The sequence below is a fragment of the Setaria viridis genome, chromosome 8, assembly GCF_005286985.2.
Source record: "Setaria viridis chromosome 8, Setaria_viridis_v4.0, whole genome shotgun sequence".
NCBI classification, from domain to species: Eukaryota; Viridiplantae; Streptophyta; class Magnoliopsida; order Poales; family Poaceae; genus Setaria; species Setaria viridis.
In genome coordinates this window covers 9867518-9939606 of record NC_048270.2, presented here as the reverse complement: position 1 = coordinate 9939606, position 72089 = coordinate 9867518, and the positions used below count along the sequence as shown (strand labels likewise).

The 72089-nt window shown below is 46.0% G+C and overlaps 1 protein-coding gene and 2 pseudogenes across 1 annotated transcript; 1 reads left to right on the top strand and 2 right to left on the bottom strand.

Moving 5' to 3' along the window:
- Nucleotides 1–30989: 30989 nt before the first annotated feature.
- Nucleotides 30990–56047, top strand: LOC140220206 (uncharacterized; annotated as a pseudogene).
- Nucleotides 56048–65928: 9881 nt separating this feature from the next.
- On the bottom strand, nt 65929–66779 carry LOC117834716 (protein GOS9). The gene is made up of 3 exons (XM_034714243.2): nt 66631–66779; nt 66336–66533; nt 65929–66198 (listed from the first exon to the last, which is right to left on the bottom strand). Exons 1-3 carry the CDS (start codon nt 66745–66747, stop codon nt 65956–65958), a joined length of 558 nt encoding a protein of 185 aa, XP_034570134.1. The 5' UTR covers nt 66748–66779; the 3' UTR covers nt 65929–65955.
- Nucleotides 66780–70788: 4009 nt separating this feature from the next.
- LOC117834282 (phytochrome a-like) overlaps nt 70789–72089 on the bottom strand; it is a 4567-nt pseudogene continuing 3266 nt past the window's right edge.

Below are 72089 nucleotides of genomic sequence, written 5' to 3'. Positions count from 1 at the left end.
TAAACTAGTCGGCAGAGAAACAAACAAACAAGATTGGCTCTAAAGGATGGTTATGAAAGATTTGGCCACAAAGATATAAAAGAATGTAGCTGACTCATAAAGAGACAATTGAGATAGGACGACTATGAGATGGATTATGAGAAACAGGATTCTAAGAGGAACAGGAAACAAGCTTGATAAGACTACTAGATAGGGAAATGAGCAGCACAAAACAAATCATCGAACATAGATCTATTAGGCAGAATAGAAACTCTGAGAAAAACTATTTAGTTCACTAAGGCACACAAAACCATGCTTGAAAGGGAAAGGCTTCGTTAGATTTATGAAAGAAACAGGATCTCAACTTGATCTTGAACTGGAAAGATCTAAAGCTTTACAGAAGACTAGACCTTGCTAAAGAGATACTGAGCTAAAGCTCACAAAGGATGGCTATCGAAAGATTTGCATTTATTCGAGCACAAAACACTATAAGCTAGGTTTATTTTATTTAGCAAAACATATGTAAAGGATATTCCAGAAGGAAAATACCCTAATTTGGAATTAATCAAATTATACTTTATTTGCAAAACTCGAGATAAATCCAAATCAAGTTTTATTTATAAATGGTCATGTATAAATTATACCAATTACACACTTATATTCATAAATGTGAAAACAACTAATTGAATTAATACATATATGTCGTGTTGAGCTAAACAAACTTTATTTAGAAAACACATTCATATTGTCATTAGTCATTTTATGAATAATTAAGAAAAACTGAGTTATAACTTAACCATATTTTAATTATAAATACTGAAGTATAAATTACACCATTTAAGCATTTCACTTTGGAAAAGCTAAACTATGTGAAACATCTAAACATATACTTTATGATCCAAGTCGATCAAATTGTTATTGAATACATATCCACGTTGGTGTTAATCAAAATAGTATTTATTTATAAAAGCTGATGTCAAAGCCTAATCAACTTTTATTTCGAAAAGTTGATTCAATATTGAACATTAAGGAAATTAATATTAGTTTATGAAAAATGATATATAACCTAATTAGATTTTATTTAAAAAAGCTTATGAAGTGAGTATTAATCAAATTAACATTTATTGTGAAAAGCGGTGTATAAAACTAAGTAGCTTCTTTAGTCAAATTTACATTAGAAATGAAAACATGGAGTTGAACTCTAATTAGATTTTAATTAGGAAAGCAAGTGGGTAAGTACTTAATCAAATTTATATTTTGAATAAATTACAAAATAGAGAATATGATCAACATTGTTTCTAATGCGTGATTTAAGTTGACATGAATCTAACGCAACAAGAACAAGGTTAAGCGGAGGTAAAACGTGGAATCTATGGGTTAAACAAGGTTCTAAGGATCTATTCGTGATTAACTATAGATTGGGAGGACTAGCAGTGAATATTCCCGAGACACGTTCAACAACGCCCATGAAAAGATCTAAGATCAGGGTTAGATCTATAAAAGATCATGGCAAGGGCTCGGTTTGCAACGAATCTAATAGATCTAGGGGGTTATCTGTAGATTTGCCAAGACACAAAGAAGTGGCGTGCCATTACAAATCTACCCGAGGGTCTTTCTGCAAAAGCTCAAGGAGAGCTTAGCCATGGCGGGTGAAATGAACCAGATTTCCATAAGGAGAAATCCAACTCCCTGTCTTCTCGTGATAGTCCCCAGATCAGTAGCTATCACATAAAAGAACTCATTTCATCACAATATCACATCCATACAACGATAATAGTAGAAGTTAGTTATTACATCCCTGAATATGAGAGTACGATCATGTACATGCCCCTTGGGCTAATTCACACGAGTAAAACCAATGCAGCGGTAGCTAGCTTCTTGGAAACGCCTCCATCTTCACATTCGTCTCCACAGGCATTCTTGAGTGTAGCACTCAGCCCTCAATCATACCATCCATCAAAGTTGTTGTCGAAGTCGGACCAATAAAAAGCAAACTCACGAGCTATCCCCAATTGATGGGACAGGTCCACGTCACCATCTGTATGCAAGCTTTTAGTGGCCGAATACTAAGGGTCAAGAAATAGTCAAGGATTAGGCTCGAGTTTTGTATGCGGCAGCAAGCGTAAAGAGTAAAACTCCATATCCATCATCCAAATCCTCTAAGCACATTAGGCACACCTACCTCGACAGGGTCCCTATCACCAACTTCCTAACTCCATACTAGGGTCGAGACGAAGACTCCCTCTCTTCGCATCTCAACATCCACAGCTGGATCTTAAAGGGAAAGGGAGTTACTTCCCCTGCTCCCGACTGCAGATGTGGCTCACATCGCACACAAGTAGCTCTAAGGGGGAGGTAGAGATATCCCAAAACAATGGAAAGTCGTCACAACATAGGGTTGTCCATGACCGGGACACGGCTATACGTATAGTTTTAACTATGCAGAGCGTGTACACCTGGACTCATCTCAGAGTGAGCCAAATGGTCCGTTGACCGAGAGAACATCAACCTACCAAGCGAAGAACCTAGGAGTTATGATACCATCCTGCAACCTGCCTCGGATGTGATCCCCTATAGTGGACCACCCCGGAACTATGAACCACTCCCACCGGGGCCAATTAGGGACAAAAACAAATCATGGGGCTAAAGGTCAACACCACTCCCTCCTACACTAATCAATTAGGGACAAAAACAAATCATGGGGCTAAAGGTCAACACCACTCCCTCCTACACTAATACTATATCCTATGGCAGGTATGGTACCGCACATGCCAGTCTCGACCTGGGCCTAAACCCATAATTTGGTGAGTGGCGTGCACGTTTAACATATTCCTATGAAGCATGGCGACCCACTCGATTTTAGACTGGGGCGAGGTCCTAACTTCCAAAAGTGAGTCCACAACTTGGTCCGCAATGGCACCCATAACAGGTATCACCCCCAACTCCTGTGCTATTCGACCATGTACTCGCAACAAGTACCAAATAGGGAACGTCCGAGAATGAACCCTGTTAGGGGGAAATATTAACGACCTCCTTATGCTCCTTACAACAGCGGTCATAAAGGCTCGGGCGCACCTGCGGTGACAGTGACCTCCGCCGACTTGACGCGGACAGGAAATATCCCACTTCACCTCGCCTGACCCATGGTCCTAGGGTCGAACGCGCCCGACCCCTCACCGCAAGGCTCCGCCTCGCCCGACCCCGGGCGCAAGGGGTCGGACGCGCCGACCCCTCGCCACAAGGCTCCACCTCGCCCGACCCTAGGCGCTGGGGGTCGGATGCATCCGGGCCCACAAGACAGGGCTTCGCCTCGCCCGAGGGCGGGCGCGGACCAGCGGATGAGGGTGCGGATCTCGTGGGCCCCCACCGATCTCGCCATAAATGCGACCTATGGGGCGCCTATCCGGAGTGCGGCTCTGACGCACAGAAAGGTGTCCGCGCTCCTCGACATGACCCACCACAGTTTTCGGGCAGTACACTGTAGCCATGACCGCACGAGGCTACAGCTGCGCTGTCCTGCCTCCCCTGTGACATCCGTCATAGGGCACTCATCGCCCACGCCGCCCAACAAAGGAGGATGCGCCGCCCGGTCAGCACGCGAGACTACAGAGGCCGACCGTCCTCCACGACGTGCACAACTGCGACGGTCGGACATCATCATCATCATGCATGACTACAGCAGTCAGACACTGCACATACCTCACACGCTTGGCTACAACGGCCGACCAGAGGGTCGTCGACAGGGCCCAACGACAACCATCCCCCTCCGGCGGTCATGCTGACAACAGACCAAGACCGGGAGGGAAGGCAGCGACCTCGGAGACTCGGTCCTTCTCCCTGTGCTTTACTTTACTTTACTTGCTTATCTCTTTTACTTCTCCTGATTCCTAGCTCGATTGTAACTCCCGTCTTTTCCTTACGCTATAAAAGGAGGACCGGGGGGACCGAGCGAGGGAGGGCTCTCAAGCCAACCGAACATCACCCAACTCACACTCTCTCTTCACGAGCACCAGTGCACACCCATAGAGACTTGGGACCAGCTTCCCTCTCTCGCCTATTTGTAACCCCTATTGCAAACTCTGCGCGAGTAATACGAGCAGCTTCCCACACTGGACGTAGGGCTATTCCTGCCCGAACTAGTATAAACCCCATGTCCTCTCGTGCAACCATCCGAGCCTTACGCGTATAGAAAACAAATTCACTTGCCGTAGTCTTGACTCGTAATTCTTGACAACGACAAACCCCAAGCGCCCCAATCCGAGGATTAGGTTGTATAAAGCTAACCCCCATCAAATATCCTAAAAAATCCTCCTACCGGTTTTAATCCCTACACATGCCAAGAATCCAAATCACGATATCCCATACACATGCAAGCATCACACACGCAGCATATATTAATAGTATGGTAGTAGGTCAAACAAGGATTCAAGGCATGAAATAGGCTATGCATGGTTCATGATCATCATACGAAGAAATAAAGCGTTAGCATACTAATTAGCAATGCCTAATGGGTATTCAAATCGAATGAGTGTGAACCTGAGTAGTCTTCCTTCTCGTCGTGCTCCTCGAACGACACTGGCTCCGAGTTCAGCTCCGAGTCTTCAGCAGCTCCTAATTATGCAATTAACATAATTACCGGGGGGTCTAATTGCAAGGAAATACGAAAAGAGATCCATATAAGACCCAAACAAGAACAAGGACCAGTCTATCATGTATTTCATGATTTTAGAAAAATTATGAAACTAGTTTCATAATTTTTAGAGCTCAGATGAATTAGTTAAAGCTGAAATCAATTTCTGGATTTTTAAATAATTTGCGAAAATAAGGAAAAATCACAGGTGTGACACGTGGCAGCACCAGAGCACACCACATGTCTTGCTGACATCATTAGTGGGCCTGGATGACATAAGCGTTGACTCGGTCAATGGTCAAAGGTTGACCTGTCAACGGGTCCACGGTTGAGTGAGCCCCACGTGCTGACGTGGCACCCTGGTAGGTATCGGTAGCTATAGGTTGGCTATTGGCTGTCGAATAGTAAGCTATTAGGCTTAGGTGGCGTCTACGTGTCAGCTACATGACGGCTGACTCAACATCCACATATGGGCTGTAGGCGGCTATAGGGTAGGTATAGGTTGACTGCTAAGCAGACGTGGTAGTCCACATGGCTCATGACATGGCTGCCACCGGGTAGGTTCAGCGCGGGATCTTCTGCGGCTCATGTGGCCACATCTACATGTGGTCCACGGTGTGGCCTCCTCCTCATTGGCTGGAAGAGGCACGCGCAAGGTGCTCGATGGAATGTCTTAAGGGCGTTCTGTGGCGGCAGCGCTCGGCCGGTGGTGGTTAGAGGACGGCTAGTGGTGATACGCCGTGTCGTAGCCCTATGCGGCTTGGTGGCATCTCAAGGAGGTCAAAAGGCTCGGCCTTTGGCTCTGAGTGGCGGCCAAGTGCGTTCACGGGCCAAGGCCGGTCCTTGGCCGCGGTGGACAGCAGCTGTGGAGCGGCGACGTGCAGTGGCATGCGGCACGTACAGAGACACCACAGCACGGTGGCCAGACAGAGCAAACGACAATGGGACAGCGCGGTGGTGCGGTAATACGTGGGCATAGGGTCAAGCCTCGGCCGCAGCTACTGTGCGGCCTGAAGGGTGACGTCGCACGCAAAGCATGGTGAGCGCGCTCGTGGCACATCCTTGGTGGCGCTCGTGGCACTATTGCCTAAATAATAGCGTAGAGAGACAAAGACGAGGGAAGAGGTGGTCAGCGACTCACCGGCAGCTTGAGGCGGTGGTGGGGACGATGCAATGGAGAGGCAAAGCGGAGATGGGTAGTGGTCGTCTTGGCGAAGGCGAATGTGGCACGGGTCCAGGCACACGGCATCCTTCTCCTCCTCCGTAGCTCCTACTTTCTCCTCTCCTCCTCCTCTTCCACCCCGGTGCCCTCTACTCCTCCCCTCTTCCTCAAAACCGGCGACGGACAAGGGGAAAACTCCAATTTTGGCTAGGGCCCATTAAGAGGCCGACACGGGGCTTTTGTAGGGTGAGATATAGGGTTTGGGTGGCAACGGACGGTGGGGAGAGCGCGGGGGTGGAGTGGCATGCATCAGCGAGGGCCAGCACAAAAGCTATGGTGCGGCTGTCGGTATCGCGTGCATGTGCGCCATGCGTGCAGCTTCGAAAGGAGGAAAGGGGCATAGTCCTCCGGTGCCGCTAACGAGTGGGCCTCGGCTAGCAGTGGCTGCGGCGTGGAGGAGTCTGGAAGGGGGCTAGTGTTAGGGTCTGTTTGGCATGGCTCTGGAGCTGAACTCCAGCAACTCCAACCAACTTTCCAGCCAAACACCACAGCTTCAAAACTCCATGGACCTGCCAACTCTATGGAGCTGTAGTGCAAATGGGGGTGGAGTTTTGGAGCACCTCTTTTGCAACTCCAAAACCACCCAATATGAACCACCTCATGGAGTTGGTGGGTAATTACCCACCAATGCCACTAGTTACACAAATGGTTCATTTTCGTTTCTTTTTCTCCCGAGACCTCCTCCCCTCCCACCCATGCCACATCTCCCTCTTGCGACTGCTCTATTCTGGGCTTTTGGCACCTGACCCTTGCCGCCGCTAGGGTTTGCCGACTGCCGCCAACCTCCCGAGCCCCGCCACCGGCCGCCCCCGTCAACCCTAGTGGCGGCAGCGCGCTCTCGAGGCTCGTGGTCGAGCGCTTCGCGTCCTCCTTCTAGACCCAGGAGTCCCCGCTACTGGCCGTCGTCGTCCCTCGACCGACACTGGCCTGGCCGTGAAACCGAATGAGATGGCGCTGGTGTTGGTGGACACGTTGGCGCCGCCCCTCGTGGACGAGGCTGCCGTGGCGCTATCCCTAGTGGCGATGCTGTTGTTCGCGGGCTCCGACAGGGACCCCCGCCATCTCCACCTATGGTCTTGACCACTACCCCACGGAGCTGCTCATCGCTGTCTCGCTACCGCCGTGCGGGGTCCTTGGGCTCCTCCCGGCTCCTGCGATGCGCCGTGGATGAGCTCGCGATCGGAGCGCCTTCCTGGCTGGGAACTGGGTAGGCATCAGAGGCAGTTGATGGCTCGAGGCCATCTTACCTCCTGGCTGTCAGCATGTGAGGCTCGTGAAAGACATATGATGTTGTACATGTGAAAGACTGAAGAGGTAAAATAAAACAAAAGCGAAAGCAAATGCAGTATGGTTTGTTGCTCCCATTCCTACTTGTTTCTTGTGGGCGGGAGTGGTTGGGATTGCCATTGTGGTGTGGCAATCCGAACCAGAATGGGGAACAGTGATGTCACGTGAGGAAGAAGAAGAGGGGAATCAAGAGGATGAAAGGTGGGACCATGAGTTGGGGGTAAGAATGACAATTCACCTTCAAACTCCTCTTTTCTCGAGCTGGGGACACGCTCCTAGCCAAAACTCCATCAAACAGCTCCAACTCCCCCCCAGAGCTAGCTCGACCTGGAGTTCTAGAGTGGAGCAACTCCACCCAGAGTTGGAGCCATGCCAAACAGGGCCTTAGCGAGCTGCGTTGGGTTGGGCCAACTGGCTTAGCGGCCTAGTGCATTAGCCGGGCTTAGGCAGGCTGGCAGTTGGTTGGGCCAGCTCAGGGTTTAGGTCGGTCGTCCGATTTTGATCCCAAGTTAGGTTAGGTAGTTTAGGTTAGTTTAGTTTTAATTCAAATTTGAATCTAGAATTCAAATTTGAATTGACTCAACTTAAAATCCAAATAAAGACCAAATAAGCACACTAACAATTATGAAATCCTAGGTTTTCAATTTTAATTGAAATTAATCTAGGAATTTTTGGTAGAGGATTAAATGAAGACATTCTTATAGTTTGGAATTTTCACTCCACACAATAAAATTTTTGAAATTCACATTTTTGAAAATACAAACATCTCGTAAAAGTACGGGATGTTACAACCCCCCCTCACAAGAATCTCGTCCCAGAGATTAAGGTCCTACCTCGTGCTCGAATAGGTGTGTGTTGATGCAAAAATCGGACGGTTGACTCCTGCATCGGCAACACATTGAAGGCCTGGGAGATTTGCTTCACTACAGTGCAGGTCCTGTACATCGGCGCGCGAGGTGTATGCGGGCGTGCCAGTCAGTTTGACCATTCAACTGACAAGGTGGAGATAATCCTTTTGTAGTTCAATGCAACTGGCCGATCAGGCCGATGTGATCCTGACACCAACGATGATAATGATATAGGAAAATAAACCATGATGAATAAATATATCGGCTATGAAGCTGATTCCAGTATCTTGATGAGCGTTAGTGGTTCATCGGTTATCCAGCCGATTCAACATAATTTAGCAATAACCATCGGGTAGAAAGCCGATAGGAAATGGAGCACCATTGAGCTCTTGCTCCACCATATCTAGAGCCACCAGCCAATGAGATCTAAACTAACGTCACCACCAATATTTCTAGGTGAAACCACATCGATGCGCCTGGTAGTTGCAGACTAGAAACACTCAGCAGGATGTCAATCTAAACCCCGCCAGCCGATGAATCTAATCACAATGGAACTCAATTCCAACGGCACTCGAGGGGTAGCCAAGATAAGATGCAACAGGCTATTAAATGATCTATCATCTATTATGATGCGATCTGAAGCTAATTAAAGCAAACTAGATGTCAAGACGATAGATTAACTAAATATTAGCTGATGCAAGCTTAATCAAGGCATGGATAACTGTGATTGTACCACATCTAACAAGAGATCGAACGATGCAGCCTTACAAGATATGATATAATCGATAACGGGTGAATACTGTAGATCGAGATAGAAGCGATGCGCCGTAAGTCAAAGATCTAAGATACTCGATAACTGGTAGATGAAACTAGATGAAACCACAGTGATGCACCTGGTAGTTAAAGTCTAGAACACCTGGTGAATGAACTTGTAACTTGCCGGAGATCAAAGTCGATGCAGCCCCACTTGCTACAAAGAACTCGCTGAAAAAAAACTACATTACTCCTACTCCTAATGCGATGGCGTGAGGCCAAAAAGATAAATGTGTTGTATTGATCATGTGATGTCTGTTACAATGACCCTGGGTACATATTTATACCCCGAACTAATGACTCCTAGCATGAGTCGTACAAGACTTGCCTAATACAAAATATCTAAACAAAAGGAAATACCAAGATACATAGACTCTAATTTTCCTTATGCAAAGTCCTTGCTAATGAAGCTTCCTCCGAGCTGTCCGTGCAAAGATCGGCCGCATGCATAATTATTTTGGTAACCTCCCACGTATGGCATGCAAAGTGCACCCGAATCCATGTTGTATATTCTAATCATTTTTATCCATATGTGTTAGCCTTTCCTTTATGCCAGCTTTGCCTTTCCTTGCCGATCAATCCAATGAAGCCGATTTGGACTCCACGCCCATGTGCATGCATGCTAGCTTCCTATTGCTGTATGTGACTCCAACTATCTCGTACTCCAAATTTATAGGATTGGTCAAAATCCGGTGTCAACTGTTTGGGTACTTCTCTTTCAGATCCACCTCTTTTTCCCCAAGTTGCCTCACGTTCCATGTGGTTGCTCCACAGCACCTTGCAATACGGAGTAGTGGTCCTCCTTGTTACCTTCTTAGCCCTATCCAGAATTTCCATGAGGTACTCTAAGTACTTAAGGGTATCTTGCAAATCAAGCGCTCTTGTCGGGACTTGCTCTTCTGGAACTCGGAGACACTTCTGAAGTTGGGATATGTGAAACACAGGGTGCACTCCAGCAAGTTCTTAAGGTAACTCGCGATCATAAGCCACTTTCCCAATTCTCCTTGTAATTAGATAAGGTCCCACAAACCTTGGTGCTAGTTTTAGATATACGTAATCCCCAACTTCAAATGATAGATCCTTCGTCTCTTGTCTGCATAGCTCTTCTGTCTACTCTGAGCTATCTTTAGGTTCTCTGTGACCTTTGCCACATCTTCCTCAGTTTCTACAATGGTGGCTGGACCAAAAAAAAGTCCTCTCCCCCACCTCGGACCACATCAACGGGATCCTACACTTCCTGCCGTACAAAGCTTCAAATGGTGACATCTGTAAGCTCGCTTGATAGCTGTTGTTATACAAGAATTCGGCATACGGCAAACTCTTCTCTCAATCAGCTTCATAGGTTAGAACACAAGCTCTCAGTAGGTCTTCCAACATTTGGTTCACTCTTTTAGTCTGTCCATCGGTTTGGGGGTGAAAGGCTATGTTGTACTCCAAGCTAGTACCTAGGGACTCATGCAGACTCTTCCAAAACTGAGTTGTGAATTGTGGGCCTCTATCGGACATAATACTTCGTGGTGCTCCATGTAGCCTCAAGATGTGCTCGATATAAAGTTCGACCAGCTTGCTCACACTGTATACAGTCCTCATAGGTATGAAGTGTGCTACTTTGGTTAATCGATCAATGATCACCCGAATGGAATCATGACCCTTTTGTGTGCGAGGTAGTCCTACCACAAAGTCCATGCTGATGTTATCCCACTTCCAAACTGGTATGTCCAACGGTTTCAACAAACTCGCGCATCTCTGGTGTTCTGCCTTCACCCTCCAGCATGTATCACATCAGGCAACGTACTTTACTATGTCCACAATCATCTTCTCCCACCAGAATCGATCCTTCAGGTCTTGGTACATCTTTGTGCATCCTGCGTGAATGGAATACTGGGAGTTATGCACTTCTTTTAGGATAGCTTGCCTGATTTCCCCATCTCAGGTTATGCATATGCGGTGTTTCAGCCAAATAGTGCCTTGGTCATCAATTCGGAAATCTTGAGCCAATCCTTTAGCCATGAGACCCTTTAGATGCTCAATCTCCGGGCAATTTTTTTGGGCTTGCCGGATTTGGTCTTCCAAATTGTACTTCACCCTCATTTCATTCAACTACTCACACTCCATGATCTCAAGATTTTGCTTCTCAAGCTCTTCATGTAGTTCGGGTTGTTCAATCAGTACCATCAATTTGTTGCAATAACTGTGTCGGCTTAGAGCATCTGCCAAAACGTTTTCCTTGCTAGGGTGGTATTGGATGTTCAAGTCACAGTCCTTGATCAACTCCAACCATCTTCTCTACCTCATATTCAGCTCTGACTGGGTAAAGATATACTTCAGGCTCTTGTGATCTATGTAAATGTCACACTTGTTGCCAAGCAAGTAGTGCCTCGAGATCTTTAGAGCGTGAACAACTGCAGCTAACTCTAGGTCATGCGTGGGATAATTCTCCTCATGCTTTCACAACTGGCGAGAAGCATAGGCTACAACCTTACCTTCCTACATCAGTACGCACCCAAGACCTTGTCTCGAGGCGTCGCAATATACCACGAAATTCTTTCTGATGTCGGGAAGAGTCAGAGTTGGTGTGATAGTGAGTCAGGCCTTGAGCTCTTGGAAGCTTGCTTCAGATTTTTCTGACCACACAAACGGCATGTTGCTCTTCAACAATTCTATCATTGGCTTTGCAATCTTGGAGAAGTTCTCCATGAATCTATGGTAGTACCCTGCCAATCCGAGAAAGCTTCTGATTTTCATCACATTCTTCGGTTGCTGCCATTCTGACACTGCGTCAATCTTATCTAGATCCACAGCAACTTCCTGTGCTATCAACGCATGACCAAGGAAAGCAACTTTCTCAAGCCAGAACTCGCATTTGCTAAACTTGGCGTACAACTGGTGCCGCCTCAGCTTCTCCAATAGAATCCATAAGTGCTCTTCATGCTCTTTGGCAGTCTTGGAGTAGACCAAGATGTCGTCAATGAAAACAATGAGAAACTTGTCCAACTCCTCCATGAACACTTTATTCATCATATTCATGGAATAAGCCGGCACGTTGGTAAGACCAAAAGATACGATCGTGAACTCATATTGTCAGTACCGGGTTACAAATGTGGTCTTATGAAAATCTTTTGGTCTAATCTTCATTTGATAGTAGCCGAACCGGAGATCAATCTTGCTGAAATACTTGGCCCTCTTCAACTGATCAAGCAGATCATCAATTCGTGGCAGCAGGTTCTTGTTCTTAATGGTCACCATGTTAAGTGCACGATAGTCGACACACAAACGCATCGATCCATCCTTCTTCTTCACGAACAATACCGATGAACCCCAAGGTGGAGCACTTGGCCTAATGTACTTCTTGTCAAGTAGAGTCTTCAATTCTACCTTCAACAACTCTAGTTCCTCAACAAACATGCGGTATGGTCGCTTTTCTATCAGGGCTGTCGGTGGCACAAGGTTAATCACAAACTGCACCTCACGGTCTGGAGGTCAACCCAGCAACTCCTCTTGGAATACATCAGGGTACTCGCAAAGCACAGGGACATCTGCCACTGTCTTCTCAGTGAGGCTGTAGCAAGGTCAAGCTTCAAGGGGTGCGGTAATCATGGGGACATCAGGGTACACAGTTGGAATATTGTGGGACTTCATGGGCTCAAGCTCGACCTTCTCTCCATTGGGGTGTAGCAAGGTCACAAGTTGAGGAGAACTAGAGATAACACCTTTGTGTGCAGTAATCCAGTCCATGCCCAGTATGATGTCAATACCATTGGACTTCAGTACCGTCAGGTCTCCTCAGAACTTTAGTCCTTTCATCCACATCTCCACTCCTTTACACATCAAGGTGCAACATATATCACCTACGGGAGAGCTTGTGACGATGGGTATGGGTCGGGGGACCATGGGGACAGATGCTTTGGTCACAAACTTAGAAGAAACATGGGAGCAAGTTGCTCCAGTATCAAACAGAATTAGAGCTTTAGTGCCACAAACAACAAACTCACGGATCACCATGTCAGGGGCATCCCGAGCTTCTTCCTTGGTAAGGTGGTTGAGTCTTCCATCGCTAGCCGGCTGCCGACCTGCAGTCCGAGGATGTCTCCCTCCTAGGTCCGGTGTCTTTGCGGGCGTCAGGTTGGTATTCTTGTCAAGGCAGTCGTTGGACTTGTGGCCGGGCTTGCCACAGTTGAAGCAGGTGATCATGGCTGCTCTGATGTTCGGCCTCGGTGGGAGCTGTTGAGGGTGGCCGTAGCCTCCTCCCTGCTGCTGGAAGCTAGGGTTCCTTCCTCCCGAGAACTGGTTGCTACCTCCACCGAAGCTGTGGCCAAACTAGCTTGGTCCCGGATGGAAGTTTCACCTCAACAGGTTGCCCTTTCCACTCTTTGGCCTCTAGATTGACCGGTCACGAGAGTCGTGATCTGCCCTCCTCTTCTTGTTCCTCAAGCGATCTTCATGTCCCATTCTCTAGGTATCTACAGCGATGGCCTTATTGACCAGGTGGCGGAGCAACTTGTAGTCACTCCCTATCAGGATCTTGCGAACGTCATAGTGGAGGCCTCGAAGAAACCAGAATTGCTTCCTCTCATCGGTGTTAGTGTCATCTGAAGCGTACCTCATCATTTTGGTGAACTAGCGTTCATACTCCTCCACCCTCATGGTGCCCTAGGTCATAGTACGGAACTCTTGGGCCTTCTGGACCATCAACTACTTGGGGATGTGCTGCTCACAAAATGCCTCGCGGAACTCAGCCATGTGATTTGCGCAGGATCTGGGTGGCTGACCAAGTAGCTGTCCCAACAAGCCTTGGCTGGTCCCTCAAGCTGGTGGACCACGATCGTGATGCACTCCTCATCGGTGTAGTTGGTGAGATCGAGCTTGGTCTCAATCACCATCAGTCAGTCGTTAGCTTCGATCAGATCTTCTGAATAGCTGAAGGTAGGAGCCTTCAATCGGATGAACCTCTCGATCTTCATTGGGAGGTCCTTCCCTTGCGGTCCGTGATGGTTCCCTCCATTGTTCCGGTGCTCAGCAGCCTCGGCCATCCTTTGCACGAGCTGGGTCTGAGTCGCCATCACCTCAGCTAGGTTGGACGGTGGTGGCGGTGGCTGCTCCTGCTGATGGTGGCCATGGCCACGGCCACAACCCTGCTAGGAGGGCTCAGGCTTAGCTTCCTCCTCTTCTTCTTCGCCTTCGGCTACTTGGCCGATGGGCAGCTGTGGGGCTGCGTCGGCAGCACGGCCTCGGCCTATTCCATGGATTGGTGCGTGGGTGAGGGCGCGTCCGTATCCACGGACTGTGGCACATCCACGGCCACGTGCGGCTGGGGCTTCTTCACCTTGGGCGGCTTCCTCGTGGGTGGCTTCCTTGAAGCGTGCCATCAGGCGTCCAGACCTTCTTGTTAACATGTCGCTAAATCAATACTTATAGGGTTAGATAGGTGTTTGTAAACGTCGCTCACCAACTAGAGTAGGAGTCTAATACAAGAATGAAGATAATACTAAATATATATAATCCAACACTCAATGGGAAAAAGCAATAAAACTCAATTAACCCAAGAAGATCCATATCACACATTCAGTATTACATGATAGACACTTGCTACCTTGAGGTTGACTCCTAAGCCTTGGAGGTCTCACAGACACCATCAATCTAAGTACAACGTGAAAGATTTAAAAAAAAGGAGTAATGCCTACTCATGGTGCTTTATGATTCTCTTGACTCTTCATGTGCCAGAACATGCTCACAGCTAACATGGAACAACTCTTGAAACTACTATAGTACAAATCTACTTTTATTCCTACTTGATGGCATCACTCAAGCGTGCTCCTCGGGCGAGCCTTCTTGCAAGAGATAAGGCAGCGGTCCTCAGGGGTGTGCTCAGGGGTGAACATCTTCTCAACCATTGCCTGTGCAGCCCTTACCTCCCTGGTCTCCATGGGGCTGGGCATGTCTTTGGCCGGACACATGTGGAGCTTAAGTGTGGTCGGGTACACGGTGACGTCCTCCTTGCGTATAACACGTGGAGACTCAGGTGGAAGCTCACTATTGGTCTCCTGGAGCTCGTCCACACGGATCGAGTCCACATCTTTCCAAGTGTTAAGTAGCATCTTAGACTTGTCTTGAAGGTACAACGTAGTACGAGTGAGCACGACTATGTTTGCCGCATTGTGCTTCTTGTTGGTTTCCAACTCCTTGATCTTTTTTGTGCATGACCACGCAGGTGTCCATGAACAGTCATGAGGTCATCCTTTCCTCTTATTTGCTGCTTCAGCCAGTCCAAACTTGCGTGAACCTTTCTCTTGTCCTCCATGGTGTGAACCAGTACCTCGTTGATGTCTGCTCGTTCCTTCTCCATGCATACCTAGGTAGCAGCGGAAGTATTGAGAGCACTCTCAAGCTGCTAGAGATGGCAGCAGAGTACTGACGGGCACTTGCAGTGGCCTGGTTGAAGTTGAGGTTGACCAGGTAAGTCCCGGTGGTGCACAACGCCTCATCCTCCTCTCGGAGTGGCACGATCCGCACCTCCTCCTGCAGGTCCTCAAGGTTGGGCGTGCCCCAATACCCTCGGGGAAGGAGTCGGAAGTTCGTGGACTCAAACTGCCCCCAATACCGAGCCAACACCTTTGCCATCAGCCTTTGGCTCGCAAAGTTGAGTGCAGTCTTCACGAAGAATCCCATCCCATGTGACACCTCTCCGGTGAAGTCGGGCTGGGACGGGTGCGGGGTCACCACAACCGAACCGTGCACGTAAGGGGCGACTTCGGGGTACACCTAGACAGCATGGTAATGGACGTGGTCAATAGGATACCAAGCTTCATTAGGGCTTTCTCCAGCCACCTCAGGATCTCCCCATACTGCTCGGGCAAGATTTCGATTTCTTTTGCCATTGCTTCCTGTGTTACGAAAGAAAAGTTTAGTCAGCGTAGGTAAGTAAGCAATTTTCAAGTAAAGAAGAGTTTTGTAATATATTTCAAGGAGTATATATAGAAATAGAGCATAAGGAATTCCCACACCATGTCTAGAGCCACATGCTATGGTCAAGTATGGCTCTGATACCACGAATCGGACTTCTGTAAGGAGAAATCTGACTCCATGTATCCTCGTGTTAGTTTCTGGATCAGTAGTTATCACATAAAGAACTCATTTCAGCATAATATCACATCCATACAATGATAACAGTACAAGTTATTTATTACATCTCAGAATATGAGAGTATGATCTAGTACATGCCCCTTGGGCTAATCGACACGAGTAAAACCAACGCAGCAGTAGCTAGCTTCTTGGAAACTCCTCCATCTTCACATCCGTGTCCAGAGGCATTCTTTAGCGTAGCACTCAACCCTAAATCATACCATCCATCGTAGTTGATGTCAAAGTCGGACTCGTAACCTACAAACCTACAAGCTGTCCCTAAGGAATGGGATAGGTCCACGTCACCATCCGTATGCAAGCTTTTAGTGACCTAATACTAAGGGTCAAGAAATAGTCAAGGATTAGGATCGAGTTTCGTATGCGGCAGCAAACGTAAAGAGTAAAACTCCATATCCATCATCCAAATCCTCTAAGCACATTAGGCACACCTGCCTCGACAGGGTCCCTATCACCAACTTCCTAACTCCATACTAGGGTCAAGGCGAAGACTCCTCTCTTCGCCTCTCAACATCCATAGCCAGATCCTAAAGGGAAAGGGAGCCACTTCCCCTCTTCCTGACTGCAGATGCGGCTCACATCACACACAAGTAGCTCTAAGGCGGAGGTAGAGATATCCCAAAATATTTGAGAGTCATCTTGACATAGGGTTGTCCATGACTGAGGACACGACTATACGTATAGTATTAACTCTGCAGAGCGTGTACCCCTGGACCCATCTTGGAGTGAGCCCAAACGGTCCGTCGACTGAGAGAACATCACCCTACTAAGTGAAGAACCTAGAAGTTACGATACCATCCTTCAACCAGGCTCGGATGCGATCCCCTGCAGTGGACCACCGCAAAATTGTGAAGCACTCCCACCGGAGCCAATTAGGGGCAAAAGGAAATTAGGGGGCTAAAGGTCAACACCACTCCCCCCTACACTAACACTCTATCCTACGGTAGGTATGGTATCGCACTTGCCAGTCTCGACCCGGGCTTAAACTCATAATTCAGTGAGTGGCGTGCACATTTAACATATTCCCGTGAAGCATGGCAACCCACTCAGTTTCAGACCTGGGCAAGCTCCTAACTTCCAAAAGCAACTCCACAACATGGTCCGCAATGGCACCCATAATAGGTATTACCCCCAACTCTTGTGCTCCTCAACCATGTACTCGCAACAAGTACCAAACAGAGAACGTTCGAGAACGAACCCAAGCCCCCAATCAGAGGATTGGGTTGTATAAAGCTCACCCCCGTAAAATATCCCAAAAACATCTTCTCCTGCCGGTTTTAACCCCCACACACACCAAGAGTCCTAATCACGATATCCCATACACATGCAAGCATTGCAGACACAGCATATATCAATAGTATGGTAGTAGGTCAAACAAGGATTCGAGGCATGAAATAGGCTATGCATGGTTCATCATCATCGTATGAAGAAATAAAGCGGTAGGATACCAATTAGTAATGCCTAATGGGTATTCAAGTCGAATGGGTATGAACCTGAGTAGTCTTCCTCCTCATAGTGGTCCTCGAACGGCTCCAGCTCTGGGTTCAGCTCTGAGCCTTAGGCAGCTCCTAGTTACGCAATTAACCTAATTCCCTGGGTCTAATTGCAAGGAAATACCAAAAGATATCCATAGAAGACCCAAACAAGCGCAAGGACTAGTCTATCATGTGCTTCATGGTTTTAGAAAAATTATGAAACTAGTTTCATAATTTTTAGAGCTAAGATGAATTAGTTATGAATTTTTGAAATTGAAATCAATTTCTGATTTTTAAATAATTCGTGAAAATAAGGAAAAATCACAAGCGTGACACGTGGCGCCACGCGTCTTGCTGATGTCATCAGTAGGCTCGGATGACCTCAGCGTTGACTCCGTCAACGATCAACAGTCAAAGGATGACCGGTCAACGGGTCCACGGGTTAGTGGGCCCCATGTGCTGACGTGGCACCCTGGTAGCTAGAGGTTGGCTATAGGCTGTCGATTAGTTAGCTAGTAGGTGGCGTCTACATGTTAGCTACATGGTGGTTGACTCAACGTCGACGTATGGGCTGTAGGCGGCTATAGGGTAGCTATAGGTTGACTGCTAAGTGGATGTGGCGGTACCCGTGGCTCATGACGTGGTTGCCACAGGGCTGGTTCAGCACGGGATCTTCTATGGCTCGTGTGGCCACATCTACGTGTGGTCCACAGTGTGGCCTCCTCCTCATTGGTTAGAAGAGGCGCGCACAAGGTGCTCGATGGAATTCCTTATGGGTGTTCTGTGGCGGCAGCGTTTGACTAGCAGCGGTTAGTGGACGACCAGCGACAATAGGCGGCGTAGCCTTAGGCGGCTCGGTGGCGTCTCAAGGCGGTCAAAAGGCTTGTCCTTTGGCTCTGAGCGGTGGCCAGGTACGCTCGCGGCCCAAGGCCGGTCCTTGGCCATGATGGACGGCAGTAGCATATGGCACCTGCAGAGACACCATTGCACGATGGCCGGACAGAGCGAACAACAGCGGGATGGCACGGCGTGATGTAACAATGCGGGCATGAGGTCAAACCCCTGCTGCTACAGGTGTGCAGCTCGAAGGGTGATGTCGCATGCAAAGCGCGGTGATCATGCTCGTGGCGCATCCCCGGCGGTGCTCGCGGCTCTATTGTCTAGATCGCGGCGTAGAGGGACAATGGCGAGGAGAGGGGCAGCCGGCGACTCACTGGCAGCTTGAGGCGGTGGTGGAGATGGTGCGGTGGCAAGGTGAAGCGAAGACACGTGGTGGCCAGCTTGGTGAAGGCGGATGCAGCACGGCTTTGGGCACACGGCATCCTTCTCCTCGTCCCCGGCTCCTTGTTCCTCCTCTCCCCCTCTCCCTTTCCGACGCCCTCTACTCCTCCCCTCTTCCACAAAACCTGCATCGGACAAGGGTCAAAACCCCAATTGCGGCTAGGGGCAGGGAAGAGGCTGGCGTGGGGCTTTTGTAGGGCGAGAGCAAGGGTTTGGGCGGCCATAGACAACGGAGAGAACGTGGTTGTAGCGTGGCACGCATCGGTGAGGGCCTGCGCAAAAGCGATGGCGCGACGGAGCGGCTGTCGCTATCGCATGCGCGTGCGCTGCGCATAGGGCTATGGGAGGAAGAAAGGGGCACAGTCCCCCAGTGCCACTGAGAATTGGGCCTCGGCTAGCAATGGCTGCAGCGTGGAGGAGTCTGAAAGGGGGGCCGGTGTTAGCGGGCTGTGTTGGGTTGGGCCGACCGGCTTAGCAGCCTGGCACCTTAGGCAGGCTTAGGCAGGCCAACGATTGGATGGGTCAGCTCGGGTTTAGGTGGGTCATTCGGGTTTGGGCCCAAGATAGGTTAGGTAGTTTAGGTTAGTTTAGTTTTAATTCAAATTTGAATCTAGAATTCAAATTTGAATTCACTCAAATTAAAATCCGAATAAAGACCAGATAAAATCCCAAATGGCACACTAACAATTATGCAATCCTAGGTTTTCAATTTTAGTTCAAATTAATCTAGGAAATTTGGGAGAGGATAAAATGAAGACACTCTTATAGTTTGGAATTTTCACTCCACCACAATAAAAATTTTGGAATTCACATTTTTGAAAATACAAACATCTCATAGAAATATGGGATGTTACAGCGGGTGGGTGGCTGGCAAAATCAACGGCACTTGGGGCTGCGGGAGACATGGCCTAGGCGAGAAAAATTGAGGCGGAGGTCGAGGGGACCGTGACGGTGTGCTTACCGATGGAGGAGATAGACAGACATGGTTGGAATTCGGCCGATGGTGGCAACAGACGGTGGCCACCCCAAGTAGTCATGCGGTGGAGCTCTTACGGCATCCAATCATCAACGGAGTGCTTGTGGCGGTTGTGCGGCTTGACATCCTGAAGCTCCTAGCAACGGCGGCTCCATCCCGCGGTGTCCCCATGCGGTGAATTGGGAGGTTGGAGGCAGTAGCGGTGCTCGGCTACTTCTGGCAGCGGTGCTACATGAGCAGGCATGAGCAGTAGGGAAACGAGGGACTCGGGCAGCGGCTTTATAGCAATGCAGGGTGGCGGCGGCAGCGTTGCCGTGCAGCACAGGAAGAGCTGCTGAGCAGCTGGGCTGGACTGGGCCTGGGTCGGGCCTCGCGAGCTCGGCTCGAAATGTAAGGTGCGGTCCACCCGTAGGGAGAGAAGAAAGGTGACACGAATTGGGTTGCTAAAGCGGGTTGGGTTCAGATGGATCCAGCCTGATCCAATAGGGATTAGGGTTTCTATTTTCTAGAATGTAATTTTCAGTGCAAAGCAAATCCAAAAAATTCTAGACAATATTTTTAAAGCACGAAAAATATCCAAAAAATTCCAAAAATTCAGGGAAAAATCCTAAAGATAGATTGGGACACGATGATTCCAAATAAAATGGTTGGATCATGTGAAAAGGATTCTAGAGACTTATAATAATTATATTTAGCTATGCAAAAATAAGAATAAATCCTAGAAAAATCTGGAAATTCTCATAAGAACCAAATCAGCATCTAAACGCATTTTAGAACCTTTAGACTCATGAAACACCAAGATGCATCAGCATGAATACAACACGCAGAACTACTTTATTTAATTCTAAAAAACAATTTATTTTCCTATACTAAATTTTCTATCAAGAATAATAAATGTTGGAAAAATTTTAAAATTATAAGAAAAACATTGTTTATTTGTTGTCGGATTTAGTAGCCGGTGTGTCCACCAGGGGGTTACCCAAGTAGTTGATTTGTACGCAAAGGAGATTACAATACCAAGAACATGAAGGTGATCACAAGAACAGAGGGATTTAGACAGGTTCAGGCCTCCGAAGTGTAATACCCTACGTCCTGTATTGGTGGTTTGTATTGTTTCGCGCTGGTGCCTGGAATAGTTCGTATGGGATTGGATGCCCTCGGGAGGCGCCCTTGGCTACCTTATATAGGCTGACGACCTAGGGTTACAAGTCTGTTTGAATCTAATTTACTTCGTTGTACATGAAAATCAACCTGAGTTAGATTACAATACATATCCCGCAATATTCGGGCTAATTTGAATCGCCCAACTTCCTTATCTTGTACTCCAAGTAACTTCATATTCTTGGCCCGCACATTCTGGTTAGGCAAGGCCATTTGTCAAGTCTGGCCAGTATCCTAGTCGGTGGGGACCCATGGGGTACCTATATCCCTCAAGCTCCTGAGCGATGTGTAGGGAACAAGAACTTGAGGTCATCATAGCGAAGCTTGAAATGAAGTTTCTGAAGCTGCAATGGCATCATAGTGATGGAGAGGCTACGCAGTGCTCAAAAAAGAAGAAAATCCGAGTGAACGCAGAGCTATACGTGCAGAGCAAAGTCAAGTGCCGAGTTGACGGATGTCGGGCATCCAGCAGGTCGAAGTGAAGGACGTGGAGGGCGTCGCAAGATGCACTCCATAGGAGTAGCCTCCGAGCATTGAAGCAATTAGTATAATCGGTCCAATGGTCAAAAAGGAAAAAATGGATTCCCGAAGTAGATCCTAGTGCCTAAACACATGGATAGGTGAAGCCACGGAGCCATGCCGAGAAAAAGTAGGTGCCTAGCCCCTGAGGACGAGGACTGGCGGAGCCATGGAGGCAGCGGACCGGAAAGAGGCGCCCAGCCCCCGAGGACGAGGACTAGCGGAGCCATGAAGGCGTGCTGACCTGAAAAAGTCTCCCAGCCCCAGAGAACAAGGAGGTACGGAGCCGTAGAGGCAGGCCAACCGAAAATAGGCGCTTAGCTCCCGAGTTTGAGGATTGGTGGAGCCACGGAGGCACACCGACTTGAAATAGGTGCCCAGCCCCCGAGAATGAGGACTCATAGAGCCGCAGAGACACGTTGACCTAAAATAGGTGCCCAGCCCCCGAGTACAAGGAATGTCAGAGCCACGGAGGCATGCTGACCTGAAATAGGCGCCCAGCCCTCGAGTACAAGGACTGGCAGAGCCACGGAGGCACGCTGATCTGAAATAGGCGCCCAGCCCCCGAGCTTGAGCGCAAGGATTCACAGAGCCACGGAGGCATACCGTCGAAAGCACAATGGAAAACCTGTGAACTCCGTCCGGCATGTGCGCCGCAATAATTGAAAACCCGCAGATTCCGTCGCTAGGGTTACACCGTTGCGTCCTTCAAAAGCCCAATGGGTGCAAATCCATTTTCATTTCCATCTGCCACACTCGTGTTGCCGCTGCCTTAGTCCACAGATCATATCACTACCACGCTCGTGATCCCTAGGCCGTTCCACCGCGATTTCCAATCTACTCGCGCACACTTCGTCGCCACCACCAGAGTCAGCGATTGTGCCACCGTATGCGAATCAAGACCATTGCAGCTATTAGATCCAAATTTCAAGGAGTAGAAAATGAGGAAATGGCCCAGGCACGGATACTAGATCCATCCTCAATCTGGGTGAAACCAGTGATGACGGAGGAGCGCGTCCAGGCGCTCGTTGACCGAGGCCTCCTTGGTCCCAAGGCGCTGTTGGACTGGAAGCCAACCGCAGGCAAGAGTTCCCCAATGAGGACAAGATGGAGACAGTGGTCTTTACATCATTCTTTGAACGTGGATTCGGGATCCCTTGTGGGGTCTTCTTTACTGCTACAAGATCGAACTGGTACGTATGAATCCCAACCTGATTTTGGATATCGTTGTCTTCATGTGACATCCCTAGTGTTTAAAAGAACAAAAGAAGAGAAATTAAGGAGGACATTAGAAACAAACCAAACTTGCCAAATGTCAAATTCAAAAACACTTCCAATTCTTCTAAGTGTTGAAAACACCCCTAAAAGCAACTTAATTTGGTAAAAAATAAAAATAGATTTTTATATAGGAACTCAACTTTTTGCCAATATAAAAGTTGTAGAACTTTTCAAACTTAACAACTTTCATACGTTTCACTTTCTCTGATTTTGAGTGGAAGGCATACAAAAACTAGGTTAAAGTTTGGTCAATTTCAAGTCAAATTCACACCAACTTTGCTCGGCGTTCTACCAAATTTCAACCGAGTTTATCTCAAAATCTTGTACGAATTTCACTTGTCAGCTTCTGTAAAAGTTGTAGTCTATAGTTCAAACTCCAACTTCTATATTTGAACTTTTCAAAGTTTGGTTTAAAATTTTGGAGAAAATTCGCTTAAAATGCGCTGCCTACGTGCGCCACACGCGAGCCCACGTGCGTCGGATCACGGTGATCGCGCACGGCGTGTGTGCCGGCGCCATGTCGTGCCGCCCGGCTGGCGCAGCGCCATCAGCCAACCGCCGACAACGAGAAGATGACTCGAGCCTAGCCTTCGCCCACTCGTTGTGCCATGCCATCTCCCCCTCCCCACGCCAAATCCCCGCCGGCCAACCCTGGGTGCGAGCCACGCACGTGTCGAGCTGCTCACGCCACCGCCGGCCAATGCGTGCCTCCTCGGCCTGCCACCTCTGCTCGGCCACCGCCCGCTCGCCCAACCGTGCCGCGAGCTCATCGTGATGATCTCCAGCTCGCCCACGCAATCCTACCGCTATAGAAGGGGCCGAGCCCGGCTCGACGGAGCCACCTCGCCATTTCTTCCCCACTAATGTGCACGCCATTGACACCGCCATTGAGCTCACCCTCCCGAGCCACGCCAAAGCCGCCTGAGCCCTCCTTCGCACAACCCGCCCTCACACCACCTTCCTGAGCCCTCCCCTAGCCTCCTCTGCCGTCACCTTCGCCGGAGACGAAGCTCCCACAGCCACGCCGCCACTGCCTCGCGGAGCACTGCCGTTGCACCTCCTTTGCCCTCAATCCCAACAGCCCACCGACCACTGGTGAGCCCCTCATTGCAGCCGTGCCCTTAGTTCGCACCCACCTCGCCGAAGTCCGCCGGGATTTCACCGCCGCGCTGCCAGCCAAACCCCAAGGACTACATTGCGAGGCCTATTTTATTTCCAGGGTCCTTAGCACAAGAATGTAGGTGCCTCATTGTGAATGTTTAAAAACTTCAAGGGTCATCCCGTAAACATGAAGCTCAGATTTAAAATCCTTTTAAACAGCTGAAACTTGGAAAATGCATAGGAAATAGTAGAAAAATAGGGAAAATATGAAACTTATTTTGCTAGGTTCCTGAGGATGTCTAGTTTAATTTGAAAATATTCATGTGCATGTTACTATCCTATATCTAGATCTAGAATTTATTTTGTATAAAAACCACTAAATGCCTTATAAATCATAGGATGCTCTAAAAAATATGAAACCACTTTTGTTAGCTTTCTTTTGACATGCATGTTCTGGATCTATAATTTGTGTCACTGGAATCCCTGATGTTCATACCAATTTAAATACAAATTCTTAAATGCTCTCTTTATATTATTATTTGCATGATAAATGGTGGAAAGTAGATGAAAATGCAAGACAAATTTTGTTAAATTCTTGATGTACCTGTCTGACTAGTAAAAAAATACTTGTTCTTGTAAAGTATGTGTTTTCCATTGCTTAAGAAAATACATGTTGTTTAATCTTCTTATTATGTAATAAATAGCTCTCATGCTCATAAAATTCAGATAAATTTACAGTAGCATATGTTAGTGTTGGTAACCCTTCTGTAAAATTTGTCAAACCAAACTAAGGATATAACTCTAGTAAAAAGATCAATCTTCATGTTCTGCAATTTAGCACTATTTGATTTTTAATAAATTCTGTAGATTTCAAATCCATCTCCAATTTTTTACAGTAGATTTCTGGTGTAGAGGAAAAACTCTTGTAAAAATTTCATGTTCATATCTTAACAGATGCTTCCTGAAAAATTTATTCCTATTTAAGAGCTAGTTTAATTATTAATAACAACTGCTACTAGGAATGGTAGACTAGAAAATGATTAATTATGCTTTTCATCGTAACATTATCACTCTGAAAAATGGTTGCTAAACAGTACCAACATGACACCACCTTTTTCTTTATGAATTCTAAGTTGTTAAAATCTTATATGTGTACACAATTACCATCAAAGTAAAAATCAAGTTTTCTTCACAACCCACCTTGTTTTGCGAAGAAAAGATTTGTTAAAGTCTTGTCTACGTGAATGTGGTCGAAAATGCACCTTATGCTTTTACAAGGATTAACGAAATGCAACCTACATCATGAAAGCTTATACATGGAATCTTATGCATATGCATCTCGTGTAGATGCTAACCTCGTGAACGGAACATACGAGTTGGTTCCGGAAACTGAAGAGGAACACTCGGCTGCTGCGGTGAACCTGATCGAGGCCACACAAGACCCGAGCCAAGCTTTAGAAGAGCCACAGTTTAGCGTAGTACAAGAAGGCAAGCTCTGGAGCATAACCCTGGTTTCCAAATTATGCAATACTTATGTTACTTATGTTTGTGCATTAAGTTCATAGGAGTTGCTTGAAACCTTAGTTGCATGTCCTAGTACCCATGACTTGAATACTAGCATGGTAAGTCGTAGTTTCTATGCTAAATAGGGACACGGTAAAAGTTGAGTGATTTCTTGTCACTCATGAGCTATAGGAGTTGCCTGTTTACTTATGTTGGAATCATGAGGTTGATGGGCAAGTCTTGGTACTATGTTCTGCAATTATTGATGCCCCATCTGTATAAAGGAAAAACTGCTAAGGTCAAAACTGTGGGAGTCTTGGTCAACTTTTTGAACGTACTAAACACATGCTGAGAGTATGGGGAATCAGTAAGCCTAGTACCTGATTGAACTAGTGTGGACCTTTACCCCGCTCTCTCTGGAACTAGGTTCCCATGCGGCCTCATGTGGGTACAAGTGCAGCCACGGTACGGCGTCGTTCCGGAACCGTGGGGCACTTTATCCAGGGAAGTGGACTCTAGACAAGCGCCGCAAATTGATGGGAACCATTGATATATGTGAACCCGTTGTGGTACACATATGTCGTGTGTTTAGGTTCACCTTGCACGGTTAAGAAATTCGATTCGAATCGTCTGCTTCTCACAGTTTGGGACTGCTTAACTGCTTTTGCTGCATTGAGTAAGAAGGTGAACAAGGATGATGCTTAATATTGATGCCTAATTAAATTTCTTGTTCTACCATGCTTGCTTAGAATAGGTGCTTATCTAGAATGGTTAACCAACTAGAACTTGATGCTAAAACTTGAAAGCAAGGATCCACTTTAGAAGCTTTTGGCAAAAACAAACTCCTCAGCCAAAAAGCCTTGCATGTTTAGGAGTCAGTGGATTAGATACCACCTAACGGGTAAGTCTTGGGGAATATTAGTATACTCAGCCTTGCTTATGGCTATATTTTAAGGTAATGATGTGGATGACATGATTGCTAGTGTGACTTGGCCGTACCAGATCCCTCCGGGATGGACAGTTGAGTGGGACCCATTCTCGTTGGGCAAGGATTGTGGTGAGTGATATCATGGATGGCTTCACCATGGTATCGTGTATCGACGTTAGACTTATCATTATTTTTTCATTGTAATTTGAACACTTAATTTGTAATAAATTAATTTGGAACCTCTGTAATATTCATCTAGATTGTTGTAATCTCTGGGCTCATCTTCGTACGAGTATTGTATGCTTGTTTCGATCGGAATACGTGGTTGTATCAGGTGAAACCTGATAGACTACCATTTTGATTTGATTAAAGTGTCTATTCGCATTTGAGGTGATGTTAGCACACTTTAGCCGGGTTAATTTGGGTGGTTCTACCACACTTCATTCATTTGTGTGAGGCATACTTGGGTATCCCCCCACATTTCGATTTGTGGAAATATTTGTATCAACTGAAAGTTGTGTCGACCAAGGGGAAGCTAGAGTGATTGGGGGATGTGGGTTTTCACTGCGGTCGAAGAGAGTGCAGGAGTACTTTGACCTCCAGTTGAAGGAATCCAATAAGGGCTGGCACAAGGAATTGTTTATGGTTGCCAATTAGAAGCCCGAGCCCCCACCATGTACTGAATACGGGCCAGTGACCATGCCCGAGTGGTCAAACCACCCGATCTTGGAGGAGCAGGTGCTTGTGAAGTAGCTACTGGAGAAGATCGCTGACTTGAAGGTGCTGGTGAAGTAGCTACAGCCAGAGCCACTGGAGATTGACACAGCCGATCAAGAAGAGTTCATCCGGCATATGAGTATACAGGACCACTCAACCCGACCAAGAAGGTACAGCAAAAGGTGACCAAGGAAGAAGTTGCCAACCGAGTATCCGAGTTTTTTGGTGGCGTCATCAAGAACAAGAGCTGACCCAAAGCATATTCCCTCAAGAGGCCGGCCAATCTGGTATGATCTTAACTGCATTGATTTGGCTTTCCTTTTGTGCTTGTGTGTTGTCTCTAAATATTCTTGTGGATTGACCAGGCCGACGAATTTGAGTTCTTTTGCCCGGCGCCACTTCCTAGGGCCGAGCAGCAGTGACCCAAGGTCCGCCCGACCACCGAGTTCAACGAGCTGCCTGCCGGCCTTGATTGGGAGTCGGACTCCTCCATCAGGTTGGATAAGACCATGCCCAAAGAGGTCGACCAGGCCAAGAACTTCGAACCAGTAGGACACCAAACACAGCAGGTCGTGAAGAAGTTTCCAGCCTCCCGAATGTAGAAGCTGAGCGGCAAGAGGAAGAAGATGGCCAACAATAAGGAGAACACTACCCCGAGCATAGCCTCAGCAGCTAGGTTAGCCAGCAAAGCGGACGAAGAGTCAGACACGCGGAGCCCGGTCGCCAAGAAGAAGAAGTCTGAGCTCCTTGAGACAACCGTGGCTGATGTGGAGCGGGTCAAGGAGATGTTGAAGCCAAAGATCCGTGAAGGGTCCAGCGGTGATGCATCGGAACCACCACCGCCCTTGCACCCCAAGTTCTGTGTGAAGAAGAGCACCATGTAAGTGCAATCTGATTATGTTATCTGTCTTGTGCACCTTTTGTTTTCTGTGTTGCTTAAATTGCTTTTTGCACTAACGATGCAGGAATGCCATCCTAGATAATGAATCTGGTGCGCAGACAGAGGAGGCGAGCGGCCGCACTGTAGAACAGGTACCATCTCCGGAGGCTGGGGTGGATCAAGATGGTCGAGCTGAAGAAGCTGTACCCAATCTGGTGCTGCAACAAGGCGTAGTCGGCTCCAAGGCTGCAAATGTTGCTATGGTCGACTCTGGGGTCAAGCAAGTTCTTGGTGAGGGAGCCAGAGCAAAGCCTCACCTGGAAGAGGTGCCTAGGGATGATCCACTACCGGAGAGGTCCCCTAGGGATGGAACAGATGATTCTGATACCTTGGGCTTCTCCGAGGCCGACCTTGCTGGGGACGCGGCGCAGGACAAAAAGGATCTTGCCAAGCTGCGGCAGTCATCCTCCGAGATTTCTAAGCTGTTATTTGTAAGTGTGCCAACTGACCCGAAGAACTTATATCTAAAATCCAATTTTTTTTGCAGAGCTCTGAATTGTTAGAATGTAAGTAGGGTCTAGCCGAGCGTGCTAACAAGAGGGCTGACGTGATCCAGCAAGCCGAGCATCGTCTGAAGGCATGGCGTCTTGAGGCCGACCTCAAGAAGGCCAAAGAGGACGCCGTGCAGAAGGACCTGGATCAAGCGTTGCGAGAACAGATTCTTGATGCATACTTGAAAGGTACGTTGTGCTAACCCGTCAATTTGGTTCTATCTTTGGAGTCTTGATGCTAATGTGTGCTTGTTCAAATGAACAGATGCCGAGGCGAGGGAGCAAAGGCTCAAGCGACACCTCAAAGAGTTTGAGGATTCGAATGCTCGTCTCTAGCAAGAGCATGATGTGGTGGTCCATCATCAGTACGTTGTGTCGCAAAAGCTAACTTACAAAGCTGGCATGCACAAAGATACTGAGCGCTTCTTAGAGGCTGCATTGCGTAGTCTTCAGCATGACCAATTGGTGATTGCAGGGTTGGAAGTAGAACTGGAAGATCTACGAAAGGCGGCCAGCTATGTGATGGAAATGGTCTAGCTGGAAATTGACCCAGCCGCACCAACGCCACTGCTCGATCGCCTCAAGGCCGCGCCTGGTTGGCTAAAGGAGCTATTGAAGGACACCATGGTGGTGTGTGTGAGGAACGTCTTGATTGTGTTGAAGACACACTTCTCGCGGATTCCCTTGGAGCATGCTAGTGCAGGGGGTCGCGACCGACTTCAATGTGGAGAAGCTTCCAGAACTAGCTGACCAGTTTAATGATGTAGTAGAAAACATTGTTAATGATCTGGACCTATAAAATGAAACTTTATGGTGTATCAAATTGTATGATAAGACATGCGATGTAATTGACTTGACGTATGCGAAAAGAAAGGGGCTCCATCCCTCCCTTGGTGTATACAACAAGATATCATGTAGCTGAGGCCTGTAGCTGCTAAGTGCCTAGCCTTGCTTGACCGGCGTCCTGCTAAGAGTGGATCTTGGGCTTATAGGAGGGGTGAATGCAAGTTTGTCTAGGTTTCACGAGCTAGAACACCGACCACACGAGTTAGTCGTATTGCCTTGAGAGGGGGAGGAGAAGAACACAAGACCCACATGTCGACACCTAAGGGAAGCCCCCAAGCTTGAGAGCGTATGGTCTGTCGAACAAGTTGGATAGCCCCCGAGAGTCAGGAACAGCTCGGGCAAAGGAATAGTAATGCAGTAGGTACACAAAGAACCTTGGAGGTTTTATTCATTAAATAAAAAAGGGAAAATAGAGTACATAGCTTTTAAGCCCTAAGGGTCGAAGCGTCATAGGTGCTCAATGTTCCATGGGTTGGGGACGCCTGAGCTGTCCGCCCATTAGAGTGGATAGGTCCCTGGCTGGATGACTTTTTTGACGATGAAGGGCCCTCCTAGGGGGCGGCAAGCTTGTGCATGTCCTTGGTGGACTGGATCCAGTGAAGTACCAAATCGCCAACATTGAAGGAGCATTCTCTAACATTCTGATTGTGGTAGTGTTGTATCTGCTGCTCATAGCGTGCATGCTGGATGAGAGCCACCACTCGATGCTCCTCGAGGTTGTCGTTGTCAACCCGCTGACTTGTTTCTACCTCGCATTCCTCGTAGTACTGGATGCGTGGGGTGCCAAAGGCCACGTCGGATGGTAGGACGGCGTTTGAGCCATACACCATGAAGAAAGGGGTGTAGCTGGTAGCCTGACTTTTCTAGGTCCGTAGGCCCTAGATGACATGGGGTAGCTCGCGTAGCCACTTGGTGGCGTACTTGGACACGTCATCAAAGATGCGAGACTTGAGGGACAGGAGTACTATCCCATTCACATGTTCGACCCATCCATTGTAGCGCGGGTGCGCTACTGTGGAGCAGTACATGTCGATGAAATTGTCCTGGCAAAAGTCCCAGAACTCGAAGCCTTGCCAAGGTTGGTGATGATCCTGTTTGGTACTCCAAAGCACTATGTGATTTTCTTCCTGAACTAAGCAGCTTCAGCTGACTCAATGCTGGTGACAGCCTTGACCTCAATCCATTTGGTGAATTTTTCAACTTCCATGAAGATATGGGTGTAGCCACCTGGAGTTGTCTTAAAAGGTCCGACCATATCCAGCCCCTAGAATGCGAAGGGCAAGGATGGTGGGATGGTGCGCAGGGCTTGGGCTGGTAGATGTTGCTCCTTGGAGAAGAACTGACACCCTTTGCACCTTTGGATGATTTCCTTTGCATCGGTTACCGCTGTTCAATAGAAGCCAGAGCGAAATGCCTTGCCGACCAAAGTGCCTGAAGTAGTGTGGTTCCCACATGTGCCTGAGTGGATCTCATGAAGGAGGTCAATGCCCTCGCTACGTAGAATGCACTTCATCAACATGCCTGTGGATGCGGCCTTTTTGTAGAGTTCCTTTCCGATGACAACGTAGTTCGCACTGCACCGATTAGTTTTTCATGCTCTACCTTGTCCTCTAGCGCCATCTGGTTAGTGATCAAGGCTATGAACGGAGCATGTTAGTCTTCTTCTATCTCAATCGTCATGACGTCAGTGGGAGCTGGGTTGGCCGGAGCCTTAGTACTGTCATTGACCTGGTCCGGGTCCAAAATCTTGATGTAAGGTTTCCGAAGATCTTGAATGAAGATGCTGACCAGGACCTGCACACGCTTGAAGCTGAGCTTGGATAGGACGTCGGCGGCGACATTGTGTTCCCTAGTGACATGGTGGAACTTGAGACCATTGAAGTGGGCCTCAAGTTTGCGGATTTCCGCACAGTAAGCATCCATGGTCTCCTTGGTGCATTCCCAGTTCTTGTTGACTTGCTTAATGATGACCTTGGAGTCGCCGTACACCCGGATGCGCTTGACCCCAAGGGAAACGGCAATGTGGAGGCCATGGATGAGAGCTTCGTACTCAACGCCATTGTTGGTAGCCTCATAGTGGATCTTCTTTGCTCTCATATATGTCATGACTTATTTAATATTGCGAATTAAAATTAACCAAAAAATGCCTCTAATTCCAACAATCCAAAAACTAGATAGGGCTTTTTGGGTTGTTGGCTTTGCTGCACAATTGAAACCGAATGTTTTTTATGGAACGAATTACAAGAGATGGGTTGGCAGACTTGAGTTGTGGCTCACGGCTATGAATGTGTGGTTCATTACTAAGGAGAATTCTGTGGAACCGCACACCTCCGTTGAGGTTAGTGTGCACATCTCCGCTGACAATTTATTCAAAGGGGCTATGATCAGTGTTCTTGCTGAGAACTTGGTCGATTCATACATGCAACTTTGCTCTGGCAAAGCATTGTGGGATGCACTCCAGGAAAATTTTGGGGTATCCAATGCAAGGAGCAAGTTGTACATCATGGAACAGTTCTATGACTACAAGATGGTCGATGACCGTTCTGTAGTTGAATAGGCTCATGAGTTACATGCTCTTGCAAAGGACCTTGTCAATCTCAAGTGTGAGCTGTAGGATAAATTTGTGGCCAGCAGCATCATTGTTAAATTGCCTCCTTCATGGATGAACTTTGCTACTACTCTGAAACACAAGAGACAGGAGTTCACTGTAGCCGCTCTGATCAGCATCTTGATGTTGAGGAAAAGGCAAGAGCAAAGGATTCACGTGCATGTGGCAATGAGGGATGTTCTAGCACCCATGTGGTGCAGAAAAGGAACTTCCAGTCCCACAAGAATAAGGAGAAAGGAAAGGCTAAGTTTCAACACAAGACTACTCAGACTACCAACATTAAGAAGAAGAACAACAAGGGAAAGTGCTTTGTGTGCGGTGGTTCTGACCATTGGGCCAAGGACTGCAAGGACAAGCAGCAGCACGGGCGGAAGAAGTCTTCTAATGTTGTTATTGGTGATGCTGAGAAGGGAACATCAGGGTTTGGTAATAATGCTACTGTTCTTTCAGTTTGTCATTTACCAAATTGGTGGATTGACACCGGAGCTAATATACATGTGTGTGCTGATATTTCTTTGTTTTCCTCTTACCAGGTCATAGGGACTGGATCTGTGATGATGGGGAATGGTTCAGGTGCTGCTGTTCATGGTGTTGGTACGATTGATGTGAAGTTTACTTTGGGAAAAATTGTGAGGCTAAAGAATGTGCAGCATGTCCCCTCAGTAAATAAAAATCTTGTTAGCGAATCCCTTCTGTGTAAGGATGGTTTTAAGTTGGTATTTGAGTCGAACAAATGTGTTGTGTCTAAGTTTGGTTCCTTTGTTGGTAAAGGAAATGACTATGATGGTTTGTTTCGCTTGTAATTATCGGACCATTGCAATAAAGTTGTGAATCATGTGTGTAATGATGATGAGTCAAATATTTGGCATTCACGACTTTGTCGTGTTGATTTTGGTTATATGATGCGGCTAGCTAAATTGAGTTTAATTCTAAATTTCACTTTGGTCAAGAATTCTATGTGCCAAGTGTGTGCAATCTAAATAACCCTGCAAGCCTCACAGGGCTGCCGAGCTGAGGAACTTGGCACCGTTAGAATTAGTTCATTCAGACTTGAGCGAAATGAACGGTGTGTTGACTAATGGTGGGAAAAGATTCGTATTGACATTGATAGATGATTCTACTAGATACTACTATGTGTATTTGCTTAAAACAAAAGATGAGGCATTCCACTTTTTAAAGATCTGTAAAGAAGAAGCTTAAAATCAACTTTAGAGGAAGATTAAACGTGTTAGATCGGATCGAGGTGGATAGTACTTTTCAAATGAGTTCAATTTGTTTTGTTAGGAACATGGCATCATTCATGAGAGAACACCACCTTATTCATCTGAATCAAATGGAGTGGCTGAAAGGAAGAGCCGCACTCTAACTGAGATGGTTAATGCCATGTTAGAAATAGCTGGACTTTCTTGGGAATGGTGGGGTGAAGCCATGTTGACTTCTTGTCATACTCTTGACAGAGTTTCTATGAAAAACAATGAGAAGACACCATTCGAGGAAATGCAAGCTCAGACCGAAAACAGATGATTATGTCTTTCTAGGCTATGCTTTTCACAGTGTCGGATATAGATTCTTGATAATAAAATCTGGAGTACCAGACATGCATATTGGTACAATATTGGAGTCTAGAGATGTCACATTCTTTGAGAGCATTTTTCCTATGAAAGAAACATCTAGAAATTCTAGTCATGAATTTATTAATTCTCCTAAACATAATGTTGCAATAGTACACTTTGAACAACCACATGAGGAAAATCATGACAAGGATGACAATGAAGGCAGTCGAAAGAGTAAGAGACGAAGGACTACAAAGTCTATTGGTGATGACTTCATTATGTACCTTGCAGATGACACTCCAAGAACCATTCATGAGGCTTATGGATCTTCTGATGCTGACTATTGGAAGCAAGCAATCAGAAGTGAGATGGATTCCATAATGTCTAATGGGACTTGGGAGGTTGTTGGTCATCCATACGGGTGCAAACCTGTAGGATGCAAGTGGGCGTTCAAGAATAAGCTTAGGCCTGATGGTATTATTAAAAAATACAAGGCAAGGCTTATGGCCAAGGGTTACACCCAGAAAGAAGATGAAGATTACTTTGATACTTACTCACCAGTTGCCAGATTGACCATGATTCGAGTACTATTATCCTTGGCTGCCTCACACAGTCTTCTCATCCATTAGATGGACATTAAGATGGCTTTCCTTAATGGAGAGTTGGATGAGGAAATCCATATGGATCAGCCTGATGGATATGTAGTAAAAGGTCAGGAAGGAAAGGTGTGCAAATTGTTAAAATCTTTGTATGGCCTGAAACAAGCGCCTATGCAATAGCATGAGGAGTTTGATAGAACTCTCACGTCTCCAGGATTTGTTGTGAATGAAGCCGACAAATGTGTGTACTACCGCTTTGGTAGGGGAGAAGGAGTGATCTTGTGTTTGTATGTCGATGACACATTGATCTTTGGAACTAACCTCAATGTGATTGAGGTGGTCAAGAGCTTTTTGTCTCAAAATTTTGAGACGAAAGACATGGAAGTGGCTGATGTGATTCTGAACATTAAGCTACTGAGAGAAGGCAATGGTGGGGTTACTTTACAGCAATCCTATTATGTGGAAAAGATATTAAGTCGCTTTGGTTATAGTGACTACAAGCCTGCTCTCACTTCTTACCATTCTAGTGTGATATTGCGGAAAAACCGAAGGATCGCAAGGGATCAATTGAGATATTCTCAAGTCATTAGCTTCCTAATGTATTTACTAGTGCTACGAGGCCTGACATCTAATTTGCTATGAGCAAACTCAGCAGATTTGTTTCAAATCCCTGAGATGATCATTGGCATGTTCTTGAAAGAGTAGGCACCGTGAGTTATGGAATTCACTATGCTGAGTATCCTAAGGTACTGGAAGGCTATAGTGACTCAAACTAAATATCAGATACTGATGAGATAGAAGCCACAAGTGGATATGTGTTCACACTTAGAGGTGGCACTGTTTCTTGGAAGTCTTGTAAGAAGACCATCTTAACGAGGTCAACAATGGAAACAGAACTCACAGCACTGGATACCTCTTGATGGCTGAATGGCTTTGTGATCTCTTGATGGATTTGCCGGTGGTTGAGAAACCAATACCGGCTATCCTAATGAACTGTGATAATCAAACAGTGATTGCCAAGGTGAACAGTTCTAAGGATAACATGAAGTCATCAAGGCATGTGAAGAGGCAGCTAAATTCTGTTAAAAAGATGAGAAACTCCGAAGTGATAGCACTGGACTCTGTCCAAACGGCTAAGAATCTGGCAGATGAATTCAAGAAAGGTCTTTCACGAAATGTGATAGACGAGGCATCGGGGGAGATGGGAATGAGACCCACATGAGAGTTATGTAATAGTGGTAACCTGTTCCATTTTATCGGAGATCCCGTGAACTAGAATGGTGAAACAAGCTATTGAAAAACTGAGAAGGAGAGTACTATTATACGAACCCACTCCATTGGAGATGCAATCTCTCCTAAATCTGCATGGCAGGTTGGTAAACACCTTAATGTGATCCGAGTGGCTTATCTTAAGCAAAGATGTTAACCTATAGAAATATCTTTTGAGGAACACACATATATGAGTTTGATTGCTAGTCACAGTCTCTGAGATTGGGTAATCTCTAGAGACTCATGAAAGGCCCAAAAGTATGACTTATATGCTTGAACCAGAGGGGGATGCATTTTGCTGCCTAGTATCGATAAGGACCTAAATGAAACTTGTTCACACAAAACTGGCAATTCAAGGCATAGTCCATTGTTCAGTTGTGGACAAATGTAGCTTATGCACTTGGTGGAACTGATGTGCCTTGGAATTTGATGGGGATTGTTAGATTAAATGGGCCGGTGGCCTACTAATTCAATTAAATCCCAAGGTCCATTCACATGGTTGTAGTTACATTTGTAATAAAACCACCTTGAAAGTTGAGAGGGTACGTAACCAACTTACAAGGTAGAGCCATGCTGCACCTGTTGAGAAGTTGAGGAAGGGATAGTAGGACGCCACACGCGCGCACTCGCTCACCTCGCCTCGCCTCTCCGAGCCGAGACTAGCCGGACGTGATGTGTGGGTTGGGCTTGGTCTAGTTTTGCAGTTTTTAATCATGAGTTGATGACTAGTAACTAACACAGTGTTGACTGACTAGGAACTAACATGGATTAAAAGGCTAACAACAAATGACTAGTAACGGTTGCCCGTTGATGGCTGGGGTTACCGTAACTTACCATTTGATGGCAACCGAGTAATGGCAATTAACCTGGACGCTCAAAAGTCTATGCTGCCTAAAAGTAGAGGCGCTCCTTCTCTATCTTCCGCACGCTACAAATACTAACAGAGCTACCTAAAACCACTCGTGTGCTGCATTTTGCTTCTCTGTTCCGGCGACCTGTGGCATAGGGAACATGCCGGAAGAGTAGGCTTCTGAAGCTACGCCCTTTGCCTGAAACTCTGCACCCGAGGAGTAGAAGGGCGACTACATGGAACAGGCTCAACAAACAATGTCGGGTAACGGCGCATTGGGTTCCTCCAGAACTGGCCCCACCACAAGGTACTTTCTGGTTCATTATTTGTTTTATGTAGCATCCATCGCATGCTTTATGTTTATCGCTATACACACAAAGGATCATGCTCATGTCTTTGCTGTCATATATGTCATGACTTATTTAATATTGCGAATTATAATTAACTGGAAAATGCCTCTAATTGCAACACCCGGTGACTGGCATAAGATCACTCACTTGTTCATATGAGTCGTTCACCTACATCACCAGCATGTGTCCTTTGAACTGTGCAACGTACCAGCCTCATTCCGAGGTGCATGATGGCCATTTTTTTACATGATTGAGAGAATCATGGAAGTCTTCACAATTGACTTCTGCAGCAAATTATAGGATCACATTAACTATGGATGTGCCAAGTTATACTATTTTAAAACTCCAATTTCAAGCATGCTTTTCAATGGCCATGATCAGTGACGGCGCGGCCTGTGCTTAATAGTCAAGCCCCGCTGTACATCTATCTAGTGGCTGCAGCAATCGTGCTGCTGATACTGGATCACGTAAAGGATTGCAGAGATGCACAAAGACCCTGTCTCTTTTTCCAGGGAGTGTGATGCTGAGGCATCAAAACCGCCGTGCACCACAGAAGCACTGTTATTACCACATTACTTCATTTTATAGCGAAAAAGGTCAATTTACTCTATCTAGCACCCACACTACAAGATGTGCATATATAGCCGTTATCATGAAAGTAGCCTGCCTGACCAGCAAAGTAGAGTTCATGCTCTAGCCAGTCACAAACCACAACCATGTCACGCATCACGCACGGTATTGACAGGAGGCTTGTTTGTTAACTCGCCTGATTCTTATATATACAAGGTGCTTGCAGTGCACAGTATGGACGAAAAATAGCACTACGCAATCCGCTTCTAGCCTCCCACGTCTTGTATCTAACAATAGGATAGATTTGATCAACTTCAAGATTTGCAACTTACAATGCTATTTTCTCTCTCCCCATAAGTAGGAGATAATTAAAAGTTTGCCCAAATGTTGAACCACTTCCTTTCCTTAGTACAGTACTTCTCTCCGTATCAGATTTCTTCTCTGATTTTTTTTCAAACAATATCGACCTTATCTGCTAATAATATAGGTTAAAAAGGTTTCCCTCAGTTAATAATGTAGTTGAAAAAGGCAGCCCTCCAGGCCGGCCTATCAGAGCCTCCCATGTCTTCATTACCTTAGGACTACTTGGGCCACCACCACGTCATTAATTAAGCCTAAGATTATTTTCGGGTGAATCATTCATATTAAGTTTCATGGTATGTTGTACTCGCACACTGTCTCGATGATATATAAACCTGGGGAAGCTTTGGTAATATGAAGTGCTAGTATTTTGCAAAACCTTAGTCTGCGAGTAGGAAAGAGAGGCAGAGGGAACCGAAGCTCAACCTTCACGATCGCCATGACTGCAATAAGCAGGACTGCCACCAGGATGATATGTGGCATTGGCACATCCACTGAAGGTACCACTTGATACACGGTGCAAAGCCTCAACTGGTGATGACTAAACTGGACAAAGTAGTCGAGCCTAACCTCTAGCCACACGCATAGCCTTGTCAGGCTTCGTATCATTGGCACTCAGTTAACTCCACCGTCGGCAGGTGGGAATCCTCTGATTCACAAAATAGAGCTTAGAACAGGGCGCGCGCACTGGGCAGGGCTCAGTATGGATTAATAACAGTGCTGCTGAAGAAATAGCAGTTCTCGATCCTGAAGCACTAGCCCTCTACGTCGTGCAGAAAATGATGAATTTAGTTCACCTTGAAGTTTTGTCCATAGAAGCTAAATCCTGTATCAGTAGTAATTCACACTTTTCTCCAATGTTGAGCTACTTACTTAGCTTGGTACAGTGCTCCTCTAAGTATCTGATTTCTTCTTTCTTCTTTCAAATATTAGATGTACAAATCAAAATTTAAAGAAATAAAAAAGATGTTGTCTGCTAATATGGCTTAAAAATGCTTCTCTCGTCATAAATTCATTGTTGTAGCACTGCCTACATGAATGGTATGATACAATGGAAGATGGTTGGTGGAAGAAAACCAAATAGAAGCCTCCATGTATTTGATTGTGTGCGAAATGGTGATGTTGGGGGGTGCTGCCCTGCTGCTTAATCCATGTTGGAACATTACGCAGCTGGTTTTAACGAATCTTCTTGGATGGGAAAAAAGTTGACAGACCTTCAATATTTTTTGCAAAAGCTACAAGTGAACGCAGAATGGAAGACGTTTAGTGAGTTCTGAGTTCAACTTTTTTACCAAAGTAAATTGGAGGTAGCTTGATAGTTTTCCACATGTATATAAGTTAGTTTCGGCCCACATTCGTTCAACTTTTTTTACCAAAGTAAATTAGAGGTGGCTTGATAGTTTTCCGCACAAGACAAACACCCATGGAGCAACATCTGACTTGCAACGAAAATTGCATTCCTTGGTGGGCCTGTATATAAGTTAGTTTCGGCCCACATTCACCTCACCTCCGGGCCACAGACCCACGTCAAAGCCTTCGTATAATCCTGACCTCGTCCAACCAACAGAGAGGGAACTCAAATTTCTCCGGCGGCGCCCCTACACTTTCCTGGATCTCGGTCCACTCCGTGCCATGGCACAACGGCAGGGACAGCCTCTCGGGTGTCCACACTTAACAAATACAGTGCCATGCCATGGATCAGTATCTGACACCAGCGTTAATCGAAATGATTTGTCAAAGTAAGAAGAAGACAAAATAGAGGGATTATGACGGTGTCGTCATCACCTTTAGGGTATATCAAGCAGCAATCAATACGTAGCGGAAAGATAAAAGCTGACTCCCTATAAAACCTAGCAAACAAGCAAGATTGAGTACTTTTTAACATAAAAAAGTTATTGACATGTAAGGTAAATCAAGGAAAGACTAGGGTTTCTATGCAAAAATTTATCTATAGGTGAAGTGTAACACTGTTTGAGCTTTTAAAACGAAGTTATTCACATAATAATGTTGTTTTGGCCCTGGAGGGGGAAACAAGCCTCCCCTGCCAGTTCCCATATCTTTGAGGCAGCGATGGTTAGGATCCTGCTTATTTTAGAATTACGGACATCCGCCCCATATTATCTACTTTTACCGGAAGGGCATGACTAATCAAAGAAAGATTTAACCATGTGAGTTCATGACCGAGAGCCTCGGCTATTCAAATAGATTTGTTTAACTCTGCAGAGCTCGTGCAATTTACCCATACGATCAGGTAGCCCATACCAAGGCCTTTGGTGGTACCACCCTACAAGAGCCATACCCACCAGCGTCCATCTCTGGATGACATCCTCTAGCTCCATCCATAGACAACACTGGGGCCCAAGCATCGGCCATTCAACGTCCACTTAGGGACAAACCCGGGAAAAGATGCATCATAACATGATATTAAACAGCTCCTCTGATCCTCAACCAATGATCCGTGCTGGCCGGACCTGGGACTATGCCAAGGTCCTGCTCCAGCCTATCCGTTACCCACTGTGGCCTCTTGGGATGGTTTAATAGACATAGTAGTGGGGTGTGAACCAAGTCCTCATATAAATAGGCACTCCCGACGGCTATACCGTTAGGTTGTATGGTTGTACATATACGGTGGAAAGACTTGCTCAATGAACCGGTCCTTATATGACCGAGATAACGTTGGATAGGAGCCCCCTGCGAGGCTACCCAACTTACCTCGCATATAGTTGTCTCCTTTACCTAAACTCACACCATTTGTGTATTCTCTGAAAGAAAAAATTGGAAATAAAAAATATGAGGTCTAATAAGCCTTGGGCACAAGGATTTTCTTAAGGTTTATAGCAAGAAGGAGGGGAAAGAGGCTTGCTCCTTGGGATATGCCTAACCTTATATTTTAAGGGGGTATGAAACTATGTAATACAATATTATTACCTTGGTTAATTTTGGCATTACAAATATAGGATAAAAGCATGATCAAGGGGTTGGTCTTAAGACTTGCCTTGCTTGTCGAGCGAAGATTTTGAATCCTTACAACGGAAAACTAACTCCGAGGTGGAACATGACCTTCTCGGAGAGAGCTTAAGTTACTATTTAAGAAAAGAAATTGTTGTCGCCAGATTTTGACACGAGTAAAATCGGCAGTAGGGGAAGAGGAGATTGGAAGATGCGGCGAGATACAAGGGTGATGATTGAAAATCGGCCGATTGGTGCTACAGTCAAGGATCGGCCAATTGATGCTACAGTCGAGGATTGGTCGATTGATCCTTGGAGTTCCGCCTCGCCCGACCCCTGAGGCTTGGGATCGGACGCGCCCGACCCCCAAGGGAGGATCTCCACCTCGCCCGACCCCTGAGGCTTGGGATCAGACGCGCCCGACCCCCAAGGGAGGACCTCCACCTCGCCCGACCCCTGAGGCTTGGGGTCGGACGTGCCCGACCCCCAAGGGAGGACCTCCGCCTCGCCCGACCCCTGAGGCTTGGGATCGGACGCGCCCGAACCCCAAAGGAAGATCTCCGCCTCGTCCGACCTTAGTCCCCAGGGTCGGGATGAGTCTGAGCCCTCGACATGTGGGTCTTGATCGGTTACCCTCATGCCAAAGAGGTGATCGGCCGATTAGGAGGTTGGAATAGTTGGGCCGATGTGGGCTTAAAAAGATTATAAAGATAAAGAAGGAGTCAGCCCATGAAGTGCGTAAAAATAGTACGAATCGTACTTGTAAATATTTGTTTTCCGTTTAAAGTTAGGGATAGAGTTCTAGTCGGATAGGAAGTCATTTGTACGGGGCTATAAATAGCCACCCTTATGGATCTGTAAAAAACAATCAACTCAATACAACAAACTACCTTTTTCCTCGTACTTACTTTCAAGCAGGCGACTTCGCCAACACTTTTTGTTCTTTTTCACGAGTTCGTACGGGTTAGCGGGGCTGCATCAACTTGACCTCCGGCTGATCTTGTAAGTTCCGTTTATCAAGTAATTTCTAAGCTTTAACTTCGGGCGCATCGCTGTCGTTTCGTTTAGATTTATTCACCAGTTATCGATACTTACTAGAATTCTAGGTTTTACCTGTTGTTCTAGTTTTATCACCAATTATCCAGCTAGGAATCAGTATCTTCGGCTTTTCTTGTATTTTGCTGTTTAATCTATCTATTTCACGCATAGCCGATCAGATCTGTTCCTAGTGTTGCTACTGTAGCGTTGTTTAGATTACTCTAGTAGTTTTCTTTATGAACGTTGCCTGGTAATCGGTTGCATCATAGCCGATTCCTTTATTGCAAATCGGCCGAATCGCTGATAAGATTTCTCAAGATCGGAACCTTAGCCGATCGCAACCCCTGGGAACTGACACGTTTATTTCCTTGCCAATCAACAGGTCAGATTGGCTGGCACGCCGCGCGAACCGCACCAGGGCAATCACCCGAACAGGAGCTAAGCAGATTCTCCCGGGTCGTGTGTCCGACGCTGGGAATTTGATCAGTGATTTCTAGCGCCAACACACTTTTGGCACGCTCGGTAGGACCAATACAACCGCCACCATGTCGAAAGCTGCTGAAGTCTCCGAAGATAACGTCATCGAAGTGACAGAAGCAGATCTCAGGGACGACCAGAAGGAAGAACTAGAGAGGCAGATAGCATACTACCGGAAGGCATGCCTGCAGTCCTTCAGTCGCACCAGGAGCGGGGAGACTATCAAAAAGACTCCATTTCCAACTCCCCGTCAAATCACAATCACCGAGGACTCGGACAAGATGTCCGAGATGGTTCAGCAGTCCGTTTATCAAGCCTTCATCGATCAATCCCCGATGCTCACGAATACGGTGTACAATGCCGTCATCAGCTCCTTGGCTAGCGGAGTATCTCAAGGGTACAAGGGACCGGCATATGCTCCGCCGATTTCACCAAACAAGAGTTATCCGAATTCGGCTTCTCAGCCGATCCAATTTCCAGTTGGGGGTTCAGGCGCTTCCTCATCATCGATTCCTATGGGATTTACTGGCACGCAACACCTCCAGCCACATCCCGTTCAGTTGTCCTCTGCGCAGTTTCCTCCGGTGAATCCAGCGCCTTGGGGGGCACCATCAGCGACGGCCGTTCTGGATCAATCGGCCAATCAGGGAAGCCCCCAATTCCAGACGTCTTTCCAGACAGCCACTCGACCAACTATGCCGCCGTACCAGCCTGTCGCACCAGAGATGGGCAAAGCAGCCGAGCCCATACTATATGATGAAACGAGTGGCTCATTCAAGCAGCCGACCCCGAATACGCAGCCGGCTATAACACATCAAATGCCACATACTTTCACTCAGCATCAAGTCATCCCGCCGCCGATATACCAGCACGTACCAGTCCCTCAGCCGACGGTTTACCAGCAACAGCCGGATTGGTCGGCACGTATAGCAGAGGTGATTCAAGAACAATTCGGCTTGAAGCCGAAGGCGCACACCTACACCTACAGGACACCGTACCCGTCTACATACGACTTACTGTCGTTTCCTCATCGGTATAAAGTTCCTGACTTCACCAAGTTTTCAGGGATGGACGACACCTCAACCGTAGAACACGTGAACAGATTCATCATCCAATGCGGGGAAGCAGCAGCGCAAGATGCTCTACGGGTGCGGCTTTTCTCGTCATCCTTGTCTGGGTCGGCCTTCCAGTGGTTCACAACCTTACCGCCCAACTCGATAATTACATGGGCTGATCTGGAGAGGCAGTTTCATAAATACTTCTACGCCGGGGTACATGAGATGAAGCTGTCCGATTTGACCAGCCTCAGGCAGAGAAGCGACGAGCCGATATCCTCATATGTGCAGAGGTTTCGGGAAATCAGGAACAAATGCTATTCTCTAGCCCTGACTGATGCACAGCTGGCTGACATAGCCTTTCAAGGTCTCCTGCCTCACATCAAAGAAAAGTACGCCTCACAGGAGTTTGAGAGCTTGAGCCAAATCGTCCACCGATTGTCTGGTCAAGAGGTACGTTCTTTCGATCCACGGAGAAACTTCCAGAAAAAGGTGGCATACTTAGAAGAGGTTGAGGCCGAAGAAGATGCAGAAGTCGGTCTTGCAGAACTGGTTAAAGGGAAGAAGCCGATATCATGTCCGTTCGGTAAAAAGGAGCCAGAAACGTTTGGCTTTGACACTTCAAAGGCCGATAAAATCTTCGACCTCCTCCTCTAGGAAGGACAGATCAAGCTCTCGCCATACCATACTATTCCTTCTGCCGAACAGCTAAAGAAGATGAAATATTGCAAGTGGCACAACGCTACGTCCCATGACACTAATGAGTGCAAAATCTTCCGGCAGCAGATACAGGCGGCTATTGAGCAGGGCAGACTTAAATTTGAAGTACCAACAAAACCAGCCAAGCCGATGAAGATCGATCAGCACCCCTTCCCCACCAACATGGTTGACACGGGAAAGAACTCGCTCCAAACTAAGGTGCTGACATCCGAATCGGCTAAAAAGAGTGGCGCCGTAGACCCCAGAAATCAAGCGGCGCTTGAAGACGTCAAGGGGAAGCGGCGGATAGAGGACGATGACGGCGGATCAGGTGAACCACGCATTACTTCCCAATTCCTGCTCCACAAATATCAGCGGCAACATGAACGCTCAAGATCTCGGGAAGAAGCGATGCGGCGACATGAAGATCACTGGAGGTGCCCGTTTTTCATCCACTGTTGGGAAAGCAACCTCAGATTGCCTTCGGCCGATAATTGCCCGGAGTGCAACGGCCCGTATCGTAACAATCGGCCATTCAAAAGGTCTCGCTCCAAAGATGGGAGGCCAGAGCCGATCAGCAGGAACTGGCGCGACCAAGACGACCGGCGCCCTCCCGTACGTGATCGGCTGGGGGGCAGAAGTGACCGATATGACCGGTCGGAAGGCAGGCGCCATGATGGGCCAGGGGGCAGATTTGATCGACATGACCGGCCAGAAAACAGGGCCAGCGTCCACAGTTGGCTTGAAGAGACGGCCGATGCTCGAGTATCAGATGAGAACCCTTTAGGACGCGAACCGGAATGGGAACGCGCCAGGCCATGAACCAAACCAGTGAACCCCAGGTGGTGTCCCGATGGATTGACCAAGTCTCAAAAACGAAGAGTCCAGCGTCTCCGCCAGTGGGAACAGCAGGAGGAAGAACAACAGTACACGACGGACAAGAGGGAAGGCAGGTCTCAGGTATGGTGCCCCAAAAGAAACGACAGAGGAGGCGACGAATCGGCAGCCGACATCGGCATGGTTTTCATACTGCCGATGGAATTTATGACTCCTGCCGACAAACAGGACATATCGGCAATAGAAGAACAGATGGCGCAATTGGCTTTGGAGCCAATGACAGCCACATTCGAGAAGCCCGAAGACGACAAACGGCAACACCTGAAAGCGTTGTTTCTTAAAGGGCATGTCAACGGCTGACCCCTCACCAGATTACTGGTAGACGGAGGAGCTGCAGTCAACATCATGCCATACGCCGTGCTCCGGAAGCTTGGGAAGGGCGATGATGACCTGACCAAGACTGATATGATGCTCAAGGACTTCGAGGGCAACGTATCCCCCGCTCGCGGCGCCCTCTGCGTCAAGCTCACCATCGGCAGTAAGACCCTTCCTACTACTTTCTTTATTATTAATGGCAAGGGGTCCTACAACATGCTACTCGGCTGAGACTGGATACATGCAAATTGCTGCATCCCATCGACAATGCATCAATACCTCGTACAATGGGTCGGCGACAACATCGAAGTGGTCACCGCCGATTCCGCATACAGCATCGCAGCAGCCGACACGCAGCAGTGGAGCTGCGAAACCGTCAGGTGCATATCCGGAAGAGTATGGGATACTGACTTCTTCAAGGTGCCCGATTTTGGCCTACAGCCGATCCGAGCAGTCCGCTCCGAAGACTCAGATTAAATGGATCAGTTCGCCCGAGAAGATGGGAAGCTGGGACACGAGTTCACGTCGGCCGACTCATTAGAGATGATAGACTTAGGCGATGGTACCAATCCAAGGCCGACATATATTAGTGCAAATTTAGATCCGGAATACAAATGTAAACTGACAAGTTTGTTAAGAGAATTTAAGGATTGTTTTGCTTGGGAGTATCATGAGATGCCCGGATTAGACCGATCCATTGTTGAACATCAGCTACCCATAAAACCAGGATATCGGCCGTATCAACAGCCTGCACGGCGGTGCAATCCTAAAATCCTACCAGACATAAAAGCCAAAATAACTCGGCTAATCGAAGCAAAATTTATTCGGCAATGCTGTTATGCCGAGTGGATCTTCAACATTGTACCAGTATATAAGAAGAATGGAAAGCTACGCGTGTGCGTCGATTTCAGGAATCTTAATCAGGCCACACCAATGGACGGATACCCTATGCCGACGGCCGATGTACTGATAGATGCCGCCGCGGGACACAAGGTTATTAGTTTCATGGATGGAAACGCTGGGTACAATCAGATACTTATGGCCGAAGAAGACATACCCAAAACGGCCTTCAGATGCCCAGGTCACCTTGGTTTATTCGAGTGGGTGGTAATGACTTTCGGCTTAAAAAACACCGGCGCTACGTATCAGAGAGCCATGAACTACATATTTCACAAACTCATCGGCATACTGGTAGAAATCTACATCGACGACGTCGTAGTCAGGTCAAAAGGACACGAGGAGCATCTGGCCAATTTGCGAAAAGTGTTGGAATGCACTAAGAAACATGGGCTGAAGATGAACCCGAATAAGTGTGCCTTCGGCGTATCCGCCGGACAATTCTTAGAATTCATGGTACACGAGCGAGGAATAGAAATCAATCAGAAGACTATAGCGGCCATCAACAAAGTCGTGGCCCCGCAGAATAAAACTGAGTTGCAATCTCTAATCGGCAAGGTGAATTTCATCAGAAGATTCATATCTAATCTGTCTGGGCGAATCCAAGCTTTCACACCACTATAAAAGTTGAAACCCGACCGGGAGTTCATATGGGGGGAAGAGCAACGCAAGGCACTGGAAGATATCAAGCAGTACTTTGTCTCACCACCGGTATTGGTCCCTCCTCAAACTGGTAAGCCGTGTAAACTATATTTATCAGCCAATGAAAAAGCTATTGGGTCGGCTCTGGTCCAGGAGTTCGAGGGAAAGGAACGAGTAATTTATTATGTCAGTAGAAGACTTCTGGATGCCGAAACAAGGTATCCTCCAGTGGAGCGGTTGTGCCTATGCCTTTACTTCTCATGTACCAAACTCAGGCACTATTTGCTATCGGCGGAATGTGTGGTCGTGTGCAAAGACGACGTGGTAAAATACATGCTGTCACTGCCGATTTTGAAAGGACGAATCGGCAAATGGATCTTAGCTTTGTCAGAGTTTGACCTTCGGTATGAATCGGCGAAAGCCGTCAAGGGTCAGGTCATGGCCGATTTCGTCGCCCAACACTGCGGACCAGAGGCTACCTTCGTGGAACCGGTACCTTGGACTTTATACTTTGATGGATCGTCATGTGGGGTCGGATCAAGAATCGACATCGTCCTCATATCGCCTCGGGGGGCAAGCTATGATTTTTCTCTGCCGATAGAAGCGACCGCCACTAACAATCAAGCAGAGTACCGAGCTGTACTGAAGGGATTACAATTGCTAAGAGAAATCAAGGCCGATTCTGTCGAAATTTTTGCAGATTCCATGCTTATTGTGGATCAATTAACAGGGAAGTCCGAATGCAAGGACGATGTGTTGAGGATTTATTACGAAGATTGCTTGCAGCTTTTGAAAGAGTTCAAATTGGCAGTTATTGAACACATCCCAAGGAATCACAATGAGGACGCCAACAAGCTCGCCCAACATGCATCTGGGTATCGACCGATTCAAGGCGCTATGGCTCTAGAGCTCGCGGCCGATGACTGGCGAAAAGAAATTGCCGATTACCTGAAAGATCCATCTAAGAAAGTGGATCGGCGGGTGCGTTTCCATGCTACCAAATACGTACTACTGGAAGACAACTTGTTCTACCGAACAATTGACGGCGTCCTACTGAACTGTCTGGGAACGGAGGAGGCTAAGACTCTGATGGGAGAAATCCATGAAGGAGTGTGTGGAGCCCACTAGTCGGCTCATAAGATGAAATGGATGATCAGGAATAATGGGTATTACTGGCTGACAATCCTCGAAGATTGCTTCAAATATTATAAGGGATGCTAGGATTGTCAGAAATTCGGGAATGTCCAACATGCGCCCGCGTCGGCCATGAATCCCATTATCAAACCATGGCCGTTCAGAGGATGGGGAATAGACCTCATCGGCCAAATTTATCCTCCATCAAGCAAAGGGCAGAAGTTCATTCTGGTGGCCACTGATTATTTCACAAAATGGGTGGAGGCAATTCCGTTAAGGGCCGTAACATCGGCTGCCATGGTTGACTTCGTAAGAGACCATATCGTCTACCGCTTCGGCATTCCCCAGACTATCACAACCGATCAATGGACGATGTTTACGTCAGGAGAATTCGAGAAGTTCACGGCCGATATGGGAATCAAATTGTTAAATTCCTCTCCATATTATGCCCAAGCTAACGGCTAGGCCGAGTCCTCCAACAAAGGGATAATAAAGTTAATCAAGAGGAAGATAGAGGAGCAGCCGAAAAAGTGGCATCTATGTCTAACTGAAGCCCTATGGGCATACAGGATGGCTTGCCATGGGGCCACCAAGTTGTCCCCTTACCAGTTGGTGTACGGTCACGATGCAGTACTACCTTGGGAAATAAGGGCGGGGTCGAGACGCGCTTCGCTCCAGGACCAGTTAACGGCCGATGACTACTCCTCACTCATGAAAAGGGAACTTGATGACTTGGCTGGCCAACGATTGATAGCTTTGATAAGCATCGAGGAAAACAAGAAGAAAGTGGCCAGGTGGTATGATAAGAAGGTCAAAGTCAAACAATTCTCTCCAGGGGACCTGGTTTGGAAGTTAGTGTTGCCGATTGGGTCAAAAGATCCTAAATTCGGTAAGTGGTCCCCTACATGGGAAGGGCCATATAAAATCGGCAGATGTGCTCCAGGAAACGCTTATATTCTGGAAACAATCGAAGGAGAAGAGTTTACCAGGGCTCCGAACGGAAGATACTTGAAAAGGTACTACCCTAGTATATGGGTCGGAGCATAAAGGATCGACCACGATAAACAACACACAGTCGATACAAAAGGATTCGTCTAGAGAAAACACGTAATCGTCCAAATCGGCCGATGTATTTCATTCGGTACGGACGGTGGGTTACACGTCCGACAAGGTACAAGTCACCCTTAGAACAAAAAATAATTAATCATGCTTTTTCTTACGCTCTCTCTCAGCCCGACCTAGTTCTATCAGAAGACGGATGTACTCTTCTTCTATCTCTTTCACCGCAGCCTCCGCTTCGACTTGATGGGGGAGAGGGTGGCTCCGATCCATTGCCGTGCGTGATGTTCCTACTGCTACATCTTCAAGGACGATTTGTCGAGGAAGCAGATGACTTCTGTCGGCTTGAGGTCGCCGGCGGGCATTGCCGTCCAGAAAATCCCAGATCCGTCGGATGTCAGCAGGGACATGCTCTTGGAGTTCGTCACGATGAGCCCTGATTAAGTCCTTGTCTTCTTGCGACAACGGTTCGTCGGAGTGCATGAGTTCGATGGCTCGTTCGAGTTCAGGGCTAAGGCGCCGTGGCTATGGAAAGTAACGATCAAAAAGGGGATTCCTTTCAGAAGATCTAAACTAAGAAAAAGGATAGAGGCAAAACCATCACCTGGTTAACAGAGGAAGAGGAAGAGGATGAAGAAGACATGACTGAAAGGCGCACCGACGAAAGCAGGTTGGGAAGATGAAGCCGAGCTAGACTGGTACTCTCGGAACGGGGACCTAGGCCGGCATTTATAAGAAAGGGAGGCGTGGATGTTTGGTAAGAAGCGTCCCATCGGAAGTGAAAAAGGTAATAAATAAAAGGGGGCGCCACGAAGGACGGTCAAAGGGGGTATTAAATGTTTGTACAAGAACTACCAGTACTTTTACAGGCCACCCAGAAGGGCATCGATAGCCGCGATCGCTCGGCGCCGGATCTGATCGGCAGAGTCCAGGACGCGTTGGTCATCTTCTGCCGATCCGGAGACTTCTGACGTATTGCGGTGGAGTTTGAGGGCTTCGTGAGCTAGGTGCTGCCTCTCCCGCTTCAGATCGGTGATGACAGAGGGGAGTTCCTAGAGCCTCTTCTCTTCGGCGTCTATTGCCTTGGTCACCTGCTCCATCTCCTTGGCAAGTTCCGCCCTTCGGCGTTTGAGGCGGTCTATCGTGCCGACGATCCCCGTGCAAGAGTCCTCCAGAAAGTGAATCCGTTGATGCACCTCTTGAGCTTGACGCTTGTATGTGTCTTCTTCTTCACGAGTCTTGGTCAACTTGGCGTGATCGGCCATGTGGCGCAGGGCCCTAAAGACCGGAATCCTCATTGACTCGATATATGCGACCGGCGCCAAGGCCTCTTCTGCTTCTTCTGGTACTCGCCCACTGACGTCACCAAAAAGTTGCCGAATCGGCGAAGCATCTTATACCAGTCGGCCGATGTCCTCTTGAAGAAGGGATCGGATGCTTGCGAGTTTGGCACGAACGTCGTCAAGAACAGAGCTCAAGGTGACCTGGCGAGAGGCGACTTCCTCGTCATCGGAGAGTGCGACCGCAAACGAGAAAAGGCTGTTGTTGGGAGTATCTTGTTCCTGGAAAATAACAAGACAAGAAGAGGGACAAGTCAGTCGATGATGGTAGCAAATCGGCCAAGTAAGGAGAAGAAGTCTCTTACCTCCTTAAAACGAATTTCTTCAAGTTGCGGTCGGGAAGCTGTTATCCTCGATTCAGGGGCTGGTTCCATTGATTCATCATGAATAGAAGACTCCACCGTGATTGGTGCTGTGCTCGGGCCGGCTTCCTGAAGGATGACCGATTGGGTTGCTGCCAATTGTTGCAAGTCCACAGGAGGGTTTTGTGCAGTCTAAAATAAGATGAGTCAGTATGAGGATGGCAATCGGCAGGATGAGACAACAAGTTTACCTGCATAGCTTCCACCAGTAACGATGCAGCGGCCGCTCCAGCTTGCGTGATGACTTGAGTATCCACTTCTCCAGCAGCTGGAAGGGGCAATACGGCCAAAGTTTCTGTCGATGTGATCATAGGAGGGTCGGCCGATTCTATACGAGTTCGTACTCGGCGACTGGTCTTCTTGGTAACCTTCTTCCGTGCCTGCTTCGATCGGCCGGCGATCACATCCACGGAAGGGGCATCATAGCCGATAAGAGGGAAAATGGTGTAGGGGTGATGATCCTCTATCGGCCGACCACTCCGACTGTGTGTTTGGGGAACACGGTTTTCAGATTGGAATAACAGCAAGATGTTAGTGCACATATTTAAATGCATTAACAAAGGAATGAAGATCGGTTAGGGGAAAATACCTCGGCGTTCGGATCGATGTTGGCTGGATCCAAGAGGTTGCAGTACGTTGATGCGGAGGCGCAGAACAGGTACTGTTTCCATTCGGCCCACCATAACTTGAATTGTTGGACAGCAAAGGGAGCTACTATCCAGTCAGTCAGATCTATGGTGCTAGAGTCTGGTATCCGATCTCGCAGCCGACTGTAGTCGAGGCCCTTGGTGAGCTCATCTCTGAACCTTGCTCGGCCGATGAAGTATGCCTGAATCGGCAGTTGACCCATGCCGAATTGCTGTGCTGCAACAGAAGGATTGTAGAATTCATATGTAGGGGCATCTTTTCCTGAGAAGAAGTTGGCCGGTAAGATCCCTGGTTTAATTAACTCATCTGTTAGATCTTCGTCGAATCGGCCGGTGGTTGAGTCAAAACAAGGAGGGAGTTCGAAGATTGAGTCATCTCTCCGATAAGGGAACCAGACGGTTACATCTTCATTGAAGCCGTTGTAGAAGCACCGGAAGTATTCGGCCACCTTGGTCGCAGAATACGAGCAACCAGAGAAGGCCGATGCCGCTTCGCCAAAGGACATACACCGGCGTCGGGCAGTAAGGTTCTCTTCCGATTCGACGCTGGGGAAAGTCATATTTTCTACTCGCTCCTGAGAGATCTCACTCATATACAAGTTCAGCCACAAGTTAATGAACCACCAGGGCCCACCTGGGTTTCCAATCGGTTCCCCTTGGGATAGCTTGATACCGATTTGATGAAGCATGTGGTAGACTGCTCCCAGTAAGTGCTTTCCGAGAGGAACCGAAGTCCCTATTGATAGTGCTTCGGCCAGAGCTTGGGTATTGGTAGATGGACCAGCTGCTCTCCCACAGAAGAAGTGCTTCTCTAGCCACATCATCAGGAAGGCCGTATACTCTCTGTTCTCGACAGATCCGGCCCTTTTGTTGCATCTAATGAAGCCTTTCCACCCGCCGATTCCCCTTGTGTCCAGCTGATGTGATGTTGCGGCTATAAGGCGGAAAGGGGTGTCCGGGGAAGAGATGTCCAGGCCGGTCAGCAAGACTACATCGGCCAGTGTGGGGGTCATGGGTCCATGTCCAAACAAGAATGCGTTGAGAGCATCGGACCAAAAGTAAGAAGCTGCCATGACTAACGGCTCATTCTGTTCCATTTGGGACAAGGATAGGTCGATGCATTGGCCAATTTTGAGCTCGTCCCAGTGGACCTTCTTGGAGGCGGCTATCCGCTGATACCATTCCCTCCAACCAGGAGTTTCGTTCGGCCAAGACCTAAAGGTACCTGACCAGTGATCTAGGTCCATGGTTGATTGTTTGAAGGGGATCCTATGGGTTTCCAAGTTGATCAGGTCGGTTGGATCTGGATTCCCCATGGGCCCAAGGCAGATAAGGCCGAGGTTTTCTGTAAGGCGAATGGTGATGTGATGCCTAACTGCCTAAAAAGGAAAAGGGGGTGCGAGGGTAAGAAATAGATCTAAGGAAAATGCACTTCTGATAAGGGAAGGTTTCGGTATTAACCTCCGGGATGAAGCTCCTCGTAATCGGCGGAGTCGCCGATGCAGCTGCAGATGATGAAGCCGCCAATGGGATCTCGGATGAGGCTTCAGCTTTCGCCAATGGAGCTCTTTCTTCCGTCAATGGAGCCGCCGCTGTCGCTACTGGAATCTCCACCGAAGGCGCCACTTCCGGGGTTTTGCGCGTCGGTGAGGTGCCTGAAGGTGCCGCCATTGGAAAATAGGAGGGAATGCGAAAGAAAGGAGGTGCTGGAGAATTGGAGGGCTAGGGAAAGTGTTGGAGGAAGACGAAAGCTTGTGCGCTGGAGAAGAAGGACGTGAGCTCGTAAGGAGTACAGGATGTGCTGATATTTAAAGAAGGTCTGAGAAGGGGTAAAAGCGGAATTTTTACCGCGCCGGCGTTTCGAGTTTTCCGGGAGTAGTGGTTGTCGTGGGCGCCTGTTTTGAAAAAATTGCAATCATCAGGTTGGAGACCGCGAAACGGAAGGATGTTTTCGTGGCGTCTGTTTCGGATGGGAAGTTGAAAAGAATTTCGAAGTAAAGATTACGTTTTACTCCAAAACTGGGGGGCATGTGTTGACGCCAGATTTTGACACGAGTAAAATCGGTGTTAGGGGAAGAGGAGATTGGAAGATGTGGCGAGATACAAGGGCGATGATTGGAAATTGGCCGATTGGTGCTACAGTCAAGGATCGGCCAATTGATGCTACAGTCGAGGATCGGTCGATTGATCCTTGGAGTTCCGCCTCGCCCGACCCCTAAGGCTTGGGATCGGACGTGCCCGACCCCCAAGGAAGGATCTCCGCCTCGCCCAACCCCTGAGGCTTGGGATCGGACGCGCCCGACCCCCAAGGGAGGACCTCCGCCTCGCCCGATCCCTGAGGCTTGGGGTCGGACGCGCCCGACCCCCAAGGGAGGAACTCCGCCTCGCCCGACCCCTGAGGCTTAGGATCGGACGTGCCCGACCCCCAAAGGAAGATCTCCGCCTCGTCCGACCTTAGTCCCCAGGGTCGGGATGAGTCTGAGCTCTCGACGTGTGGGTCCTGATCGGTTACCCTCATGCCAAAGAGGTGATCGGCCGATTAGGAGGTTGGAATAGTTGGGCCGATGTAGGCTTAAAAAGATTATAAAGATAAAGAAGGAGTCAGCCCATGAAGTGCGTAAAAATAGTACGAATCGTACTTGTAAATATTTGTTTTCCGTTTAAACTTAGGGATAGAGTTCTAGTCGGATAGGAAGTCATTTGTACGGGGCTATAAATAGCCACCCTTATGGATCTGTAAAAAAACAATCAACTCAATACAACAAACTACCTTTTTCCTCGTACTTACTTTCAAGCAGGCGACTTCGCCAACACTTTTTCTTCTTTTTCACGAGTTCGTACGGGTTAGCGGGGCTGCATCAACTTGACCTCCGGCTAATCTTGTAAGTTCCGTTTATCGAGTAATTTCTAAGCTTTAACTTTGGGCGCATCGCTGTCGTTTCGTTTAGATTTATTCACCAGTTATTGATACTTACTAGAATTCTAGGTTTTACCTGTTGTTCTAGTTTTATCACCAATTATCCAGCTAGGAATCAGTATCTTCGGCTTTTCTTGTATTTTGCTGTTTAATCTATCTATTTCACGCATAGCCGATCAGATCTGTTCCTTGTGTTGCTACTGTAGCGTTGTTTAGATTACTCTAGTAGTTTTCTTTACGAACGTTGCCTGGTAATCGGTTGCATCATAGCTGATTCCTTTATTGCAAATCGGCCGAATCGCTGATAAGCTTTCTCAAGATCGGAACCTTAGCCGATCGCAACCCCTGGGAACTGACACGTTTATTTCCTTGCCAATCAACAGGTTAGATTGGCTGGCACGCTGCGCGAACAGCACCAGGGCAATCACCCGAACAGGAGCTAAGCAGATTCTCCCGGGTCGTGTGTCCGACGCTGGGAATTTGATCAGTGATTTCTAGCGCCAACAGAAATAAACATGCAATCAATCACCAAACAATAGTAATCCAAAGTTTATTGAAAAGGGTTCAAGGAAAGTTTCCAAGGAAGAAGATGGTTTGAGATGAATAGGTGTTGACGGTCCTTATTACCAAAAATCCAACCGTCAACTCCTGTATCAAATAACTCTATAACAATCACCAACTTAGAGGTAGGAGCTTTATTCTAACTATTTACACAAGCTTTGGTGAAATGTTGTATATAGGAACCCATAGGTGTATAGAGGGACAAAATAGGCTTAAATAAAGAAGAAACATATAACACAACAATCTACACAAGCTCAGGGGAAAAAAGGGTCCACATGATAGGGCAAACCATCCAAACCGAAGGCAGGCCCAAAGGCCTGGCACCTATACTCACCTGGAGGCCCATCGGAGTTACTCACACTGGCTTCCAAATTGGTTGTAGCAACTTGTATTCTCCCAACTAGCTTTGCCAATAGCCGATCCCATAAGCCTTCTTATGAATTCTACCATGCTTCAGTGTTTTCTCGTCAGATGGGATTTGGTCAAGTTCCAATCAGTCTGTTTTTCATTGACAAAGTGAAGGAAAGGGACATGATCACCACTAGCTCAGAATATGAAAGTTTGACTACCTTGACTTCATCAGTTCCCTCTTTTGACTTGCTGGATTGGGTTGGTACCAGGTGTCATCTGAATCCTTTGATTGATGGTGGATGAATGCAAGAGCCATCTCATGAACCGTGTAATGGTCCATTATTGCAAAAGGCTCTATCCTGATTATGCACCATCCGATGGAGAGGTAATTTCTTAGTATATTACTTCATTTGCCTTCCTTTCTTTTGATCAACTATAACATTCCATGTCCTTTTAGGAAAATGAAGCTGCTGCTCTTCTCGTAAGCTTGAGCGACAAGCAAATTGCCTATGGTCCCCCTACTTCAGAACCAATTATGGGATCCGATGCCCCCCAAATTTCTGACTTGCTCCAAGCTTCTATCACAAGCAAATGCAAGCCTCCATCCAAGCTGCCAAGCAAGAAGAAAAAGAAAGCCCTTGTATCATGAATTGGATCTCCATCGACTTCAGAGGTATGCTAATTATTTTATCCTTGTTTACCCATCTCTTCTAGAGTTAATGATCCAAATCTAATCGGCCATAGCGAGCAAATTCCCCACTTCCTAACTTCCAAGAACCGCTAGCCGATAGAGCACCGGAAGAATCAGCAGCAACTCCGGAAGAAACACACCTCCAGCTGAAGAGAATGGTCTCAGAGGTATAATTTTACCAATCTTATTCACTGATTCCACCCTTACATCATGCTGACCACAAATTTGCTTAGTTGTTTTTGGGAACATCAGCTTCAGCATCGGCATCGACATAAGCATCGACTCCTTCATTGAACACGGAAATCCCAGAAGACAACCTTGTGCTGAGCTGACAACAATCGTCGATCCAAGAAATCATCTTGGTAATATCCATTTTATCCATAAAGAATTAAGTTTCTACCCAAAACATATCCTAATTCAAATTCATTTGCAGGAAGGTCCATCAGTAGCAGAAGCAACAACTCTACCAGAAACAACTCCAACAGCTAGGAAATCACCAAGAATTACAGCCGATGAAGAAGACCTTGAAGGCAGCACTCAAATGCAAGGAATTCCTACACAAGTATGTAGATCTTGTGCATCTGTTGAAACACTAAATTCCTGATCTAATTAGTTTTCTCCACAGGCTGTCAATCCATCAACGTTAGACCTATTCTCTTTCAACATAGAGGAATTTGCAGAAGAAGAAGATACTAGCTCAAGTCATCCAGTGCAGAGCCATCTAGACATCAAGGATTAGCAATCAGCCATTCTGCAATTGTTGTGTCAAGACACATCTCTGTTCCTAGAAGATGTTGAGCCGATCTAGAAGTTGTTCAGGCAAATCAGGATCCATCTAACTGACGAATTAATAGAATTACTGACTCCTGCCGCCTTCATTGAATCGCATTACTCACAAGTCCAGGAAGCCAAGAAGCGCATAGCCAACCGTCAGGCCAACCTTCAAGCTGCTACCCAGCTGGTTACCACCCAGTCTAAGGCCAAAGAGCTAAAACAAGAAGTTGATAATCTCAACGCTTCTCTCTCCTCCGATCACAGAGTCTGAAGACCATGGAAACCGAAAGAGATCAACTGATGTTGGAACTAGATCGGGCGAACAAAGCAATTGCAGAAGCTCACGATAAAATCAACGGCTATCCGTCTGCAATTCAGGAGAAAAAAAAGAAGGAACAGAGAACATTCACTAACCAGGCACGTAATCAGCATCAGCGAATCAACAAAGTTTTAGGGTCTGATGAAGAAGATTTCCAACTAATTTTCGACGTTGACAAAATTCGCCTGCATGCAATACAAGCAATGGAAAGGGCCTTGTAAAGAACGATTAATCTTCTTTTGAATTTGTTTGTAACTTGCGTGCAATTATTCTACCATTTTGAAAGTGACCTTTCAATGCTACCTTTACTCCTCTTGACCTGATGCAAAGAATTCTCTTTACCACTATAGGCCAGGCCAAACATCACGAGAACACTATTTCACCTAGCAAAAGCTGAAAGATTCCTACCATTATGTCTCACGAATCCCATGTATTACCCTGGATGCATATCAGCAACCTTGCTATAAATTGACCACCAGCGCTAGCACTTCCACCAGAAATCATGGCTCAAAGAATAGAACTTGAAGGCTAGAAACTCATAATCCTTGCAGCCCATAGAGGATCCATGACCACCAGGTGCCAGAAGAATTCTCGTGAAATAGACTAGGATGCTCCTTCCATTAGTAGTCTCTTTTGTCAAGCTAGGAGGTCGATGCAAGAAGAATCCACATGACATACCTCCATTACCATCTCCAGCGAGCTTCTTGAAGATGCTGGAACATAAGGAATCCACCCCACGTCAAACGTGCATTTCCTCTTGTATTTTTCATTGTATTTGTTGTTCTAAAGGTGATACCCCAAGATATCGGCTATCTAGAAACAATAAATGGAATAATCGGCTTTTGTAATCAATTGATATGAACAAGTTCGCATGAAAAGCTTATTTTGTAATGTTTTAAGTCTTATCAGAAATACTTTTCACACCAATATGAAATACTATCAATCTTTTCTGAACAATATATATATTTTTAATTTTTTGTGCTAAAGGCGATATCAACAGGTATCGGCTATCTAAGGCAATGAATTAATCATCGACTTTTACATGATTCGGCTTTGACTAATTACACATGAACATTACAAACTAACGAGTCAGCTGACAGAACCATTTTCATCTACACTTCCTCATTATCTGTTGCACTCGTATGGAACAAGAATCTTGTAGCATCAATGAACTCATATTCTTCCCAAACTTTTTCAGATAAGCATAGTACTTTGTCAGATTTCTAGAAAGGAATATCTGCTGCAGCGATTAGAGCAGTTTTATCGGCTGATACTATTTCCACCATATCTTCATCCCACTCAATTAGTAGCTGGTGCATAATGGATGGAATACAACAATTTGCATGAATCCAATCTCGTCCAAGAAGAAGATTATATGAACTTTTACCATCGATGACAAAAAAAGTAATAAGCAAAGTTTTTCTAGCAATCGTCAATTCGACGTTCAAGATCCCTTTAGCTTCTGACCTCTTCCCTTCGAAATCCTTTAGGATCATGTTAGTCTTGATCAAATCTTCTGGACTCTTCCCAAGCTTGCGGTAAGTAACATATGGCATTATATTGACAACACCACCACCATCAACCAATAGCTTGGTCATTGGTTGACCATCAACATAACCCTTCAGGTACAAAGGCTTGAGGTGACAGTGTGTTTCCTCTTCTAGCTTCTTAAGTACAGCTTGCTGAGCAGGCAACACCAATTGAGCAACCTCCTCTTCATTGCTATGGTAAATCCAAAACTCGACAAGATAAAAACCATATTAATTTCAGCTAATACCTCTTTGCTTTTCTCAACTCGCTTGACGCGCCACTCCTGGTTCTATTCCTTATAGCTTAGACGTTGAACCCTTCTTCTCTGAGTCTTGGTCAAGCCTTCTGGACACCAACACTCTCCAAAAATTAGCTTCTCTTGTTGCTTGATCTGCTCTTCTTTGGATTCATCAATAACAACAGACCTGCACCCTGGAGGGTAACTAAGGCTCTCATGCACAGATTGCACTTCTTTCTCTTCATCGGATCCCTCAACAACCTGATGGTGCCTTAATGGCTGATACTCCAAATGTTCATGCATCGATCGATATTGTCTCTTGGAATTGCAATACCCCTGATATTGTGAACTGCACTCTGGGCAATTAACAGCCGACGGTAATCTCAGCTTTTGGTTCTAGCAATATTGGAAGAAAGGACAATTCCAGTGTGACTCAAACTTGTTCTAGACTTCATCTGTCCAAATTCTTCGATCCTCCCGTCTGTGCTGGTACTTGTTGATCAACATCTTGGAAGTAACTCTAGGTTTTCCAGCACATTGGCTGGTTTGAGCTCCCTCAACTTCTTGAGCCCAACTTACTTTCTTCTTGAACTCTTCAGCTGATATCTGCATTGGTGGATCCACTGCACCAGATTCTTTCGCCCTCCTTGATGTAAGCAGGGTCGACCAAAGCCTTGATTCATCTTGCTCACCAACTAGTGCAACCTCCACCATGTTGACGGCTGGGAATGGATGTTTGTCAACCTTCATCGGCTTCTAGTTGTCATCAAATTTTAGCCTTCCTTGTTCTATAGCCGTTTGAATCTGTTGACGGAACACCTTGCAGTCGTTAGTATGATGTGTAATAGAGTTATGTAGCTGACAATACTTCCTCTTCTTGAGTTCTTCAGCTAACAGTATCTTATGACCCAGAGGCAGCTTGATCTGTCCTTCCTGTAGCAGGAGATTTAAGATCTTCTTGCTTTGGTAATGTTGAAGTCACATGTATCTGTATTAGTTTTGATCCATGGACATGAGACTAGCTTCTTGCTTTTGACCCACTCTACTATACTAATCTCCCCTTCTTCATCAGAATCTTCATCGGATTAGTCATGTACCTTGAAGTGAGAAACTCCATACTTGCCCCTACACGTGTTCTGGAATCGGCTCTCATGAGCTGAAACCTTGTGTACTATACGTGCTAGACTCTCAACATCCTGTGTTGAAAACTTTTTCTTAATGGGATCAAGAAACCCTTGATAAACCAATTCTACTAGCTGCCCATTAGTTAAGTACATGTTATAGCACTTGTTGCACACTTCTCTGAACCTTTGGACAAACGCAGCCACTGACTCCTCGTTCCTTTGCTTCATCATTATAAGATCTGTCAGCTTCATCTCCTGGGCCTCCACATAGTAATGTTTATGAAATAACATCTCGAAATCTTCCCAATTGTTAATGGAGTTTGGTTCTAATGTTGAAAACCATGTGAAAGCAGGCCCTGTCAGTGATAACAGGAACATCCGTACTTTAAGCGCATCCATGGTAGCTCCTTCTCCACATTGAACAAAAAATTGGCTGACATGTTCCCTTGTAGACATGTTGTCCTCCCTAGAGAATTTGGTAAAGTCAGGAACATGGTACTAAGGTGGCATTGCAACTTGATCAAACCATCCAGAATAGGGGCATTGATACATGTAGGCTTGTTCCTTAGGTTTCAAACCGAAGTGACTCCTCATCACTTCAGCAATCTTTGTAGCCCAATCTTCACTACTCTGCCCATTCCTATGTTGTGAGTGTGGAGAAGCTGGAGGCAGGAAACCATCTATGGGTTGTGGCTGGCGAGTGCCAAATACTTTGTGTCCATCGGATGTGAAATCTGGCTGTCTTGGTGGTGTTAGTTGTGGGTTGGTAATTCTTATAGGCATTGAACCTGACGCTTGCCTTGGCTAGCCATCAGATGCGCCGACTGTCGGCTGTCCCGCCGACTATCTGGAAGATGAGTCACCTTTGTAACCAGACGTGTTAGCCGTATACCTTTTCTAGGAATACCTGCTGACATAATTATCCGCAACCTGCTGGATCATCTTCTGAGTCACATTTACCAATATCCAACTTGGGCTGAGCAAAGCATTGTTGACCATTGAGGTGATCTTAGACTGGAGCTCATTGTCAGCTTCTTCAATCACCACATTCTCCTCTCTAGGTGGTGGCATTGGCACTGGGAGAGGATGCTTCTTGTGTGCCTTGTTGCGGTTCAAACTGAATGATTGAAAACATGCTGCCACGAAGAGATCCCTAGCGTCTTTGACTTCTTTCCTTTGTTGTTCATCAAGCTTGTCCAGGGTGATCTCAACGGCCATGAATTCCTTAGTAGCCTTGGGATCACCTTGATTGTCACCAGGTTCGATGACCATCTGGTCGAAGTTGAGGCAACGACGAGCACTAATGATGTTCGTTGATTGTTTGTCCCATTGGGCGTGCTAAGAGACTCTTGATGCAAAAACTGGAATTCAGTCTTTTGTGTTGAACAACATAGAAGATCTGAGAGATCTGCTTAACCCTAGTGTAGGCTCCAAATCGGTGGCAAAACCTTTAATTCCTGAGCCGATCGGCGGCAAAACCTTTCGAACTCATGGGTAGGCATTCTTGGAGTAAACACCACAGCAGATAAGTTTTTAATGTAATCATACAGTGTAAATAAATAAAGCATTAATGGCATGTGCCATCGGCTGTTAGAGCCAATGGGCTAAGATAAAGCATTGTAAAACAACAACAATAAAAGGAGCTTCTACTAACCATGTGCACATCAGATAGACTAATAAATCTAGTCAATACCTTGATAAGTGTAATTGAACTTACACAAGGTAACAAGAATGAGAGGGTATTGTCATCAATCTATTAATCTAAGAGATTAGAACGTAGCAAACAAGGACCTGGTGCCTACCGTTTACAAGCTGATTAAGCTAACGGATCTAATCAATATCATGATAAGTGTATTGAACTTAGACAAGGTAACATGAATGAGAGGACATTAACTTCAGCCCATTAACTTAACAAACAGGCTTGCGGCGGCAAGGCCTCGTAAGCGCATCTATCGGCTCAATGACATCATTGCACTTCTGTGAATTATGGATGATACGCAGCCGATACATCAGCTCTCAACAGTAGTGTTCTGACGTTAAGGATCCAACAGCTAGCAATACGAGGGGCAGGGGTAAAGATCTATCGGTCCTAGCATACTTTAAGGATCAGATAACTGGTGAGCGTTTAAATAAGGTCAGGAGCCAATGAAGACAACCTAACTAGATCTAAGCTGTTCAATCACTATGAGCGCTTGATAAGACTAAGAGATCGATACGATGCAACTTAATAAAGCCAAATGACTCGATAACTATGAACAACATCGATGACAAGCAAAATATTGGACAAATCCTACAAAGTTCTACTTGCAATCTAAGATAACTCGATGACTAGCCACATCATAAAAGATCAGAATATTGGATGATGCCTAGAAAGTTCTGATATAGATAACATAATAATCGGGTGACGGTACTTACAAGCTCACCTGAGATCGAAGCCAATGCAGTTGTGCGCGCAGCAAGGGACTCGTCGAATCTACTCTACTCCTACTCCTAGGATTTTTGCGGTGTGGCGCCGAAAGGTTGTATTGATTCATTGATGATTATTGTTACAAGGTTCATGGGTTTATATTTATACCCTCGAGGAGGCTAAAATCCTAGTCGATTACGACATGAACTATTACAAATGAATTGAAAACTAATAAAGGTACACGTCAACACTTTTCCTTATTTGGTGGAGTCGATTTCGCTTCGGATCGGACCTCCTCCGGTCTTCTATTGGCTTCTAGAACCCTGGCTTCCCACGGCTAGTCTTGGTCAACGCGAAGTCATCAACGACCCTTTTCTCTCTCCTTCATCGGCCATCAAAACCTTATCCGTAGCGGTTGACTCAGGTCAAAAACCGGTGTCATCACCCTCTTCGCGACAGACACAAAGACACCCTCTCCACCGCAGCCCAACGCACGGGTTGATATATATCACACACAATAAGCCACAATCTTTTCATAATACCAAACAATTGTGCACACCTCGACGTGCTCTAGGAAAGGAAGACCAAAGGAGAATGCTACAGAAAATTAGTGACCACAGGCAACCAAGCGAACAAGTCAAGAATGAAGCCATAGCTAGCAAAAACAAAACATGGCCTAGGCACGATAGAAGCTGATAAAGCCATGCGAAGGTGAAGCACCTTCCCATATTGGATGTGGCACTCTTGTTGCACGGCAAAAGGCACCTGAATCTGTCATAGTGCCAGGGTGAACCACCCCCACAGCATTTTGACAGGGTGTAAATTTAGAAAGTTATTTTAACTTATTTTTATAATAGCATGGGTGAGTAATTTTGATAAAGTTTAGGTTGTTATTTTAGGTACAGATTCAGTGCTATTTTAAACTATTTTCATAATGACAAAAGCGGATTTTCTTTTAAAATATAATGGATCTAATAGTCATGATAATAGAGGCTACCATATTGATGGCAAGATGTTTATGATTTTTATGAAAATTTTGAGAATAAGTAACAGTATGGTCATTAACGTGAAGGATCTAGGAGTCCCTGATCAGTAACAGCATGATAGGATAAAATAACCAAATCAAGCAGGAGGAAATTAAGTGACTACAAGATGCAGTCTCTCTGATGGAGAGCTTTATTTGACACATGTCGATGAGCAATGCAAACATGTCACACCCGGTTTTAAGGAAAAAAATCAAGTGTTACCTATATGTATACCAGGATCTAGTTTCATACTATAGTAACATCATTAGTGAATAACAGCAACAGTATCACGTAAAAACATACAAATAAAGACTTACAAGACTATAAGAAATTTACAGCTTAAACTTTGGAAACAGAGACTCCAAACTTCATAGGCAAATGACTGGGGGTTGCGTACGCCTAGAACTCAACATCATCTTCACAACAACTTCACCCACCTTCATCTTCTAAGCAACAATAAGCAAGGGTGAGTACACTTATGGTTGGTACTCAGCAAGACCACAAGAAATAGCCAGAATTAATGATTTAAGTCCATCTTTAGGTTTAATTAATCATGTGAGAGTCCAGGCCGCTCCTGAGAGTGAGCACGGCTGATATATCAGTTTTACACTTTGCAGACATCGCACATCTTTATCCACAAGTCGCATAAAAGTTCAAAGAACTTTGGACCTAACCATGCGGTGCTAGCTAGGCACCATACCACACTTCCGAGGTGTGATCGCATAGGGACGCTACGAGACCTTTACAAAGATTCCCTAATAAGAAGTAGTCTGCTAAGGTTTCATGATCAGCGCAATGTATAACAGTCCCCTAGTGGTATAGTGTCTTAGCAAAGCCAACTTTCCAAGAGGGCGAGTGCTATACACCAACAACTGTCTCCCCCTTTTGCCCTTTCGGTAGGACCGCTTCAAACTAGAGTTTTTTAATTAATTAGCCAAGAATAGAGCCATTTAGTCTTGTGGTAGCATTGTTTTCCTGGGTGGTTATCCATATTCCAATTAAGCATTATAACCATGGTATTGTGAACAAAGCATAGGTAGAAGGATGGTTAGGGACACTTGCATTCCTCCAACAAAAAGTTACTCTTACTGCTCTTCAGCTCTTGTTCTCTTGAAACTCTTAATCTTCAAATCTTTCGAACAACGATCCTTCTACTTGAAGCAATTACCGGCACAAACATACAAGGAAATAAACAAGTACAACTAAGAACAATACACCAAAACAACAGAAAAGCTTTAAAATCGTACTAAAGGTTAGGGATCGATTCTAGGATCGCGCAAACGTAAGAAGCTCTTAAAATGGAACTATGGTTGAAAAGATAAAAATATCTAGAGATTTGAATTATAAAAGAAAAATTATAAAAGAAAAGACAAGAGCTACATGCCGCATTCATTTCAGTTGAGAAAAACAATGTAAAGACATTTCAGAGAAATATCCTTAGTTAGAATTAATCAAGTCGTATTTATATTTTTATAAGAACAGACCATGTAAAGCTTAGTCCAATCTTATTTATAAATATTTAAGTATAATTTATGTAAATTAACATTTGAGTTTAGAAGAAGCATGTAAAAGCATCTAAGCGCATAACTTTATATTTCGAGTTCAACTAGCAGATTATTTTAAAAACACATTTATATTCATATTAGTCGAATTAACATTTAATTTATGAAAACTCGAGATATAACCTATGTAGCTTTTATTTAAACAGCAATTGAATAAACATTAATCAAATTGAATTTAATTTATGAAACGCCGAGTATATCTCTAATTAGCTTTTAATTGGAAGAATTATTTATATAAGTGTTAATCAAATTGACTTTAGTTCATGAAAAACCGATATATAACCTAATTGGCTTTTATTAAGAAAAGGATATGAAGTAGATATTAAACAAATTAATATCAAATTTATTTTCAAAAATATTCATGAAGGAAAACATCAACACTAACGTATAATTTATGTTGTTATGAATCTATCACAACTTGAATGAATCAAAACAGAGTTAAAACATAGAATGCATGGGTTAAACAAGATTGCAAGGGTCTAAACGCAATTAACCGTAAATCTGAGGGGTTAGCAAGAAAGATTACCGAGACACAGGGAACAGGGCTCGCGAAAAGGTGGAAACTTGGAATTAGATCTGCAAAAGATCAAGGGTTGGATTAGGTTGAAAGAAATTGAATAGATTGAGGACTCCTCTGTAAAGGATTTCTCAGTGGCTAGATCAAAAAGTGGCACCTCATCTTCTTCCTCACGCCAGAGGCATGGCGCAGCTCTTGGCCGGCGGCCTGCCGCGCTCAAGCGTGGCGGAGGCCTGGGGAGCATGAGCGAGGTGCTCACCAGCGGCGGGGACGCAATGTTCCGACCGGAGTCGAGCGGACCAAGGAGCAGGCGGCGGCGCGATGCCAGGCAACAAGGACAGGCAAGAGGCGGCGCAAAGGAGCAGGGGCGCACAGGGGCTCGTTTTTATAGGCGTGGAACCCTAGGGGCGCACGCACGCCAAGGCCTAAGGAGGCTGGCAGCGCCATGGCCGGCTCGGTCCGGGAGCAGCGGCGTCTGGGACCAGATGGGCCTTGGCAGGCCGGATGGAGCGGGTCGGGCCCACGGGCTCAGCCCAAGAAGATAGGATGTATTTCTCGTGAAAGAAAATTTTATTTAATTCACAGAAAATACTCTAAAAATCCCAAAAATTTTAGGAAAAATCCTAGAGATAGATTGGAACATGAGGAGTCTAAATAAAATATTTGGAGCTTGTGAAAAGGATTCTAGAGCCTTCCATAAATTGGATTTAGCTCTAGGAAAATGAGAATAAATTCCAGAAAAACCTGAAAAATTTTCAGAAGGGTCTGGACATCGTCTAAACGTATTTTTAAAATTTTTGCACTCATGAAACACCAAGATGCATCGGCATGAATGCACAGACACAGAACAACATTATTTAATTCAGAAAAACAAACAATTATTTTTCCTATACTAAATTTCCTGTGAAGAAAAATAAATGTTGAGAAAATTTAAAATTATGGGAAAATTATTGTTTATTTACTCTTTTTAATCACATCCTGAAATTTGAAAATTTCAGGGTGTGACAAAACAACAAAGATGATAGAAAATAAATTTAATAGGGCATTGTCAACATGGGAGTGAATCCGCATCTCCTTTGTTCTGCCCAACACAAAAAGTAGATAAAAACGATATGTCATCAACCAAATAGCTGTTCTTCAGAGTTTGTTGAAGTAAACGCCAATCGCAGCAAGGTATTTAGTTCCTCCACGTGCGAAGAAGCCCACGATACTGGTCCCAGTTGGCGCGGTGATGCTGAAACGTGTTCCCTTCTCCTCTGCCCATGGTCCCCAGGTCCGGGCGTTGGTGACAAGCTTGAATGAGGTTAAGCAAATTTCACCCTCGAACATGTTGTATGTTCCTGAAACTTCCTTGACAATCTCAGTGGGGCCGAGATCAAGCTGCATAAACAGAATATAAGAGGTTATCAATATTAACCACGACGTGTGACAGACAAACCCTGTTGTTTAATTGGCAGCCGTTTTAAAAGTGATAACAACATCGCTTGGGCATTAAGGCCATTGTAAACCTCATATACCTTGTGAGCAGTACCACCAGGACCTCCCCATCGACCTGCACTGCGTTTCTGGCCAGTCTGGTCAATGTAAGAAAATTCCATTGAGTCTATGGAATAATTGCTGATAATGGTGATGCTTTCCAGACGCTTCGGTGCCTCCGAGATGTCCTTTACAATCCCTTCGTTTCCTCCCCATAATCCAACCTTTGTAGCAGGGTTCTGCATAAAATTGAAATCCACATATAGTTTATCCATAAAAGTTAGCAAGTACTAGTACATTGGTAAGCAGCGACGGATTTTAATCAAGTCTTCTCACCTTGGAGCATATGCCTTTTGTCTCGATGTTATCCGCAGTTGCTGTTGGGACCACAATAAGGGCGGCGAGGAACAGTGCCACCACAATGGTCTTTTCCGCCATTAGGATTGTTTGCATGGAGCTTTTCTGAGGAATGTTGATGGTTTTGCTTAACGTGTGGCCCGATTATATATAGAGAGAAGAGTAACTGAGGTTTGGGGCCACGAGAGCTTCAGGGGAGGACCTGTGGTGCTAATTACATGCATGCATTGTCTCTCTATTTGTGTGTGTTGAGCTCTATTTTCGACCCAACCAGAGGTATGTGCGGATCGCATGCCAGGCAAGCCTGAGTACGCTAATGTTGTTTGGGTCAGTATCAAAGCTAGTATATTTTTTGTTTTATGTTAAGTATGATCGTAACATAGAATCTTAATATATATTTAGAAGTAGATGTATTTTATATAGCAAGAAAATATGTCGTCTTATGATGGACGTCTACTATGTTCATCTTTTTGTATTTTTTTGGATATTATAGATCTCAGTGCACTTGCTAACATGTAACATGGGTGTGTATTCCTGAAGTTTTGCCCCTCATCGCGTTAGCCCATCAGCGATCGTGCTATGAACCCTAATTACTGCTAGTAGTTTAATAACAGGCACGCATAGCGGTTTGTGAATAGGCTGTAACTAAGTTCTATCCTCTAAGACTTTAATGTGATTTGTTGTAACTAAGTTCTTATCCTCTAAGACATATAGCTTCCACTACTTTACAAAAACATAAACTAGATCATTTTAACTTAGATGTGCATTCTATGGTTGATCTAGTATGAAATTCTCATCCTAAAATAAGTTTTTTGAAACTTAGAGCTAATCCTAGCAAGATACAACACTAAGAAAGTAAAGGCATACAAGTTGCAAGAATGAAATGTGGAAACGTAAGAGGTGGAGATGAGGGGAAAAGCAAACTCTTGACACGAGGATTTATCCCGTGGTATCGGTAGGCACTAAGCCACCACTAGTCCACATTGTTGAAGCACTCACAAAGAGTATTACTTCCCGGTTACCAACGGGACACCCCTTGACTTGCCACAAAGGCTCGGCCACTAAGGCTCACGCCAAGTTCCCCGGCCACCTTGATGACGCCTTCACTACGGAGTTTCTCCACCAAGGAAGGGGTCTCCTCGTCCCCCGCACACGGTCATCGATGCTGCTCCACACCAAGCTAGAGGGTTGAAGACTTGCTGGCGAGCCACTAAGGCTCCAAGGTGCCAGCACACCTTGTACAGTCGTGGTTCACTCCTTGAACCGATCACAAGGCAGGCACACCTCATACTCTCTCTTCTCTAGTCCTATCCTAACACTAATCACTCTTGTAAGCTTGTGCTAAGCCTTTGATTAATCACTTATACATATTTTTTGTTTTATGTGAAGTATGATGTAACATAGATTCTTAATATATATTTAGAAGTAGATATATTTTATATAGCAAGAAAATATGTCGTCTTATGATGGACGTCTACTATGTTCATCTTTTTGTATTTTTTTGGATATTATAGATTTGAGTGCACTTCGCAAAGTAAATATGTTTTGTCCGACGCCTTTAACTCCTGACCGTCGGATCATCCGGTGCTGTAGGTCTTTTTCTTCGTTCTCCAAGAATTGCTCCGACACTACTACAAAATCCACTGTCGGATCATCCGATGCTTTGTGGAACTCAAGTTGATTTCCCATTGTACCAATTGATCCGACGCTCACTCCGATGGTCCATCGGAACATCTAATGATACCATTTTCTCTTTCACTCGTCCAATGCAAGCACCAAACATACCGTCACTTAGATTTTCTCTGTCATTTGGATGCTTGAATATCATAGAATAATCCTAGATACCATGCTTGATCACTTGAATACCATAGCTCGGATACATGAATACCATGATCTGGATATCAAGAATACCGTAGCTTGAATACTTAAATACTATGATTTGGATCTTGCCATAGTTTGGTTTGCACACTTGGGACCTAGAAAACATACAAGGTACATGCTAGATAAAGCATTAGTCCTAATAACTATATTGTCACTCAATCATCAAAATCACAAACTATAGCATAATGGGGCCATGTTCTCTACATTTGTCTCCACAACAGTCCTAAGGTTCGGCTGTATGACCCGCATCCTCCTCCTTTTCTATGTGAAACGGGTCATGGCATTGGGAGCCAGCCCATCATATACCTCCGAGTTGTGGACAGCAGTAGTGCAAAAACCACTTCTATCCATGATCACCGCTGTTGGGAATCAACAAAAAGCTTATCACCCTCGACCGTCGAATGCGGATATCAAGTTCGCAACCTCGCATCTTTAAGCAAGACGCAAGTGCAAGGAGGTTTTGTACCTTCGCAAGCTCCCAAATGGTTTTTGGCTGAGTGCTCGAGGGTTGGTTGCAGGACCGAAACATAGGGGTGTGTCTATGCTTACCCTTGGTACCTCTAATTTAACACCAGGACCGATGTTAGCTCCAATTGTCTGTTTCACAGGAACCAAGTGCGTCAAGAAGTATTCCGAGACTATTTGCAAAGATTAGCGCATCAAGGCAAACAAAAAACGGAACCTCGAGGCTCGAGGTGGCTTCAATCCTCGGCGCGAGCCTCAGCGTTCAAGATCACTAAGATGTGAGAGCCCGCGGAGGGAGCTCCAAGGGTAGGAGAAAGGTGGCGTGAGAAACACGATTGCATGGAAGAGTTCAACTTAAACACGTGTACCCCAATGACCTTAATGTACGGCATATTTTGGGAATGTAGTAGTTGAGCAAGGGTATTTCTAGAATGTAAAGTAGGTGAACTCCTACTATATTGGGGGATCCACCCCGTTGTAAAAGGGAGATCACTTTTTTTTGAATAGAAGGCTTGTTGCTTCTTTTTTATCAAGAGTTCTTTACTGTTTGGTCCTGAATTTGTTTGGGTCCAACAACTGCCTTCTTAGCCTCTGGGTCCGAGAGCGCTCGATACAAGGCGACTGAAGTTGAGCTCGTTACGCTCCATGGGTGCAACACAGAGGGACTGATTTGGAGATTGAAATTGTTGGCAATAATTATGGATGGCGAAAGCTACCAATGCAAAATTGCTAAGGTAATGTAGGGAACTGGTAAGTTGTGTCTCTATCCTTGTGGATATATTTATCCTGGAGGACATGACTGACAAAATGGACGGGCCGTGGCAGAAAGACGAAGCCGGCAGATCCAATCAAGATAAGTCTGCAGGAGGAAGCAGTGCAGGAATCGAAGTGCTAAAAAACGAAGAACAAAATTGACGGTCGGTGCATGCAAGTGCTGTAATGTGCAAAAAAATTGTCTCCAGTGCACTCCAAGAAATATATACCCTACTTTGGCTATGTAGCATGTTATGAATAGCACTTGTATTCAATAATAGCTTAATGGGGACAATATGTATGAGTACGTAAGTAGGGGCGGACCCAGCAACGAGTGAGGACACACGCGGCACATCAATTTCTAGACGTGTAATGCATCTAAGCACTGTAGGCCGTCACTCAGTTTTTTAGCTAGGCCCACCCCTGTACATAAGGAGTACACAAAGAGGACTCTACTAACGTGTACCTAAGGAACTCTACACTCCTAACTCCTAACGTAAACATCCTTTTGGAGGGAGTAGCTGAGGATTTCTTTTGTACCCCATCATCATCCTCATGGATCACATGTTTGACTATGTTATCTAGCTGAGGATCAACTGCTTTGTCCATGATTTTTTCAGCCATCTGTCTCAGAGTAGAGTAAGACGAGATACTGAAAACCTCTACTTGAGTAGCTGGCGTACTATCGATCTGTAACTGTCCCAACTCACCCACGGACTGATCGACCTCCTTCTCTTCTAATTCCCTCCCTTCCTGATCAGCGCACATGCTAGAGGAATTCGTGAGTCATCTTTTAGGAAAAATCTAAGCACAAAATACGCCTGTTCTCATTGAATGATGCACTGAATTAAAACAATATCATGAATTTCAGTATTCATTTATAGTCACCATTTATGCATTATTTAAGTGTATGAGGTCCGATTAACAAGCTTTTCCTGTCCAGTATTAAGCATCACTGGCTTCTGGATCCAATGGCTGCTGGCACAGAGTAAGTTCAATGCTGAGCATGGAAGTCAGCATTCCAGCTTCCTGCTTCCCTTAGTTTATCATACTCAGAAGGTTTCTACAAACTACAAGGGTCAAGCCCTCCTCTGGTTGATCTTCATGGTCCTCTTGGAACATGTGGGCCAATATTTCCTCGGGAACTACAATTAATCGCTGCTTGATCCTGAAACCGATAAAGAAGGGCATAATTAGTTTTAAGCATTTGCACATTAATTACAATTTCATATCAGTAAAAGGTGCATCAGTGTGACGTGCATGACCAATGTACCTAAGTTCCAGATCTGTGAGATCGATGTTTTCTCCAACGCTATTCTTAGTCCGGTTGGAAGATATTGCGTTGCGACAGAACCTCCGACAGAACAAAACTTCACCCAAGCAAATAGGAAATCAGAGAGAATTTTCCGCAGTCGAATACAGTCCCCGTATAGTCTTTGTCTCAGAAATTTCTCTGCAAGGTCGCAAGAGACTATGATCCCTTTTCCTCGGCATGCTGTCTGAACTTTACTTACAGCGGCAACCACCATGTCTTGCAACACAAATTCATCCATCTGTAAATCCAAACATCTTGACCTGTGGACACAATCGCGAAGCATTATTAAGCCGAAAGCAACTCTTGTAAAAATCAACCCCATAAATTTACTAGCAATGTCTGAGAACTTAGTAAGCAAAGAAACTGAAGATGCAAGAAGATTAATAGAAGAAAATGGTAGATCTCATGTAGGACAAGCCTTCTCACCTTTGTAGTGTTGTTTTCTCAGAGGCTCTGCACTTGCAGTGCGTGCTGTAGCTCATGGTTAGGAAAAAGTATAAAGAAGGACACTCCAATAAGAACACCATCTGCGTTTTCTTTCCGTTTCGCTGATAGAAGGCACTCAATGTACCACCCATTTCGGTCAAACAAGCCAAATGGAACCTGATTTTCTATTTGGTCACTGGCTAAAATACTGTTGATTATAATGCAACTGCCTACATATGCATTTTTATCCTTCAACATGCAGGGTGCGTTGCTACTATCAAAAACCTCTTCAAGCAGCATCTTATGGAGAACCTCTTCTCTGTGCAACCCAGTAAGCTTTTCCATGGCTGCATTCCACTCATTGCACTTTCCAGATTTGTCAGCACCAAACATAGGAGTAAATAGGTTCAAATCATTAACCAATACCTTATTTTCTCCATCACTTTGGGTAATTTTTTCAGATGAAAACTTGCAAGCATTCATGTCTTGGGCTACAAAGGACACCCCAACAACCTTTCCTTGAAGATCTCGATTGGTACGTGCATTTACTACCATGATTAGAGGACCTTCACCCTTCTTGGAGCCATGCATGAGTTTT

Coding starts and splice junctions, on each gene's coding strand:
- LOC117834716 (XM_034714243.2), bottom strand. CDS start 66,747: ATGCAAACAATCCTAATGGCGGAAAAGACCATTGTGGTGGCACTGTTC. Junction 66,534..66,630: donor CAAAAGGCATATGCTCCAAG/GTGAGAAGACTT, acceptor AATTTTATGCAG/AACCCTGCTACAAAGGTTGG. Junction 66,199..66,335: donor CTGGTGGTACTGCTCACAAG/GTATATGAGGTT, acceptor CTGTTTATGCAG/CTTGATCTCGGCCCCACTGA.